We start from the raw sequence: 57,353 nt of genomic DNA on the forward strand, positions 1-57,353 counted from the left end.
TTGAGTTGCTAATGGAGCTATATTTTCAAGGTGGGGCTGGTGGTTATTGGAGGGACCTTTAAAGAAGGGGTGGTAGAAACAGTGGCAAATTAAGGATTTTGTGACTCTTAGACACTGTTGGAGCTATCATTCCTCCCAACGCACAGAGGTCAGACAAAAGTACACAGAAGATATAAGCACAACCTCACAGTTTCCTGTAGCAACGCAGTAGTAGAATGAGAACATTCTAAAATGTATTGTCGAGCATTTCCATTTTGTGTATTACATTATAAAAATAAACAAATCAGAGAAAGTTCTTTTTTACTCAACGTACAATAAAGCTCTGGAATTTGTTGCCAGAGGATGTGGTTAGTGTAGCTGGGTTTAAAAAAAGTTTGAATAAGTTCCTGGAGGAGAAGTCCATTACCTGCTATTAATCAAGTTGACTTGGGGAATGGCCTCTGCTATTACTGGCATTAGAAACATGGGATCTACTTAGTTTTTGGGTACTTGCCAGGTACTTGTAGCCTGGATTGGCCACTGTTGGAAACAGGATGCTGGGCTTGATGGACCCTTGGTCTGACCCAGTATGTCAATTTCTTATGTTCTTAAGAGGGCCATATTGCGAGTGGGAAACTTAATCTAGGTAAAGGAGAGCAAAGGCAGTAACAGGGCAGAAGGTGTGGGCAGTGTGGCCTCCTCAGAGGTCAGGCCAGCAGCTGTATTTTCATTGCCTCCCTCTGGCAGACCCCCCATGATGGTCTCATGGATCCACTGCCCATTCAGGATACTGCATGAGCTCAGAAAAATGCTGACTGTATGTGTCAGAGCTCTGTTCGACTTGTTCTTGAAGATGAAGGAGATGACAAGGGACTGGAAGACAGCAGATGTGATTCTGCTATCCCAAAGCTGGGCAACTACAAATTCATTAGTCTAACATTAGTAGTGACCAAAACTTTGCAAACGGTACTAAAGAAAAAAGCATAGCATCTTGAAACAAATATATTACAGGACAGCAGACAAGAGAATTTCATAAAAGGACGATCCTGTCAGAGAAACTGGATAGTAGATGCTAATATGGTTTGAGGTTGTGAATACTTTTCTTCAGTTTTCTCAGTCAGTTCTGAGTGCACGAGGTGATTCACTTTTGCGTGCATGAACTGTTTCATATTGTATGCATATCTATCCAGGGTGGTACAGAACCAATGAGAAAGACAACACAAACTGACTTAAGCGTCTATGAACTGCAGCTGGGATATATCCTCCAGTCTTGAGAGAAATAACTGGGCGGGCCAATTGGTCTTTTTCTGCTGTCATATACTATGAGTTCTTTAATGTGGAGGTAGAATTATGGATTTCCAGATTGCTGCATCTTAAACCTGGAACAGCCTGCCTGTGATAGTGCATTAATATATTAAACCTGCCTGTGATAGTGCATTAATATCTTGCCTTAAACCCACCAGTTTGAAATGACTTTGAAATCTTAAATTCTAAGTATCTATGATCACAGCCTTTTTTATTTTAACCTTGCTTCTATAATAAATACATTTCTTGAAGCCTCTTATTTGTCTTGTCTGCGCACCTTGACTGCATTGTAATCTCTACGATCTCTTGCAGATTGTGTATCTGTAGAGCGCTGCAAAATGATTACAAATAATAGTAACATCGGAGCAGGGGGCTGCAGAGACATTTTCTATGTAGACATAAGTAAGACGTTTCACATTAGTTTGTATAACACTAGTAAGCAAGCTGGATGGTGTGGAAGCAAGACAGAAAGTTGTAAGCTGGATGAGGAACTGCAGGAAAAGAGCCCATTCTGAGGAAGGTACTCAGACTCATTCTTTTCAATATCTGTATTAATGACATTGCTAAGAACTTGAGGGAATAATGTGCTTGTTTGCAAATAATACCAAAATCTATATCAGAGTGGACACATCAGAAGGGCTGAAAAAAAATAAAGAATGGTCAAGGGATTGGAAAATGAGCTTCAGTGCTAAAAAGTGTAAAATCTGCATGCGCAGTGCAAATGTAGAATAAAACGGATGTAGAATAAATCAGCTCAGATGGCCTGAAGGTAGCCCTAGGCAGCGTAACAAAGCAACAGGGAAAGCTAACAGTATGCTCAGTTGCTTACGTAAAAATGTCATCAGCAGAAAAAAAGGAGGTAATATTCCCACTGTCGGGTCAGCTAAACCTCGCTTTGAGTAATGTGTTCATTTCTAGAGACCATACACTACCTTCCAAAGGACTTTAGTAAGACAGAAGAAGTTCAGAGAAGGGCTAATAAAATGATAAAAGGCCTGCAGCTATTAATTCTTTAATGAGATGAGAAAAGTGGTAAATGTGAATTGGTTATTTACTCTTTCAGATAATAGGACTAGGAGGCACTCCACGAAGTTAGCAAGTAGCACATTTAAAACAAATTGGAGGAAATTCTTTTTCACTCAAAGCACAAATTAAGCTCTGGAATTCATGGTGGAAGATGTAATTAAGACAGTTACAGGCCAATGCAATACAGTGCACTCGACTGAGTGTACGACTTTACCGGCGCTTGGACGCGCGTTCAAAATCCCTCATGCAATAAGGGGATTAGTGCATCCAAAACGTGTGTCCAAACAAGTGCAAAGCTAATAGCGCTTATCACATGTAAATTAATGAGGCTATTAGCTATTACCCTGTTGTGCAAAAAAAAAGTGCACCCAATGCTTACATTTTTACTCTCAAAAATTAACACCTGCCCCAGAGCAGGTATTAATTCTTGAGGAGTCCCAAAAGTTTACAGAATGGCAGAAAATACTGCTTTACTGTACTTCCTCCAACTTAATATCGTGGAAATATTAAGTTGGAGGACCCTAAAAACGGAGAACAGAAAAATAAAAATAAAAAAAGTGTCGCTGGCGGTCAGATTAGGAAAAGGGATGTTTAATTAATGAGCGTCCCTTTTCCTTACCTGTAGCTGTGCATAAAATTGAGCATCTGTTTTCCTAACCAGCACTGACAGCCACCTCTCCTAGGAGCTAAGTGTGCACAATTTCCCAGCACCTCCTTCGTACAGTGGCAGCCCATTTAAACGTTAAATCGGGCCCCTGGGAGAGGTGGATCGGCACGCGTTAAGAGAGTGGGCGCTCAATCACCAATATTGCATTGGCCTGTTAGTGCAGCTGGGTTTAAAAAAGTTTTGGATAGGTTCCTGGAGGAGAAGCCAATAAACTGCTTTAACCAAGTTTACTTAGGGAATAGCCACTGCTTGTTGCTGGCATCAGTAGCATGGGATCTTATTTACTGTTTGGTTATTTGCCAGGGACTTGTAACCTGGATTTGGCACTGTAGGAAACAGGATGCTGGGCTTGATGGACCCTCAGTCTGACCCAGTCTGGCATATCTTATGTCAGTTTACAAAGACAATCTTAAGATACTTAAAAGTCCTCACTGGATGAAAGCAGTGGATGTGATAGAAACATTCAAATAGTTAACAAGCTTCAGTAAAGTATGGGATAGTGAAACATTTTACAGAAGAGGAAATTCAAGGACAAGGGTTCATGATATGAAGCTGCAGGGAGGAAAGTTCAGAGGAAATATGAGAAAACCCTTTACTGAGAGGTGGTAGTGGCCTAAAATAGCCACCAGCTGAAATAGTGACAACAGAAACCATGACCAAATTTAAACATGCCTGGGACAGGCACCGAGCACATTGGAGGAGGCAGAACAGGTAGAAGAACCCAGGGAGGGGGCTTCAATGTTTGCAGTCATTTCAAATTTTAGAGGACCTAAAAGGGTGGACTAGAAGTCAATGGAGAGAGCAGTGGGATTTCAGATATGCTGGGGCAGACTTGGATTTATCAAGATGCACACTAAGCTTAGGATGGAAAAAATGTCAGGGGCGGGGGAGCAGGAAAACTGCAGCCTCTCACTCAACAGGAAGCGCCCTCTGCATCCCGCTCTCTCCCCTCCCCTCCCCTCCCAGGGAATAGGAGGAGAAGGGGGAGGCAGGAGGGGACAGAACAGAGGAAAGAGGAACACTTCTGCTTCCTAATCTGACCCCTTCCCTCCTGTCCTCGTCCTGCCATTGCTCTCCCTTACCCACTGGCGTATCTTAACCAATGTGGACCTCCTTATTTTTACAATGTAGTATACAAAAAGGAAATGTTTGCCAATGTACTTCAGAATTTATTCTAATTCTTGCTGCAAAATCTACCACTAAGATGCTGCAGGAAGCTGTGGTGTTGTGCCTTAGACCTGGGTCCTGTTATCTGACATCTAGGAGTTTGGAGAGGTGACAGCTCCAGCATTGCCAATGGGGCATAAAAAACTGAGCCTGTCACTCTGCTGGGAACCCCTACGCTGAGCATGCATGTGTGTGTATGTGAGAGAGAATGGACATGTGAGTACGATGAGAGAGAGGATGATACTGACAAGTACTGAGCCTGTCACTCTGCTGGGAACCCCTACGCTGAGCATGCATGTGTGTGTATGTGAGAGACAATGGACATGTGAGTACGACTGAGAGAGAGGATGATACTGACAAGTACTGAGCCTGTCACTCTGCTGGGAACCCCTACGCTGAGCATGTATGTGTGTGTATGTGAGAGAGAATGGACATGTGAGTACGATGAGAGAGAGGATGATACTGACAAGTACTGAGCCTGTCACTCTGCTGGGAACCCCTATGCTGAGCATGCATGTGTGTGTATGTGAGAGAGAATGGACATGTGAGTACGACTGAGAGAGAGGATAATACTGACAAGTACTGAGCCTGTCACTCTGCTGGGAACCCCTACGCTGAGCATGCATGTGTGTGTATGTGAGAGAGAATGGACATGCGAGTACGATGAGAGAGAGGATGATACTGACAAGTACTGAGCCTGTCACTCTGCTGGGAACCCCTACGCTGAGCATGCATGTGTGTGTATGTGAGAGACAATGGACATGTGAGTACGACTGAGAGAGAGGATGATACTGACAAGTACTGAGCCTGTCACTCTGCTGGGAACCCCTACGCTGAGCATGTATGTGTGGGTATGTGAGAGAGAATGGACATGCGAGTACGATGAGAGAGAGGATGATACTGACAAGTACTGAGCCTGTCACTCTGCTGGGAACCCCTACGCTGAGCATGTATGTGTGTGTATGTGAGAGAGAATGGACATGTGAGTACGACTGAGAGAGAGGATAATACTGACAAGTACTGAGCCTGTCACTCTGCTGGGAACCCCTACGCTGAGCATGCATGTGTGTGTATGTGAGAGACAATGGACATGTGAGTACGACTGAGAGAGAGGATAATACTGACAAGTAAAGTACTGAGCCTGTCACTCTGCTGGGAACCCCTATGCTGAGCATGCATGTGTGTGTATGTGAGAGAGAATGGACATGCGAGTACGATGAGAGAGAGGATGATACTGACAAGTACTGAGCCTGTCACTCTGCTGGGAACCCCTACGCTGAGCATGCATGTGTGTGTATGTGAGAGAGAATGGACATGTGAGTACGACTGAGAGAGAGGATGATACTGACAAGTACTGAGCCTGTCACTCTGCTGGGAACCCCTACGCTGAGCATGTATGTGTGTGTATGTGAGAGAGAATGGACATGCGAGTACGATGAGAGAGAGGATGATACTGACAAGTACTGAGCCTGTCACTCTGCTGGGAACCCCTACGCTGAGCATGTATGTGTGTGTGTATGTGAGAGAGAATGGACATGCGAGTACGATGAGAGAGAGGATGATACTGACAAGTACTGAGCCTGTCACTCTGCTGGGAACCCCTACGCTGAGCATGCATGTGTGTGTATGTGAGAGAGAATGGACATGCAAGTACGAGTGAGAGAGAGGATAATATTGACAAGTACAGGGTGGCCAGATATTCCAGACAACAGTCTCGTGCTTAGGCATGGGAGCAGGTTTGTGTGGATTAAGTATGGAAAATGTAAGAGCCAAACAGGAGGACAAAGACGCTTGTGACAGGCTGTAAGTGGAGGTGGTGGATGTCAGCCGCCTGGGACAGAGACAGAATGCAGGGATGAGGAGGCTGGAACTGCTGTTGGACAACAACTGGGAAGACTGGATGGGCCAATCCTGCTTATCTGCTATCATCTGCCATGCTATTAACAGGCCGATACAGCTCCGGCGGAGCGCACTGTTAACCCGCGATTGGACGCATGTTTTGGACGCGCTAGCTTTACCTCTTATTCAGTAAGGGGTAATAGCACATCCAAAACGCGCATCCAACCCCCCCGAACCTAATAGTGCCCGCAACATGCAAATGCATGTTGATGGCCCTATTAGGTATTCCCATGCGATACAGAAAGTAAAATGTGCAGCCAAGCACATTCCGGGAATGGCCCAGTGCCTGATGGACCAGCAAAAGACCCTGGATGCCCTTGTTTCCGCAGTGGAGGGCATGAACCGACGCTTCGAGGCGTTGGGGCCCATGAACCCCACGTTTCCGCAGGGCCGAAGCTGCTTCAGTTACGCCAAGGTTCAAGGACATTGGCTGAATAAGCCATAGACTTCCAGACCCTTTCTTCAGAGCTCGGCTGGGGCCCCGATTGTCTGTGCACCATCTTTCTTCAGGGGCTGAGTCCCAGAATCAAGGACGAGCTCGCGGGCTGGGAAATACCGAGGTCCTTGAACATCCTTATCGACCTGGCAGGGCGTATAGATCGGCACCACCAAGAGCACCGTCAAGAGGCCCAGATGTCATCTAAAGCCGCAACTCCTTCCAGGCACCCTCGACGCTCACCTTCTCTCAAGGTTAGATCGGGAACCTCCTGATCTCCGCCCGACGAGCCCATGGAATTGGGTCGTGGGAAACTTTCCACTTGCGAGCGCCACCGGCGAATGAAGGAAGGCCTCTGCTTTTACTGCGGTGCAGCGGGCCATCAAATAGCCGCATGCCCAGCACGACCGGGAAACTCCCAGGCCTAGGCCCTGAAGGAGGTCTCTTCCTGGGCCTAACTTCACCAGCACCTCCACTAACGCTACCAGTGGCGCTAACGTTGGCGGCAGGTGAGTTCCACACGTTAGCCCTGGTAGACTCTGGCGCCGGCGGCAATTTTATTATGCAGAGCTTGGTGGAGCACTTGAAGATTCCACTGGTCCGTGTTCCAGCTCCACTGGTCATCTCATCGATCCAAGAAAAACCTCTCCCGGGTCGTGTGACTCACATCACAGAATCCATCCAGTTGAGGGTTGGTCTCCTTCATCGCGAACAGATGACTTTTCATGTCCTGGAGCAATCTATACATCCTGTTGTCTTGGGCCATCCCTGGCCCCAGAAACACGGTCCCCAGTTTGAATGGAAGACCTTGCAGCTGTGCCGCTGGGGGCCAAATTGTCACGGCAATTGCCTCCAATCAGTGATTCCATTCTCATGCTCCATCGCCTCCAGCAGTCTTCCAGGTCTGCCGGCCTCCTATGCCTCATACACGGATGTTTTCTCAAAACAAAAAGCCAAGATACTTCCACCTCATCGATCGATTACGCCATCAACCTCCTCCCTGGCACTGAGCCTCCTTGGGGGGCGCATCTATGCCCTCTCGCCTGCAGAGACGCAGGCCATGACAGAGTACAAAGAGAACCTGGAGAGGGGCTTCATTCGGAAGTCAAGGTCCCCAGCAGGGGCTGGGTTCTTCTTCGTCGGAAAGAAGGACGGAAGCCTTCGCCCTTGCATTGACTACCGGGACTTGAATGCTATAAAGGTCAAGGACCGTTACCCCTTGCCCCTCATTTCCGAGCTCTTTGATCGGCTACAAGGTGCGAGGATCTTCTCCAAGTTGGATCTCTGAGGGGCTTACAACCTGATCCGTATCAAGGAGGGTGATGAATGGAAGATGGTCTTCAACACCCGAGACGGCCACTATGAGTATTTAGTGATGCCGTTCGGGCTCTGTAATGCTCCAGTGGTGTTCCAGAACACCATGAATTAAATACTCCGCGATCTCTTGTATCAGTGCATGGTCGTATACCTGGACGACATTTTGATATTCTCAGACTCTCTGACCGCTTACCGTCAGCACCTTGTCCAAGTTTTATAGCGCCTCCGAGAACATAAATTGTATGCGAAGCTTGAAAAGTGCCTTTTTGAGCAGGAGTCCCTTCCCTTCCTGGGGTATATAGTCTCCAGTGAGGGATTCTGTATGGACCCCCAGAAGCTAAAAGCCATTTGGGAATGGCCACAGCCATCTGGACTAAAGGCACTCCAAAGGTTTTTGGGTTTCGCAAACTACTACCGGTCTTTTATCCCTCACTATAAAAGGCAGTCATCGGGGCTGTCATCGTTGCCCCGATGACAGCCCTGACCCGGAAAGGTGCGGATCCCAAGAATTGGCCTCTGAGAGTGGAATCCGCCTTTCGTTGCCTCAAGGAGGCGTTCCTGCAACAACCGTGCCTTCGGCATCCGGATCTGTAACAGCCGTTTGTCATCGAAGTGGACGCATCCTCAGAAGGAGTAGGGGCCATTCTGAGCCAGACTTCCGAAAGTCATAAGTTACGCACGTGTGCCTTCCTCTCCCGCCAATTCTCTCCAGCAGAGAGGAATTACGCCATAGGCGACAAGGAGCTCTTAGCTATAAAGGTAGCCTTGGAAGAGTGGCGCCCTTGGCTAGAGGGGGCACAACATCAGTTTACGGTCTACACAGACTATAAAAACCTAGAGTACCTGTATCAGGCACAACGACTCAACCCGCGACAGGCATGTTGGGCCCTATTCTTCACCCGATTCAATTTTATTCTCCGTTATCGACCTGCCGGGAAGAATATTAAAGCCGATGCCCTATCACGTATATTTGAATCTACGGAGAGTGCTGATGAACCGCAGTTCATCATCGAACCGTCATGCATTCTACTATCTGCTACCACGACCATCCCTCCTGGGAAGACCCTGGTTCCGCCGCACTTGCGGAAGCAAGTCCTGGCATGGGCTCATGATTCCCGCTGCTCTGGCCATCCAGGACAATCTCGGACCTTACAAACCCTGCGCCGATACTATTGGTGGCCCAAGGTCAACAAAGATGGCCAGGCTTACGTTGAGTCCTGCCAGTCATGTGCTCGTCACAAGAGGATCCCAGGGGCGACCCCAGGCTTGCTTCAACCCTTACCAGCTCCCTCTGAACCATGGACCCATCTGGCAACAGACTTCGTGGTCGACCTGCCGCCATCTAATGGCAACACGGTCATATGGGTGGTCATCGACCGGTTTAGTAAAATGGCACACTTCGTGCCACTCCCAGGGTTGCCGTCCGCACCACAGCTGGCCCAGCTGTTCGTCCAGCACATCTTCAGACTTCATGGCCTACCAAAGAGTATCCTTTCGGATCGAGGCCCTCAATTTACTGCCAGGTTTTGGAGGGCCCTCTGCTGGAAGTTCGACGTTACCTTAGACTATACGTCTGCTTACCACCCACAGGCCAATGGTCTTGCGGAGAGAATGAACCAAACCTTAAAGCAGTTCCTCCGTATTTATGTCAATGAGAAACAGGATGACTGGGCAGGTCTGCTACCATGGGCGGAATTTGCACTCAATTCTCATCTTTCCACAGATACCAGATCCTCGCCATTTCAGATAGTGTATGGGAAGCAGCCAAGCCCGCCGTTGCCAGTTCCCATTTCAGTTATGTCCCCGGTAGCCCAACTCTCTGCAGACGAGTTACACCGCCTGTGGCTCTCCACACGACGTGCACTGATCAAAGCCAGTCAGGCGGCAAAAAGGTATGCCGATCAACGAAGAAGACCATACCTGCCTCTCAGGCTGGGCCAAAGGGTATGGCTGAGCACACAGTTCATCTGCCTGAAGCTGCCATCAGTGTGACTGGCCCCACGGTTTATTGGGACGTTTCCCATCATTTGACAGGTTGGTGCTGTATCATATCAACTTCGTCTTCCGCCTTCACTCAAGATACACAACACTTTCCATGTTTCCCTCTTGAAGCCCCTGGTGTTATCATGGCCTTCCAGTACGCCTCCGACTCCCCAACCTATTGCCTCCGAAGATGACATCATCTATCAAGTCCGAAAGGTCTTGGACGTGAGGAAGCATAGGAAGAAATGGGAGTACCTGTTAGCGTGGGAGGGGTTCAGCCCTGAAGAAAACACCTGGGAGCCGTTGGCCAACATCTTAGACCGGGGCTTGCTTGAGCAATTTCATAAAGACCATCCGTCTAAATCCAGGCCTCCGGGGAGGCGCCCTAAAGAGGGGGGTACTGTTGTGTTCCGCGGTTGCGGACTGGGCTGGCGGGCCGCCGCGGCAGCGTCGGGTGGAGCGCGAATGCTGAGGACTGTGGGTCTCCGCGCGCCGGCGCAGGCATCTGCAGGGGTCCCCGGGCTTGGGAGCCGTCCCTGCTCCCTCCTCGCTGCGTCGGGTGGCTTCCCCTGCGGGCCGGGAATCCAAGATGGCCACCGCCATCTTAGGCGCGAGGCCGCGCCTCCTCACTAGAATTAAAGGGACCTAAGCCCTTTAATTACTTACAGCTGCTTCCAATGAACCAGAGCAGAGGAAGTATAAAGGGAGGCTTCCTCTGCTCATTCCTTGACTTGGCAACATCCTTCGTCAGGTCTGCTTGCTTCGGTGAGTTCTTGTACTTCGGATCCTTGTTCCTGGTTCCTGTCTCGTCTTGGTGTTCCTGGTTCCTGACTTCGGATTGGCAAGCGGTGATTCCTGGTGTGTGACTTCGGACTGGCAAGCAGCGATCCCCTGGCGTGTGACCTCGGACTGGTAAGCGACGACCCTCTGGCACTTGACCTTGGACTTCTTCTGGACCACCGTCTTCAAGGGCCCACTTAAGTCCCAGCGGCCCGGGTCCCTACGGGCTCCTCCCGGGGGCACTGCAGGCTTCCAGGGGTGAAGCTCCAGTTAGCCCTTGCTCCGAACTCTCGACTCCTTGACCTCTCAAAGGTCCACCTAAGTCCCAGCGGTCCGGGTCCCTACGGGCTCCTCCTGGGGGGACCGCGGGCTTCCAGTGGCAAAGACAGTTCCTCTCCTCGATGTCACGACTCTTTGTCTGCTTCCACAGTCGCCTCAGTCTCCAGTGCCGAGGGTCAGCTGGTCACCTCTTCTGTTCCTGCCTCGCCACCCGACGAGAGAACCTATGGATCCTCTTCCTAAGGTATTCCATCCTCCCATCGGCCCAAGGGTTCACAAGCCTGAGCATAACACCCTCCGACTTGATATCAGGGCGATATTAAGTCGGAGGCCCCGAAAGTTAAAAAAAAATAAAAAAATAGAAAAAAAAAATTTGAAATAGGCCCGCAGCTCGTGGGTCGAAAACCGTACGCTCAATTTTGCCGGCGTCTGGTTTCCGAACCCGTGGCTGTCAGCGGGCCCGAGAACCAACGCTGTCAAGATTGAGCGTCGGCTGTCAAACCCGCTGACAGCCGCCGCTCTTGTCCGAAAAGAGGCGCTAGGGACGCGCTAGTGTTCCTAGCGCCTCTTTTTACCACGGGCCCTAATTTTAATAAATTAAAATACTGTATCGCGCGCACAGGGGACTGGCGCTTGCCCACTCTCCCGCAATTTTACTGTATCGGCCCGTAAGTTAGTTGGGAAGTGAGAGAAGGAGAGACTGCAGCTCCTCTGTCCTGTGTGGTTGATGTGGACTCTTCCTCCCAAAGAGCCACATAGAAGGAAGAAAAAATAACATTTATAAAGTCAAAGACATGGTGAACAACATTAAAAGCAAAGAGAGGATAGAGTCCGACTGTGATATTGGAATTAATAATTTAAGAATATAGGGTTAATAATATACACGAGACAGAAAGAATGAAAGAAAATGGTTATTTGCATCAGCATTAGGCATTAATAAGGGTAGAAGAAAAGTATAAGGACTCCACAGCGTGGCATAGCTAGCGGGAAGGGGGGGGGGGGGTGCCGATGGACGACCTAGGGAGGCCCATGTGGCTGCCGGTGGACCTCATCCCTCCGGCGGCTGAGCAGAGAAGCGTGCTATTCCTATGCTGGGTGCCGGCTACTGTTCCCTGCGCACGTGCATGGCTGATCACAACTTTTCTCAGAGTCGCTCACAGCAGGAAGATTGGCGGGGCCGTGGTGGAGCTCATCCCAGCACAGCCCGAAGAAAACAAAGCTCCAGGTGTACCTTCTCTTTCCTGCCTGCACGGTTCTGGAAGAAAAATGTTGCTGGAGCCACTCGGGCAGGAAGCAGGAGCATCGGCCTGTGAGCAGAAGAGGAGCAGCGTTTGCGGCAGGGACGATGCAGATCAAGGCTACCATGGAAGAGGCCCAGAGCTGAGAAGGAGGCTGAGGCCCTGAAAAGCGTGTATATGTATGAGAGTTGAGAGATTGTGTGTGCATGAGAGCGAGTTGAGAAACTCTGTGTGTGGGAGCCTGTATGTTTGGAGAGACAGCATGTGTGTGAGTGACAACATGTGAGAGTGAGAGCTTGTGTGTGTCTGACAGCACGTGAGAGTGAGAGTGTGTGTGTGTGTGTGAGAGAGTATGAGAGAGAATGAATAGATGCCTGCCTCTGTATGTGTGTGTGTGTGTGTGTGTGTGTGTGAGAGAGTATGAGAGAGAATGAATAGGTGCCTGCCTCTGTATGTGTCTGTGGGTGTGTGAGAGAGAATGAATTGGTGCCTGCCTCTGTGTGTGTGTGTGTGTGTGAGTGTGAGAGAATGAATAGGTGCCTGCCTCTGTATGTGTGTGTGTGTGTGAGAGAGAGAATGAATTGGTGTTTGCCTCTGTGTCTGTGTCTGTGTGTGAGAGAGAGAAAATGAATAGATGCCTGCCTCTGTATGTGTGTGTGTGTGTGAGAGAGAATGAATAGGTGTCTGCCTCTGTGTGTGTGTCTGTGTCTGTGTGTGAGAGAGAGAGAGAATGAATAGGTGCCTGCCTCTGTGTGTGTGTGAGAGAGAATGAATTGGTGCCTGCCTCTGTGTGTGTGTGTGTGAGTGTGAGAGAGAATGAATAGATGCCTGCCTCTGTATGTGTGTGTGTGTGTGTGTGTGTGTGTGTGAAAGAGAGTATGAGAGAGAATGAATAGATGCCTGCCTCTGTATGTGTCTGTGGGTGTGTGAGAGAGAATGAATTGGTGCCTGCCTCTGTGTGTGTGTGAGTGTGAGAGAATGAATAGGTGCCTGCCTCTGTATGTGTCTGTGGGTGTGTGAGAGAGAATGAATTGGTGCCTGCCTCTGTGTGTGTGTGTGAGTGTGAGAGAATGAATAGGTGCCTGCCTCTGTATGTGTGTGTGAGTGTGAGAGAATGAATAGGTGCCTGCCTCTGTATGTGTGTGTGTGTGTGTGTGAGAGAGAATGAATAGGTGTCTGCCTCTGTGTGTGTGTCTGTGTCTGTGTGTGAGAGAGAGAAAATGAATAGATGCCTGCCTCTGTATGTGTGTGTGTGTGAGAGAGAATGAATAGGTGTCTGCCTCTGTGTGTGTGTCTGTCTGTGTGTGTGAGAGAGAGAGAATGAATAGGTGCCTGCCTCTGTATGTGTGTGTGTGTGAGAGAGAGTATGAGAGAGAATGAATAGGTGCCTGCCTCTGTATGTGTGTGTGTGAGAGAGAATGAATAGGTGTCTGCCTCTGTGTGTGTGTCTGTGTGTGTGAGAGAGAATGAATAGGTGTCTGCCTCTGTGTGTGTGTCTGTGTCTGTGTGTGAGAGAGAGAATGAATAGGTGTCTGCCTCTGTGTGTATCTGTGTCTGTATGTGAGAGAGAGAATGAATAGGTGCCTGCCTCTGTATGTGTGTGTGTGTGAGAGAGAATGAATAGGTGCCTGCCTCTGTATGTGTGTGTGAGAGAGAGAATGAATAGGTGCCTGCCTCTGTGTGTGTGTGAGAGAGAGAATGAATAGGTGTCTGCCTCTGTGTGTGTGCCTGTGTGTGAGAGAGAGAGAATGAATAGGTGCCTGCCTCTGTGTGTGTGTGTGAGAGAGAGAGAGAATGAATAGGTGTCTGCCTCTGTGGGTGTGTGTGTGTGTGTGAGAGAGAGAGAGAATGAATAGGTGCCTGCCTCTGTGTGTGTGCCTGTGTGTGAGAGAGAGAGAATGAATAGGTGCCTGCCTCTGTATGTGTGTGTGTGAGAGAGAGAGAATGAATTGGTGCCTGCCTCTGTGTGTGTGTGTGTGAGAGAGAGAGAGAATGAATAGGTGCCTGCCTCTGTATGTGTGTGCCTGTGTGTGAGAGAGAGAGAATGAATAGGTGCCTGCCTCTGTATGTGTGTGCCTGTGTGTGAGAGAGAGAGAATGAATTGGTGCCTGCCTCTGTATGTGTGTGTGTGTGTGTGTGAGAGAGAGAGAGAATGAATTGGTGCCTGCCTCTGTGTGGGTGTGTTTAAGAGCTTGTGTGTGGAGGCTGGCGGGAGAGAGAGGGTCTTAGAGCCTGAGAGTGCGTATGTTTATGTCCATGAGAGAGAGAGCTGTGGGTGTGTATAAGAGCATGTATGTGTGTGTATGTGACAGTGTATGTGTGAGACAGAATGACCAGGCGGGAAATTTGCATGCATTAAAGCCCCAGGATTCGCTAATGTAAATCATCTGACAAGTGGGCTGGCAGCTTTGGGGAAGCGGAGTTTTGCAGTGGAGCAGCCTGCGGTGGGCGGGGCGGACGTGCGAGCCTGGCGCGCGTGCTCAGGCAGGCTCCTTGCAGGGAGGGGAGGGGGGGTGCGCCCGCCTTTAAGAAGGCGGAGACGGCCGCGCGCCCGCACACTGGGAGCTCGTGCTGGCCCGGCTCACTGCTCCCTGGCCCTCGTGCACAGCGGCCCAGAGCCATGGCCAAAGGGGAGGGGGCGGAGAGCGTTTCATCCACCGGATTACTGCAGCCCCAGAGCCTGGAGCAGGAGGAGCGCAGGCTGGCCAAGGTGAGGAGGGCGGGTAATTGTGCAGTCAGGGAGCCAGTCCCTTAAGCAGCGCTGTACACTCTGGCAGAGATTTTATAGGGAAAGGTTTAATTGTTCTGGGGGCTTTTTCTATGCTTCCTTTACTGTGTTCATTTCGGGTTGAATTGTATTTTCTTTGGGTAGGGGATGTAAGTTGCTGATCATCTCAGTGGCTGAGGTTGTGCTTGGCTCTTGCTGTCCTTAGTCATTCATTCTCATGCAAGGAAGGACAGCGCTTCTCTGAGGTCCCTGCCTGCCCTCTTCCGCATTGCTGCCCTGTGAGTCACCCCAGGCTCAGCCCTGCGCCCTCGCGCGTCATCCTGCCGGAAAAGTGCATCCACAAAATAGTAAATCCAGCTGCATGCAAACGTCGACACTCGGGCATTTACACCCGGCCTCCCAAAACTTGTTTCAGAAAAGTGTATTAGTGGCCGAGCCTGAGCACCGGCTCATATCCAAGGAAATTAAACCAAGTCTTTCTTTTGGGAGCTGAATGAGGAGTGGGGGGAGATGATAAAACACAATTTGCTGTTTAACATACAGAGAGAAAGGACTATACCCAAATTCCAGAGGCTGTTTCTTTTATTAGAATCACTTAAATCCTATTTCTATTAATGTCTCCATTTCATCAGGGAATGGTTAAGCATGAGACTCTTCCTGCCCCCTGTCAGACAGTTGTCACGCAAAACTTCCCCTATTTTCTCATATTTTTCCTGTATTCTGGCCTACAGATGAATTTCTGTGACTGAGGACAAAGTAATATTCCTTTCAGAACTGCAGTGAGCAAGTTGTTAGCTGCTGCTATAAGAGCAAAATTCATCCTTTCCTGTGCTAAGGGTTTATCTGCACTGCCTTTTTGTAGGTTCAGCTGCCAGGCTTTTGCAGAACAAAATCCAAAAAGTCCTTGCTACCTGGTTCTCCTTTTCTGTGTGCTGCAGGTAAAGAAGCAGAAGTTGTCTGTTCTAAGCAAAGTCTGCTATGCAGTTGGTGGCGCTCCCTATCAAGTCACTGGCTGTGCCATTGGTTTCTTTCTGCAGATTTTCCTGCTGGACGTGGCACAGGTGGGTTGTGTTTGTGAGGTTCCTGGTGAACTCTTAACTTTTAGTGCCTGCTGGGACAGCTGAGTGGGCAGAGAGGCTTGCTCCTCCCTGACCACTGACCTTTTCTCCTTGCTGCTTTTAGGTAAGTTGCTCATGGATGGGAGGGGAGTTGATATTTCTTGGGGATGTTTGAGAATACCAGATGCCCAATATTTTGTATCTTCCCTCCGGCTTCAGGCTGCGTTGAGTAGAGTTCATAGACCTGTAAGCTGAGGCAGTAAAGGAGAAATAGGATAAAAGCTTCTGCCAGTCTAGTCATCCCCCAAGTGCTATCATAAGGCTACAGATTGTGAAGCGGGTTTCTGATGAGTTTTCTAAATCGGGTTTCTCTTCCTATCCTGGCAGCTGGATCCCTTCTATGCTTCCATAATCCTGTTTGTTGGCAGAGCCTGGGATGCCATCACAGACCCCATGGTTGGCTTCTTCATAAGTAAAAGTTCCTGGACCCGCTTCGGACGACTGATGCCTTGGTAAGATCCGTGTGCAACTCCTCTGACATTCTTGAGCTGTATCAGTCACGGTCCTAGAGGAGAGCTCTGTCACTTTCTCTCTGTCTGCCTAATGGGATTTTCATCACGGCAATACTAAAGGGATGGTGTAATATGAATGAAATACTCACTGTAGCTTGACACTGCATCTCTCTGTTATAAATTCCTGCTTTGTAAAACAGTTGATAAATGGGGATTACTTGAGGACAGCATGCATTTTCCAGTGCATGGCCAATGTAATTAATATGGACCCTGGATTGTCTTGACAGTTATAACTCCTTGTAATCTGGACGCAAGCAGATGAAGTTTTCCATACGGCTGCTGATCTTGAATTTTCCTATGTACATGCTGTGCTAAAGCTTTAGCGTTTGGTAAATTTGCACATGATGCTTTGTGTGTGTGTGCATGCGTGTATAACTTTGCACACGTAAAATGTGCATAATGTTTTCATAAGTCTAGAGAAGACTCTGTGTGTATACGAGGCTTTGTGATGCACTTAGTGTATGTGGCAAGCAGTAATTCAGATTTGTTTTAAGAGCTGGAGAATTTGTAGCCGTCTGGATAATTAGTTTTTTAGGGGTTCTCGCCTCACTGTTCTGTGTGGGATGTGGGGACTGAAGGATTAGGACCCACCAGAATAGTATCTTGCTAGGAAAACTTCCTTTTTCTTTGACCCTGCTGGATGGTCAGTTTATTATATTCAGAAACTGAAGGGACTGACATAACCTTCTTTCTAGCAGCCGTGGCTCTGTTATTACTGTTTCCTGCTACATCCTGAGTTGTCCAGATGAATTAACCTGATTACACTGCCCCTGCCATATTAAGTTTGAGCACAGGAGGGGTTAAGTAAATTGTTGAAGGGCAGGAAGGGGGTTCACTGCTGCTGCTATTTAATTGTGTGTGATGAGAGGGCACAGCAGGAATTAGGGACCTAATGGTATCTAATTGTTCTCTGTGTAATTAAAACAGAGAAGCAGGGCTGGGTAGGTTTGAGCCCTGGAGATTGGTTTGTAGTGCTGGAGAAGAAAGCAGTAAGGGAAGGGGTGTGTGCATTGCGGGTGAACACACCATCAGGAATCAGCCAGTCAGGACCAGGGGGGTGTGAGTACCGAAAGCTTCAAATGTCACTTCATTCCACAGTTGAGCTGTGAGGTTACCAGAAGTCAAGCAGAAGGCTGAACTTGAACAGAGAGAGGGAGGGTCAGGAGCAGACACCTCCACACCCACAGTGCTTGCTAGCGTATTAAACTTGCATGCAGCTGTGTCCTATCTCCAAGCTGCTCGTGCACAGGGCACGTTGGACCTGCTCTACGCGCAGGATTATTTTTATTTTTGTAAAAATGTAAGACTTTTTTTCTTAAAGAAACTGACAAAACTATTGTGTGATAAATCAGTGGATACATTATATGGCTCCTTAAAGTATGATGCACAGAAACAAAGGTGAACAAATAAACACAAAATAAATAGAGATGACCCCATTTATTGGACTAATGTAATACATTTCATGATGAGCTTTTGAGAACTGTAACTCCCTTCTTCAGGTCAGAATTCAAGAATAATGGTGAGAAATAATTCTGTTGTATGAATTTTTTATGGTTTTTGTTGTATAATATAGAGAGAAAACATCCTGCCTCTCCCCCCACCCACCCCCATGAACCCTGACAGACTGGAAGTGTTTCTATTTCGCCCCCATTCATGAACCCTCACAGCCCGGGAGCGCCTTCCTTCATCTAATTCAGGGGTTTTAGACACTGCCCTTGCAACCCCCCTAGCCAGTTGGGTTTTCATGCTAACCATAATGAATATGCACGAGAGAGATTTTCATATAATGCCTTCATCGCAGGCTTATGTGTATAAAACCCCCATTTTATGTGTGCAAGTGGTGTCTGACATTAATCAGGGCCAGTGCAAATAAGAGCACAGGCATAACTCACCTTTACCTGAGCTGAGGAGAGCTGCTCCAGAGCGTGACGCTGAGGCAGAGTTATGCGCATACTTAGTTTAAAAAAGGTCCCGTACAAGTTATGCCCTGCAGAGAATGGCTGTAACTTTGTGTACATATTCAGCCAGTTACCCAGGGATTTTCAAAGCAAACTTCTGCACGTAATACTCAATAAGATCTGCATCTACAAAGTCCACACAGATGCTGTTAAAATATTCCCCTCCCTATGTGAATCTCTCTCATGCATATTGATTGTATCCTGAAAGTTCAGCTAGCTGGAAATAATCAAGGACAAGACTGAGAACACCTGGATATCTCTAACGAATATGCATGAAAAATATTTGCATGCACTGCCTGTAATGCAAGCAAATATATGTCATGCACATTCCTTAGGGACATCTTGAAAATGCAAATGGTTGGGAAGCTTCCCCCTTGCCTCCAGGAAGATATGGGCAGCACTGCCTTGTGATTTAAAGACAGATCCAGCAACCTGTTCCCTCCCAGTGTTTCTCTCTCCTCCCCCTCTGCCTCCTGTTGCAGTAGCATAAGTTGTACTTCTCCTGCCTTCATGTCCCCCTCTAGGATTATCTGCTCCACTCCTTTTGCTGCTGTCTCTTACTTCCTGATCTGGCTGGTGCCGGGTGTGTCCAGCGGGCAGGTGATATGGTACCTGTTTTTCTACTGCCTCTTCCAGTCCCTGGTGACGGTGAGTTCTCCCTGCTGACAGACAAACCCTAGCTTGGGCACTGGATGTGCCAAGAGAACTTGTTAAGGGTGGAAGACACTTTCAGGCCGATACAGTACAGTGTTCTCCGGCGGAACGCACTGTTAGCCCCCGTTTGGACGCACGTTTTCCACGCGCTATTTTTACCCCTTATTCAGTAAGAGGTAATAGCGCGTCGAAAACGTGCGTCCAACCCCCCCGAGACTAATAGTGCCCGCAACATGCAAACCCAAAGGTAGGGGCTAAATTCTCCAGCCACCGGGAAAGTGCACAGAAAAGCACCCTCCGACTTAATATCATGGCCATATTATGTTGGAGGCCCCAAAATTAAAAAAAAAAAAAAAAAAATTTAAAAATCTGCCCACGGCTGCAGGTTGGAAGGCAGACGCTCAGTTTAGCCGGCGTCCGTTTTACAAACCCGTGGCTGTCAGCAGGTTTGAGAACTGACGCCGGTAAAATTGAGCGTCGGCTGTCAAACCCGCTGACAGCCGCCGCTTCTGTCAAGGAGGTGCTAGAGACGCGCTCGTGTCCCTAGCGCCTCCTTTTACCGCGAGCCCTAATTTACATACCTGGGCTTTCTGTATCGCGCGCCCAGAAGAGTGGCCTGAGCGCTCGCCGGCTCTCCCGCGCGTTTTTCTGTATCGGCCTAAAGTTGGGATCTTAATCCTCTGAAGCTGAGTTCTGTTTCCTTTTCCTTTCAGTGTTTCCACGTTCCTTACTCAGCACTGACCATGTTCATCAGCACAGAACAGAGCGAGCGGGATTCTGCTACGGCTTACAGTAAGGCCCTCGGCTTTCTAGAGAAACGTGCAGCAGGGCAAGGCCTGGACCAGAGCGGACTCTAGGCTCTGCTCCATCAGTGGGACCCAAAGTCCTCGTCCCATCCTGAGGCCTGGGCCTAGTGCCTGGTCCGAGGTGCGGTCCTGTCACTAAGGCCTAAGCCCCGAGCCAGGCCTTCTAATGTCTGGTTCTTTAATACTAGGGCCACACCTCTCAATGTCTCCTTTAATCTTCAGAAAATAACGCCATCTGCTTGAAGGGCTCGCTGCAGTGGCGAGGCTGTGGCACCGTCCTCCAGGGATGCTGCAGTTTTGAGATATGGCCATACATTTGTACACTAAAATTGTACCGTCCTTTCCAGAGTAAGGAAAAAGCTGCTGTGATGACCCTCATGCAGACAGGGGCATTTTTCAAAGATTAAAGAAACAGGCATCAGAAGGCCTGGTTCAAGACTTGTAGGCAAGGCCGAGGCCTTAGTGACAGGCTCAGACCTGGGCCTAGCCCTCAGCGCTTGGACCAGGCCTGCTCTCACTGGAAGCCCATTTTTTATTTTATTTTCATAGGAGCCTATTTTCAGTTCTTTCATTCAAAGAAACAAAAAAAATGGTCTTATTTGTTGCATTTTATGCATTTTTATTTAAACACATGCTCATTCCTATTGTCCCCCATGGTCTCTTGATGTTGTAACAGGTACCTTGTGACTTCCATGTGACTTTACGAAGGTTCAGCTAGAGCAGAGCTTTCCAAACTTTTCATGTTGGTGACACACTTTTTAGGCAAACATAATTTCACGACACAGTAATTCAGTCTACCAGCAAACCAGAGGTTTCCTTACATATATACATAAATAAAATGTTTCATGACACCACCTCTCTCATATTAAATATTTGCGGGCTTCCACTTCCTCCATGCCGATGTCTTACACTGCGAGATCCGCATAGAGAAAGTGCTACTCTTGCACATTCCCAAAGATAACATATGCCAATCACTAAAAAGTAACGTTTTTTTTACCTTTGCTCTCTGGTCTTAGTTTTCTAATCGGTTGGTCACAGGCTTTTTTTTCCACCTTCCCTTTCTTGTTTTTTTGCCAATTCCTTTTACAGGGTCTTTTTCTATTTCTTTTCTCTGTCTTCTTCCCTCAAACACACACAGTCAGGTTCTCATTCACACATACACACACACACTCTCACACACTCACATGCAGACTCACACATCCACAGCTCTCACTCTCACATGCTCTCTCTCATAACATACATACACACTGTCTCTCTCGTGCACCTGCTGTCTCTCTCTCACTCCCATATGCATATCTCACTCCCACACAAGTTAGAGACTTAGGAGTGTTATTGGACAACCGGCTAAACTTCAAGGCACACATCAACAAAACAACCAAAGACTGCTTCTTTAAACTCCAGGTTTTGAAAAGGATAAGACCTCTCTTCCATGCTCAAGACTTCAGAACGATCATCCAGGCAGTCATTTTTTCAAAATTAGACTATTGCAATTCCCTATTGCTAGGTCTGCCTTCTTCCTATTCCAAACCATTACAGATGGTGCAAAATTCAGCAGCCCGACTACTAACAGGCACAAGAAAAAGAGACCACATATCACCCATCCTGAAAGAGCTACATTGGCTACCCGTATACTTCCGAATCATGTACAAAGCCATATGTATCATTTTCAAAACTATACATCAATGCACTTCCCTCGATCTTCAATTCCCTCTCCAAGTATACAACTCGACAAGACCTACCAGAGATGTTTATAGAGGCACACTCCAAGTTCCCCCTGCGAAATCGACTAGACACATTACCCTAAGAGATCGCGCCACCTCCACAGCTGGCCCCCTTCTGTGGAATTCCTTACCCACAGATCTCAGACTAGAACCCTGCCTCCTAACTTTTAGGAAAAGACTTAAGACTTGGTTATTCAAGCAAGCTTTCCCAGACACAATTTAATGACACAATCCAAGGACACAATCCAAGGACTCCTCTAAAACATCCAGCCATTAATCATGCCATTTGCACATAACTTGTAATTTGACTTGTATATCGTTTAACCATTTTATTCTTTCCTATTTCTTCCTCTTCACCAAGTTTTGCTACCCTTGTTAATTGTAACTGTACCTTCGGTCACCTCAGTTCTAGTTTGATGTATTTAATGCACTCCCGTTTCATGTAAACCAGCAAGATATGTTCTCATGATTGCCGGTATATAAAAACCTTAAATAAATAAAATAAATAAATATGCTCTCTTGCTCAAGCACAGGATCTCACTGTCACATGCTCTCTCTCATACATACACACAGTCTCTCACTGGCACATGCTGTCTCACTCTCACACAGGCTCGCTCTCTCTCATACATACATACCTCTCTTGTGCACAGGCTGTCTCACTCTCACACAGTCTCTCACTCCCACATGCTCTCTTGTTCAAGCACAGGCTCACTGTCACATGCTCTCTCTCATACATACATACATACATACACTGTCTCTCTCGTGCACATGCTGTCTCACTCTTACACACACAGGCTCTCTCACTCCCACATGCTCTCCCTCACACATACATACATACATATACACTGTGTCTCTCGTGCACATGCTGTCTCACTCTTACACACACAGGCTCTCTCACTCCCACATGCTCTCCCTCACACATACATACACACTGTCTCTCTCGGGCTCATGCTGTCTCACTCTCACACACAGGCTCTCTCATTCCCACATGCTCTCTTGCTCAAGCACAGGCTCTCACTGTCACATGCTCTCTCTTACATACATACATACACACACTGTCTCTCTCGTGCACATGCTGTCTCACTCTCACATGCTCTTTCTCATATATTCATACATACACTGTCTCTCTCGTGCACATGCTGTCTCACTCTCACACACACAGGCTCTCTCATTCCCACATACTCTCTTGCTGAAGCACAGGCTCTCACTCTCACATGCTCTCTCATACATACATACTCACTGTCTCGCGTATACATGCTGTCTCACTCTCACACACACAGGCTCTCTCAGTCTCACATGCTTTCTCTCATATATACATACATACACTGTCTTTCTCGTGCACATGCTGTCTCACTCTCACACACACAGGTTCTCTTACTCAAGCACAGGCTCTCACTGTCACATGCTGTCCCTCTGCGCAGGTTGCTGAAGGATGGGCTCTGCAGCGGCCCTGCTATCGGGTTTCCTCCTCTTCTCGGGCCACCGTGACGTGGGATCCGCAGCAGCCCTGCTATCGGGTTTCCTCCTCTTCTCGGGCCACCGCGACATGGGATCCGCAGCAGCCCTGCTATCGGGTTTCCTCCTCTTCTCGGGCCACCGTGACGTGGGATCCGCAGCAGCCCTGCTATCGGGTTTCCTCCTCTTCTCGGGCCACCGCGACATGGGATATGCAGTGGCCGATTAACACTGCTCTTCTTCTGTACGCCTCGGATGCTCCTCCTCCTTCCTGCCCACGTGGCTCCGGCAACGTTTTTCTTCCGGGGCTGCGCAGGCAGGAAGGAGGAGTGAACGTGACCCTTTTCTTCGGGCCGTGGTGAGGTAACGCTTCACCATGGCCCCACCGATCTTCCGGCTGTAGTTCCCTGCTTCCGCCGGCCCTGCGGCCCTGGCGTCACACCTCCAACACTGCAGGCGACACACTAATGTGTCCCGACACACACTTTGGAAAGCTCTCAGCTAGAGCCATAACTAGGGGTGAGCAAGACTGACAGCTGTGCCAGGGCACAAAGCACTAATTGGATGGAAAACGAGAAAGATTGGCACTCTCCAGCTCTCACTGGGGGCTGGGGATGGAGGTGGGGGGAAGCTTGCTTTCCTCTGGCGCTGGATACAACCTACAGAACTGGAAGTTTCAGTATTGACTTGTGCAGAGCCCTTATTGCCACCTTTCTGTCTGCTGTGAATAGTTTCTGTCTGTACCATAGAATTCCTCTGGCTATCACTACTACCTTCTTGTACTATTTGGTAATCATAAGACCAAGAGATATCACGCAATGGACCAGCTCCCCTATGAAGAAAGACTAAAGAGGTTAGGACTTTTCAGCTTGGAGAAGAGACGACTGAGGGGGGATATGATAGAGGTGTTTAAAATCATGAGAGGTCTAGAACGGGTAGATGTGACTCGGTTATTTACTCTTTCGGATAGTAGAAAGACTAGGGGACACTCCATGAAGTTAGCATGGGGCACATTTAAAACTAATCGGAGGAAGTTCTTTTTTACTCAACGCACAATTAAACTCTGGAATTTGTTGCCAGAGGATGTGGTTAGTGCAGTTAGTATAGCTGTGTTTAAAAAAGGATTGGATAAGTTCTTGGAGGAGAAGTCCATTACCTGCTATTAAGTTCACTTAGAGAATAGCCACTGCCATTAGCAATGGTTACATGGAATAGACTTAGTTTTTGGGAACTTGCCAGGTTCTTATGGCCTGGATTGGCCACTGTTGGAAACAGGATGCTGGGCTTGATGGACCCTTGGTCTGACCTAGTATGGCATGTTCCTATGTTCTTAAGATCTGCTTCTGTTTGCTATACATCAGTAACTCTCCCACTCATCATGTACTGCTCTCAACTTTCTGTGCTCCAGAAATATGACGGAGCTGGGTTCAGAGGGAGCACTCACCTTCGTTATCCAGTGGCCAGACTCAGGGTGCACTCACACTGAGCTCTAAATGGAGCCACAGTCTGGGGCCATTGGCTGAGGACTGCCACTGCTATAATTGGGATAGATGGGGGAGGAGACAAGGGTAAAAATATTGGGCTGGGGGAGAGGCGGGTGGTGAGCAGTGAGGAGGAGTTCAGAATGAAAGCTCGTGGCTCTGTAGCTCTAATTCAAGCTGCTTATAATTGACCTGAAGCTGAAAAGAGCAGAAGAAAACAAGTGAGCTAAAGAGAGCTGCTTGTGGTTCTGTGATGCTCACTGCTGAGACAAGTCTCTACATGAGTCTTAGACAGTGACACTCTGGAATATAAACGCTCATGTCTGAGACAGTCTACGAGAGAGGCTTAGACAGTGACTCTGGCATATAGACACTCACTTATGATAGTTTCTACTTGAGAGTCTTACAGTGACACTCTGGTGCATAATACCAGGGCTGGGTCTACCAAGGTAGAAAGAAATTCAGCAGCACCTACCCCTGTTCCTTCTGAGCTAGGATTGGACCCGGCGGCCTTTTCTTGGGTGTACAGACGCAGTCTGTTACTCCTGCCCAGTCCGAACCCCAGCCGGAAATGCCTCGCTCTCTCAGCCCTGCCAGTATACCTCGAGACGTGCCTCATCTCACCAAGGGTATCCCTGACAGGGACCCAGACACCACAGAGAACGAAGGGGATGCAGATTCATTGGAGGATGGGGAAATCCCATCAGGCTTGGAGCCATATCTGATCATGTTGCAGTTTTTTCATAGAGAGGAATTGCCGGCCCTGGTTTCCCACATCCTGAAGACTCTGGGAGTTCCTGGCATGGACCCTATGACGGAACCAAAAAAAAACCCCATCCTGGTGTCTCTACAGAAAGCCTCTTGCTATTTTCCGATGCTAGAAGCCATCCAGGAGTTGATTGACCTGGAATGGGACGCCCTAGAAGCCACTTTTAAAGGAGCTCGAGCACTGGAAGCTCTGAATCCACTGGATCTGGTGGCCAGAGAACGCCTGCGTTTCCCCAAAGTGGACACCATGGTCTGCGCCATTTCGAAACAACTATCCCAGTGGAGGGAAGAACGGCCTTAAAGGATGGACACGATAGGCAACTGAAGTCCATTCTTAAACAAGCCTTTGACGTGACAGCAATAACACTGCAGATTGCTTCCTGTTGTGCCCTGGTGGCGCTCTCATGCCTGCTCCTCTCGAGAGAAGTAAATAACTCAGAATCACCTTCAAGAGAGGCTATGGAGCCCGCCGCTACCTTTTTAGTGGATGTGGGCTCTGACCTAGTCTGCACCTCGGCCAGAAAACAGCTATGGCTGTGGAATTGGTCAACGTAAGAGACCTCTAAGGCAAACCTAATGAAGATGCCCTTTAAGGGATCCCTACTATTCGGTAGCGAATTGAAAAAGCTGGCTAGTAAGTGGGGAGAATCTCCAGTGTCTCAGATACCGGGAGATAAGAGAAAGGAGGCCACAGCGCCTCTCGCCTATGAAGGGTTGGGCCAAGGGATCCCAGTGCTTTTGGCCCTACAGGAACTCGTCATTTCAGACACAGCCATCAAGAAGGTCTCTGTCCTTTCGGAGTTGACAACCGAAGAGAGGGGCTGTTTTGGGTTCAGGTTCAGCCCAAACTCCACAATCAAGTTTTGCTGGCCCATCCACCAGACAAGGAGATAGGGGGTTGACTATTCCTCTTCTACCAGCGGTGGATCGAGATCACATCAGACAAATGGGTATTGGATATCATACGAGAAGGATATGAGCTGGAGTTTTGCAACATCCCATGGGGCATATTCTTGATGTCTCTGTGCCACTTCCAGCACAAGAAACTGGCAGTACAATTTACTTTGGCAAGGCTCCTCAATTTGTGAGCTATAATTCCAGTGCCTGCTCTCCAGGAAAATATAGGACATTATTCCATCTGTTTCATCATTCCCAAGAAGGAGGGTTCCTTTCGCCCCATGCTGGACCTAAAGAGCATCAACCATCACCTACGGGTAATTCATTTCCGCGTGGAAACTCTACACGCCATCACAATGGCCATACAACCGGGGGAGTTCTTAACCTCCCTGAACCTCTTGGAGGTCTGCCTTCATATTCCAATACGACAAGACCACCAGCGTTTCCTTTGCTTTGCGGTACTAGGCCGCCATTATCAGTTCCGGGCGCTCCCCTTCGGCTTGGCTACTGCCCCTAGAACATTTTCCAAAATTATGGTGGTGGCAGCACTGAGAAAAGAGGGAATCCTGGTGCACCCATACTTAGATGACTGGTTGATCCGGGCGAAGTCATTAGAGGAGAGCCTCCAGGTGACCCGCAGGGAAATGTCCCTGCTTCAGGAGCTTGGTTGGGTTGTGAACATGGACAAGAGCTGGCTCAATCACTCCCGTCCCCTAGAGTATCTGGGGGTCCATTTCTACACCAGCAGGATACGGTCTCCCTTCCACTCTCGAGGATAAAGATGATGCATCAAGTACACTGGTTGACGAACACCATACGGCCCCAGGGTATGGAGCTATCTTCAGGTCCTCGGGCTGATGGCACCAACCCTGGAGGTAATACTGTGGGCAAGGGCACACATGCGTCCACTCCAACACTCCCTGCTGTCACGTTAGATTCTGCTGTCCCAGGACTATTGAATTCGCCTTCAACTACTGATGGAAATATGTGCTCGGCTTCAGTGGTGGCTGCAGGAAGCCCACCTGAGCAAGAGTATAAGCCTTTCCCCTCTGGAATGGCTAGTTCTCATGACTGACATGAGCCTCCGGGGTGAGGAGCTCAGTGTCAGGAACTGGCAACCCAGGGGTATGGGACCGAGGAAGAGGCACGCTGGAACATAAACCGCCTGGAAGCCCGGGCAGTCAGATTAGCGTATCTACAGTTCAGTCACAGGCTTCAGGGTCAGGCGGTCTGCGTGATGTCGGACAATGCAACAGTTGCCTACATCAACCACCAGGGGGGAACCAAGAGCCAGCAAGTGTCCCTGGAGATAGACCCTCTTATGGAATGGGCAGAATTGAACCTTTGGATGATCTCTACCTCCCACATCGCAGGAAAAGACAACGTCAGAGCAGACTTTCTAAGCAGAGAGAGTCTGGAGCCAGGAGAATGGATGTTGTTTCCCAAAGCCTTTCAGCTGCTAGTGGATTGCTGGGGCCTCATGTCCGTCAACCTGCTGGCCTCATCTCACAATGCGAAGGACTCCCGATTCTTCAGTTGCAGAAGAGACCAGTGATCCCTGGGGATTGGCACCCTTGTTCAGGCCTGGCCAGAGGAGGACCTGCTGTACGCCTTTCATCCGTGGCCCCTGCTTGGCAAGGTCATTTACGAGATTGAGCGCCACAAGAGACTGGTCCTTCTAGTGGCTCCAGATTGGCCCAGATGCCTGTGGTATGCAGACATGCAGAGGCTTCTGGTGGTGACCTCTCTATGCTTTCCTCCGCACAGGGACCTGCTCCAACAAGGTCTGATCCTTCATGAGGACCAGACTCTGTTTTGTCTTATGGTCTGGCCTTTGAGAGGATTTGCTTGATGAAGCGTGGATATTCGGTGGCAGTAATTTCCACCTTGCTCCATGCATGGAAGTTCTTGACGTCCTTGGTGTATGTGCGGATCTGGAGAATATTTGAGGCCTGGTGCGAGGAACGCAGGGTTGCCCCTCAGACGACCAAAATCCCTCTCTCCCTCCCAATATGGATTTCGTAAATACCATAGTACAGAAACCCTCCTCTTATCCTTGACTGACTACCTCATCAAAGGTCTTTATAAAGGACAATCCTATATCCTAGCCATCTTAGACATCTCGGCGGCCTTTGACACCATCAGCCATGGTATCCTCCTCCAGCGGCTTAATGAAATTGGAATAACTGGACTTGCCCACAGCTGGTTCAGTTCCTACCTCAGTAACAGAAACATCAAAATTGGAAACCACGAGTCCAAAGAAATCCCCTTAAACCAAGGTGTCCCCCAAGGCTCTTCCCTGTCATCCACACTCTTCAATATATACCGCCTACCGCTCTGTCAACTACTATCCAATCTCAAGCTTCCACACTATCTTTACGCAGATGACATACAAATTCTCATCCCTATCACTGACTCTCTTCCCAAAGCACTCAACATTTGGGAATCCACACTACAGTCAAAAAATAACCTTTTAAATAGCATCCATCTTGCCCTTAACACCACAAAAACTGAGCTTATACTTATTACCCCGACAACACATTCCCACTCCCCCTCCCTATAACACACGCTTCCACCCCACATCTCCTTCTCCCACCAGGTTCGAGATTTAGGGGTCACCCTAGATGATCAAATCAACTTTAAGAAATTCATCAACTCAACACTTAGAGTGCTTTTACAAGATACACACCCTAAAGAAACTTAAACCCCTGCTTCATTTCTCTGACTTTCGCACAGTCCTACAAACTATGCTCTTTTCCAAAATTGACTACTGTAACTCTCTCCTCATAGGGCTACCCAAAAACGCCATTCACCCTCTACAAATTCTGCAAAATACTGCCGCCCGAATCCTCACCAATACACGCAGCAACAAACACATTACACCTATCTTAAAAAATCTTCACTGGCTACCAATCTCCTCCCGCATACAGTACAAGACCCTTTCAATCATTCATAAAGCAGTACACAAGCCTGACATGAACTGGTTCAAAGACTCCCTTCAATTCCACTCATCCTCCAGACCGACCAGAAACCAATACCTTGCCAGCTTAAGCACTCCCTCTCCCAAACTCCCCAATCTTGCCTCTTCCAAATCCCGAGCACTCTCCCTAGCTGGTCCTGTCTTATGGAACACAATGCCTGCAGAACTACGCCAAGAACTATGCCCGAAAAACATGGCTTTTCTCACAGGCTTACTCCTAATATCTACACCTCGGCCACCTAATTGCCTCTATCCCAACATCCCCTTAGCTCCTCTACCTTCAAACTCCCTTAGCTAACTTCTTTGCACGGCATCCCTCCCTCCTATACCCAGACACCCTCTCCCCCCTTCCCCCCCTTTAATCCCAATTTTAGGTCCCCACCTCTTTCTCAGCCCTATTGCATCTCGTTGTTCTTTATCCTGTATATATTATATAGTATTGTTATCCGTTAAATATCCTATATAATCTCTTTTACAACCTTGACTTTTCCTCATATTACGCTGTTCACCCAAGTTAAAATCGTATATTCCATCATGTTTCCTGTCAAACGCCTCTGGCGTAATGTTTCTGTTCAATGTACACCGACATGATATCTTCGATGAACGCTGGTATATATAAAAAGAACTGTTAAATAAGGTCTCTTTTCCCTATGGAAGCATGGAGATAGACTCCTGTGTACGCAGATCTGATGGAAGCGCCTGTGAGTCCCCTGCTGGTGAATGTATTGCATATTGAGACAACTTTTCTCTTTGGCACAGGGATGACGGTGGAAGTGCTTGGCTCTGTGCTGGGGACAGCCATCCAGGGACAGATTGTGGGGCAGGTAGACACTCCCTGCATTCCAAACATACTGCTGGTGGGAAAAGAGAACTCCACGGTGGAGGAGCTGAATATTACGCATGGCGGCGGCGGCTCCCTGACTGATACGGTATGCCTGCGGCCCATCACTGTGTCTCATTGCATTTAGCCGCTTTTGTCTGCCATTCTCATTATTATTTGTGTTTTTATATGCAGAGAAATGCATACATGATTGCTGCAGGTGTGATTTCTGGCATTTATATTCTCTGTGCAGTTATCCTGTCACTGGGGGTACGAGAGAAAGCAGGTAAATATGAAGGAAAACTGTGTGTGGCCAGGGAGGGAGCTGAAGGGGCAGTTGTGGGGGAAATGTAGGTCTGCACAGAGTGACATTGTGGATGGATGAGTCACCTTGCTGAGCAGTCATTTCTGTTTTTCATACCAGATGCCACCAAGCTCATAACAGATCAGCCAGTGGCATTCTTCCAGGGTCTTAAACTGGTGATGAGCCATGGTGCTTACATCAAACTGATCACTGGCTTCCTGTTCACCTCGCTGGCTTTCATGGTAAGGAGAGAACAGAAGATTCAGGAATACAAGCTGCTCTCACATCATGCGATATGGATTGTGCTCCTAGGTCTCAGTGACTTGGGGCTGTATTGACTTGCACCTATGGCCTGCGGGATTTGTCATTCTGGGTGTTGAGCGGAGATTACAGTGCAGTATGTTAGGTCAGTGGGTTGGGATTACATAAGAAAGTCTCTTCATGTGTATTACAGTGCAGTATGTTAGGTCAGTGGGTTGGGATTACATAAGAAGGTCTCTTCATGTGTATTACAGTGCAGTATGTTAGGTCAGTGGGTTGGGATTACATAAGAAGGTCTCTTCATGTGTATTACAGTGCAGTATGTTAGGTCAGTGGGTTGGGATTACATAAGAAGGTCGCTTCATGTGTATTACAGTGCAGTATGTTAGGTCAGTGGTTTGGGATTACATAAGAAGGTCGCTTCATGTGTATTACAGTGCAGTATGTTAGGTCAGTGGTTTGGGATTACTTAAGGTCTCTTCATGTGTATTACAGTGCAGTATGTTAGGTCAGTGGTTTGGGATTACATAAGAAGGTCGCTTCATGTGTATTACAGTGCAGTATGTTAGGTCAGTGGTTTGGGATTACATAAGAAGGTCGCTTCATGTGTATTACAGTGCAGTATGTTAGGTCAGTGGTTTGGGATTACTTAAGGTCTCCTCATGTGTATTACAGTGCAGTATGTTAGGTCAGTGGTTTGGGATTACGTAAGGTCTCTTCATGTGTATTACAGTGCAGTATGTTAGGTCAGTGGTTTGGGATTACATAAGAAGGTCGCTTCATGTGTATTACAGTGCAGTATGTTAGGTCAGTGGTTTGGGATTACTTAAGGTCGCTTCATGTGTATTAAGGTGCAGTATGTTAGGTCAGTGGTTTGGGATTACATAAGGTCTCTTCATGTGTATTACAGTGCAGTATGTTAGGTCAGTGGTTTGGGATTACTTAAGGTCGCTTCATGTGTATTACAGTGCAGTATGTTAGGTCAGTGGTTTGGGATTACTTAAGGTCGCTTCATGTGTATTACAGTGCAGTATGTTAGGTCAGTGGTTTGGGATTACATAAGAAGGTCTCTTCATGTGTATTACAGTGCAGTATGTTAGGTCAGTGGGTTGGGATTACATAAGGTGGTCTCTTCATGTGTATTACAGTGCAGTATGTTAGGTCAGTGGGTTGGGATTACATAAGAAGGTCTCTTCATGTGTATTACAGTGCAGTATGTTAGGTCAGTGGTTTGGGATTACATAAGAAGGTCTCTTCATGTGTATTACAGTGCAGTATGTTAGGTCAGTGGGTTGGGATTACATAAGAAGGTCTCTTCATGTGTATTACAGTGCAGTATGTTAGGTCAGTGGGTTGGGATTACATAAGAAGGTCTCTTCATGTGTATTACAGTGCAGTATGTTAGGTCAGTGGGTTGGGATTACATAAGAAGGTCTCTTCATGTGTATTACAGTGCAGTATGTTAGGTCAGTGGGTTGGGATTACATAAGAAGGTCTCTTCATGTGTATTACAGTGCAGTATGTTAGGTCAGTGGGTTGGGATTACATAAGAAGGTCTCTTCATGTGTATTACAGTGCAGTATGTTAGGTCAGTGGTTTGGGATTACTTAAGGTCGCTTCATGTGTATTACAGTGCAGTATGTTAGGTCAGTGGTTTGGGATTACTTAAGGTCGCTTCATGTGTATTAAGGTGCAGTATGTTAGGTCAGTGGTTTGGGATTACATAAGAAGGTCTCTTCATGTGTATTACAGTGCAGTATGTTAGGTCAGTGGTTTGGGATTACTTAAGGTCGCTTCATGTGTATTACAGTGCAGTATGTTAGGTCAGTGGTTTGGGATTACATAAGAAGGTCGCTTCATGTGTATTACAGTGCAGTATGTTAGGTCAGTGGTTTGGGATTACTTAAGGTCGCTTCATGTGTATTACAGTGCAGTATGTTAGGTCAGTGGTTTGGGATTACTTAAGGTCTCTTCATGTGTATTACAGTGCAGTATGTTAGGTCAGTGGTTTGGGATTACAAAAGAAGGTCTCTTCATGTGTACTACAGTGCAGTATGTTAGGTCAGTGGTTTGGGATTACATAAGAAGGTCGCTTCATGTGTATTACAGTGCAGTATGTTAGGTCAGTGGGTTGGGATTACATAAGAAGGTCTCTTCATGTGTATTACAGTGCAGTATGTTAGGTCAGTGGTTTGGGATTACTTAAGGTTGCTTCATGTGTATTACAGTGCAGTATGTTAGGTCAGTGGTTTGGGATTACATAAGAAGTTCGCTTCATGTGTATTACAGTGCAGTATGTTAGGTCAGTGGTTTGGGATTACTTAAGGTCTCTTCATGTGTATTACAGTGCAGTATGTTAGGTCAGTGGTTTGGGATTACATAAGGTCGCTTCATGTGTATTACAGTGCAGTATGTTAGGTCAGTGGTTTGGGATTACATAAGAAGGTCGCTTCATGTGTATTACAGTGCAGTATGTTAGGTCAGTGGGTTGGGATTACATAAGAAGGTCTCTTCATGTGTATTACAGTGCAGTATGTTAGGTCAGTGGTTTGGGATTACTTAAGGTTGCTTCATGTGTATTACAGTGCAGTATGTTAGGTCAGTGGTTTGGGATTACATAAGAAGTTCGCTTCATGTGTATTACAGTGCAGTATGTTAGGTCAGTGGTTTGGGATTACATAAGAAGTTTGCTTCATGTGTATTACAGTGCAGTATGTTAGGTCAGTGGTTTGGGATTACTTAAGGTCTCTTCATGTGTATTACAGTGCAGTATGTTAGGTCAGTGGTTTGGGATTACATAAGGTCGCTTCATGTGTATTACAGTGCAGTATGTTAGGTCAGTGGTTTGGGATTACATAAGAAGGTCTCTTCATGTGTATTACAGTGCAGTATGTTAGGTCAGTGGTTTGGGATTACATAAGGTCGCTTCATGTGTATTACAGTGCAGTATGTTAGGTCAGTGGGTTGGGATTACATAAGAAGGTCGCTTCATGTGTATTACAGTGCAGTATGTTAGGTCAGTGGGTTGGGATTACATAAGAAGGTCTCTTCATGTGTATTACAGTGCAGTATGTTAGGTCAGTGGGTTGGGATTACGTAAGGTGGTCTCTTCATGTGTATTACAGTGCAGTATGTTAGGTCAGTGGTTTGGGATTACTTAAGGTCTCTTCATGTGTATTACAGTGCAGTATGTTAGGTCAGTGGTTTGGGATTACTTAAGAAGGTCTCTTCATGTGTATTACAGTGCAGTATGTTAGGTCAGTGGGTTGGGATTACATAAGAAGGTCGCTTCATGTGTATTACAGTGCAGTATGTTAGGTCAGTGGTTTGGGATTACTTAAGAAGGTCTCTTCATGTGTATTACAGTGCAGTATGTTAGGTCAGTGGGTTGGGATTACATAAGAAGGTCGCTTCATGTGTATTACAGCGCAGCAGGTTAAGTCAAGGTTAGGGTTACGTTGTGATGAGGGAGGTTTCTTCATTCACCCTATAACACCTGCTTCTGAGAGGCTGAGGGAGTCAGAGCATTCTCTGAAACGTTTTTGCATTGGGAGTGTAAGGAATATTTAGACTGTTTCATTCTCTTTCATTTCTGCAGTTGATAGAAGGGAATTTTGCGCTTTTCTGTACCTACTCCCTGGGATTCCGCAGCGACTTCCATAACATCCTGCTGGCTATTATGGTAAGAACAAAAAAGATAGATGCCTTACTCTTTTTCCAAATATTTATTAGAGTAGAGATGTATTTTTAAAAAATTAGCCCGACTCAGGCCGAGTTTCGCAGCTTTACACAGCCGCTGCCTCGGGGGCTTACAACGGGCTGTCCAGTGCTCAGGAGGTAAGACCTGCAGGCCAGCGGCAGAATGAATGCTGTGCGGACCTGTGAGCTCCATGTAACCAATGGAGGAAGAACGTTCTCCCGAAAACACCCCACCCCCATCTCCTAGCTGGCTGGCTGCTGAGAAAACAGTCTCCTTTGTGCTGCCTTTGTTCATTTCTCAAACACAGAGGGAAAGAACAGATCTTTTGTCCAAATTTGCATTTTCCCAGTGAAACAGATTGTATTAAGCAGCAATGAGAGGAGAACGTAGGAATTTGTGCACTAGAATTTATTTATTGAAAATATTTCTATTTTGCTTATTCAGCTATCCTAAGTGGGTAGGAACTATACCCACATTTCATTAAACATAAAACAAACCAGCATAAAATAGTGTCAGCCCGAGACATGAAAGACAGACCACTGACTGGCCTCATAGAAACAATTTGACATAAATCTAAACAAACTGATCCTTTTCATTAAAATAAACTCCACTGTGGCTCACCCTCAAAGCCGGTTTGAATAAAAGCCTTGGGATCTTTTTCCCGAATGTTCTAATACAAGCGTTAGGTAGGAAGAGGGACGGTGAAACCCACTCTGGTTTTGTACCAATGCAAATGCTTAGGATTTCCAGAAAATATTTTCCTTGATTGGAACAACCAGGCAGGAACCTACATTTTCAAAGATGCACGAGTGCAGGAGAGCAATACCTTAAACTAAAAGCAAAATTTTAAATGTAATACGCCAAAAGACAGGGAACCATTGTAGAGATTTCAAGATTGGTGTCAGATGTTGGTACCGTGCTGCGGCATTTCGTGTTCTTTGTGGGACTCATACTGTTAATACAGGACGACCTAGAAATGCAGAATTATGAGTCCATGCCATTGATCAGTTGACTGAATTACAGTGCAAAACTCTTCTAGGGCCAACAGTGGCTTCAGCCTGCGCAGTATCCTCAGTTTACAAAATATATTTAGCGCTGTTTGTACGAGGGGGGTGGTGTAGTTTGCATATTTAGAAACCCCACAGATACATCAAAGGACAGTAGTGCTTTCATGTACCCTAAAGGCTGCTGCTTGTGCCTCCTTTCTGAGGTGAACAAGAAGGAAACATTTTTTCAGTGAACATTAAGTTATAGAAAAAGCGATTGTATCAGGAGATGTGCTGAGCCAGGTAATAAATAAATCAATGTCATTTTCACAGAGAGGAGGGTAAATGCACAGAATTAGAAAAGGTTCCTGAGGGAAAGGCCGAGATCAGCTGAGGTCCATGCATGTTACAGAGGAGCAGGGAAATGGGGAATGTGCTGAATCCCTCGCCTGCTATTACAGAGATTTCTCTTCTGTGCTCTCTTCAGAGTCGGAAGCACCAGTTCTCATGTCTAACTCCTGCTGTCTCCTGCTCTTAGCTTTCAGCCACCCTGACAATCCCGTGCTGGCAATGGTTCCTGACACGTTTTGGGAAAAAAACGGCCGTCTACGTTGGGATCTCGGTGAGTGGCTGTAATGACTGCGCACTCAGTGCCAGACGTTGTGTGGCTCAGGAGTCTGCATCTGGCTGTTGCGATGTGCGGATATTGCTAGATGTATTAGGTTGTGATACTCCCGTTGTCTGTCCACAGTCGGTGATCCCCTTTCTCATCTTGGTGGTTGTGATGGAGAGTAACCTGATCATCACCTACGTAGCCGCAGTAGCTGCGGGCATAAGCGTGGCCGCTGCCTTCCTCTTGCCATGGTGAGTAATAAAACTTCTTGGGCATTGTCTTGCTGGACTGTATCAGAGGTAGAGGGTGGGGGTGATTCTCTCAGAATAGTTATCCTTACCTTGAACAGTGTGCACGGCAGCACCGAGGCAGACTGAATGGGGAAATTGTCGCCTTTCCCTTCTAAAAGCTTCTTTATAATCAGCTGAGTGGAATGAAAGAGAAATAGTTTTTCTTGCTTTTCTTCTGTGAATATTAATGTGCCCCTGTTATTCCAGTACTGAGACTCCTAAACACAGCTCTGCCAATGCACCTCACTCCTGCCCTGCAGCACCCCCTGCTATTCCAGTACTGAGACACTCACACACAGCTCTGCCAATGCACCTCACTCCTGCCCTGCAGCACCCCCTGCTATTCCAGTACTGAGACCCTCACACACAGCTCTACCAATGCACCTCACTCCTGCCCTGCAGCACCCCCTGCTATTCCAGTACTGAGACCCTCACACACACAGCTCTGCCAATGCACCTCACTCCTGCCCTGCAGCACCCCCTGCTATTCCAGTACTGAGACCCTCACACACAGCTCTGCCAATGCACCTCACTCCTGCCCTGCAGCACCTCCTGCTATTCCAGTACTGAGACCCTCACACACAGCTCTGCCAATGCACCTCACTCCTGCCCTGCAGCACCTCCTGCTATTCCAGTACTGAGACCCTCACACACAGCTCTACCAATGCACCTCACTCCTGCCCTGCAGCACCCCCTGCTATTCCAGTACTGAGACCCCACACACAGCTCTGCCAATGCACCTCACTCCTGCCCTGCAGCACCTCCTGCTATTCCAGTACTAAGACCCCCACACACAGCTCTACCAATGCACCTCACTCCTGCCCTGCAGCACCCCCTGCTATTCCAGTACTGAGACCCTCACACACAGCTCTGCCAATGCACCTCACTCCTGCCCTGCAGCACCCCCTGCTATTCCAGTACTGAGACCCTCACACAGCTCTGCCAATGCACCTCAGTCCTGCCCTGCAGCACCCCCTGCTATTCCAGTACTGAGACCCTCATACACACACAGCTCTGCCCATGCACCTCCCTCCTGCCCTGCAGCACCCCCTGCTATTCCAGTACTGAGACCCCACACACAGCTCTGCCAATGCACCTCACTCCTGCCCTGCAGCACCCCCTGCTATTCCAGTACTGAGACCCTCACAAACAGCTCTGCCAATGCACCTCACTCCTGCCCTGCAGCACCCCCTGCTATTCCAGTACTGAGACCCTCACACACACACAGCTCTGCCAATGCACCTCACTCCTGCCCTGCAGCACCCCCTGCTATTCCAGTACTGAGACCCTCACACACACACACAGCTCTGCCAATGCTCCTCACTCCTGCCCTGCAGCACCCCCTGCTATTCCAGTCCTGGTCTTTACCATTGTGCTTTCTCTCATAGGTCTATGTTGCCAGATGTTATTGATGATTTCACCCTGAAACACCCAGAAAGTCAAGGCCACGAAGCGATTTTCTTCTCCTTTTATGTTTTCTTCACTAAATTTGCATCTGGGGTATCCTTAGGAGTCTCAACCCTCAGTTTGGAGTAAGTAGAGTCTAGCGTGTGACCGGATGCAGGAGGCTTTGGCTCGATTCTTTTTAGGATCATTTTTACAGCCCTTTACCTGGGTAAAATGGTTTTGTTGAAAATTGGCCTCCTCAGTTTGGTATTTTTAGCTATTCCCATGGGTGCATTTTGTTTGGGGGATGGTTAGAATTGATTTTAAATGTACGCGTGTGTGCTGCCCCCTCAACCATCCATACAAATGGCAAGTGGAAAGCAGGGGAGGGATTTGAACCCGCTGACTCTGCAGCCACAAAGCTTTGAAAGGAAACAATGTGCAAAGCCTGGAAGAGCCTGGTGGGTGACTGCTTGTGTTTGTTTATACAAAAGCCAGGGCAGGCTATTCTGAACTCACCCCTGTGTAGTCCATGCAGCCTGGAAGCAAAAGGGCAGAGGTAATTTAAAACGTATAAACGTTAGGAAGATGTTTTCTTGCAGTAACACTGCTCTTCTGCAATTCAGCTTCGCAGGGTACAGAACCCGCGCTTGCTCTCAGCCCCCACCTGTCAATTTCACCTTGAATATCTTGGTGTCTGCGGCCCCTGTGGCTCTCATCCTGCTGGGGCTCCTCCTCTTTAAACTGTACCCTATCAGCGAGGAGGTTCGTCAGAAGAACAGGAAAGCACTTCAGCTTTTAAGGTGAGAGGAATTACCTCGGGGACAGGGCTGCTTGCTCTCATCACACTTTGCTTATTGTCAGATTTGTAGAAGTACAATGTGTTCTCTACTGGAGGGGAGGGGGATTGGGGTGGCTGCTTTTTTAGCTACAGAATACCTAATATCACACAGAGTTGTTGTCGCCCAGTTTCTAGCTCAGAACAAAGACGAAGTTGCCCACTAGGTCTAACGCTTGTAGCAGAGAAACCCCATGGTGGCTCCTTGTGTGGGACTCTCACCAAGACATGCGGCCATGAAAAGCCAGAGAGTAACCTTTTCCTCCTTTTCACTTCCATAAGCTCAGTGAGAGCTCAATTTATTCACAAACGCTTGTGGATTTTCCGTCTTCCCTGTCCTATTTTGGTCCTGGGCTGGGGGTCATGCACCCGGGCTCCCTCCAGGACCCTGCAGTCGTGGCCATGAATCCAACCACTAATTGCCACCGTCTCGCAATGACCACAAGTTCTTCTCCACCAGAGGTTGTGGAAGACTTGATGGGCACCACCAGCATCACAAGAGCTGTGAAAAGAAAATTGGTTCTTACCTGATAATTTTCGTTGCTATAGTACCCGGATCAGCCCCTGCCAGGGAGAGTCGGACTGCACCCAAGAAACTTAAGAGAAAAAAACTTTTTTTTAAGTACTTGTAGAGCCTCCGGGTCCTGAAACAACTGGGGGGAGTGAGCCAGGCTCCCCGGTATCATCCCCAGTGGCTGCACAAGCTGGAAAGTGGATCCTCAACCCAACGCCTCAGCTGCCTCTAAAACCAGGGAGGATGGTCCCCTCAGAACCTCACAACTCCCTGGGAGGCAAGAGACAGTAACCTGCAGGCACGCACTGCGGTTGTCTCAGAGCTTTTCCTCTATTCTACTATTTTTTTTTTAAACTGACCAAAAATCCTAATAGGCCCCAACACAGACTGTAGGTTTGCACCCTCTCCACCTGCTGGAGACAGAAAAATACTGCCAGGCTGTAGGTTTAGCACCTCCTCCACCTGCTGGAGACAGAAAAATACTGCCAGGCTGTAGGTTTAGCACCCTCTCCACCTGCTGGAGACAGAAAAATACTGCCAGGCTGTAGGTTTGCACCTCCTCCACCTGCTGGAGACAGAAAAATACTGCCAGGCTGTAGGTTTAGCACCTCCTCCACCTGCTGGAGACAGAAAAATACTGCCAGGCTGTAGGTTTAGCACCTCCCCCACCTGCTGGAGACAGAAAAATACTGCCAGGCTGTAGGTTTGCACCCTCTCCACCTGCTGGAGACAGAAAAATACTGCCAGGCTGTAGCTGGCAGCCTCCTAGATAAGGCGGAGTTTATTAGTAAACTTCTGTCTCCATCCTGCTGGAGGGGGGGCATAACCCAGAGTCTGGACTGATCCGGGTATGTACAGGGAAAGTGAAAATTTCATGCTTTGATTTGGATTTTAAAGTACTTTGACTTTTTATAAGTTCTGTATTTTATTCTAGCTCACAAGTAGGTCCCAAATGCAGATGTTTGAGAGTCACTGCTTTAGCCAACTGATTTCTCCTACTAGTTTATTTTCTTACTATATCAGACCCTGCTGAGAGCAGTTACATTAGGTGCAAAACGCTTGTGTAAAACCCTTGGCCTCTTTTTAATGCTTCTTTGTACAGAGACAGTGACCCAGACTCGGAGACGGAGTCCATGGAACTTGCAAGTAACTTATAACCTGCAGAAGCTTTGACGGTGGATTTAATGAATGTTGGTTGACTTTCCCTTGGGTGCGTGGAAGACAGGACTGGTTTCATGTAAACCAGATGCCAGGGGCATCTATTGTCACAACTTTCTCCAGAGCCGACCCTCATTGCAATGACCTTTGCATCCAGGAGAACTCATTTGTGAACTGATGTGATGCCATCCTGGCCCACAAGGTGCTATTCTTTCCATATTTGTAAGCCTATTACTAAGAAGATATGTGCCAACACTAGTGCTGTCTGTATATATTGTACTCCTCTAGAAAGAACATTTTATAACAGGAAGCTAATGAAATAATTTTTGTTGTAAATATATAGAACTTTATCCGTGATTTGTACTTGAAACCTAACAAGTTTTGGATGTATTATTAATTTCCAAAAAGGAATTATGGTCTGAACTGTATGCACTTACAGTTTTTAGGATGTGTACCTGAGCTGCAGGGGCAGGTGATTTCTTCTGCTTCCCATGTGAAATCAGGATTGCATGTCCTGTCTCCGTCCATGTTTAGGAGAAGCATCATAACAGAACCAGAATACGAAGACGCCTCTGATGGAGACAATTAGAGTTTACAAACTTCTTCCTGAATAAATGTTAAATTCTGATTTACTAAGTTTTTTTCTCATTGGCCCAGAATGGGATTAAAGGCTCAGTAAATCAAGCCCTTAGTCCACTTGAGTATGTGTGAATACAAATACATTGCAGGTGAGACCTTTTTATTGGACTAACATTTTATGGATCTGGGCCATGAGCTGCAGATGATTCCTTTTGGTTGAGTTTGATTACTTGTTCAGTATGGGGGATTAATGCCCTGCCGCTCAACGCCATTAGGAACCCAAAAATGCTACAGCCAATGCAGGAGGATTAAACTTCCCTTTGACATGAGCACCCCCTAATATATTTGTGACTCTCTTCAGAGCTCTGCTCCCTTCATCGGGTTAGCGTACAGGCATTAAAATGTGGGGTATGGTTGCTGGTACAAAGCTGAAAAGAGTTGCAAGGTCAGAGGATGGGGTGGAGACAGCAGAATTTACAGCTACAGGAGGATTCGGGGAATGAATCGGGAAACCCGTGCATCTATTGAGTCACTTTGTATCTATTTCACAATATTTCATCATTTGAACCTCATCCTTAAATCAATGTGTGCAGAATCCAGATTTGTACCATCTCCTGGAAAGGAATGAAGTTGTACATTTGTGTCGAAATTACTGCACTTAGAACAAGTTCTGCTGAGATAAGGGACAGGTAAACTGTCACAACTAGCAGAGTTATCCTCTCTCTGATGGACCTATGGAAGGCCTAGTAATGCAAACCTTGTTTTTCCTGTAACTGGCCTATGCGGTGATGTCCTCGTCTGCAGTCTGTACTGCTGCCTTTCCCTTACTTGTTGCCTCTTTTCATCTGTACATCTGCTTTTAGGTTTGGTCACAACAGACTATATCCTCCAAATCTTCAGCATTTTTAGCTCATGAGAGTCCGTTTAAGTATTCAAGTCTCATAAAATTCGTAAGAGAATTCTAGTAGGGTTTTGAAAATTCTTAGATTGTATTCAGCATCCAGAGGGTTGAATAACTTTATGGGGCCATTACTATTGCACAGAGAAGTAGGTGAATCCCTTCTACTGCCAGGAGGCTGGAACTCATGGGTCCCCACAAAGCTCAATATTATCTGCCTTGCTATTTAATGTGTATTTGCAGCCCTTAGCTGGATTGATCAATTCACATTGGTGTTCAATGCAGAATATACACTGATGATATTCAGTTCTACTGGACTGTAATTGCAACCCCCAACAAGCTTTGTGTGAGTTTGAAATTATGTATTAAAGATATCAAAGATTAACTGTTGCAATGAAATAGTGCTAAATAGAAAATACTGAAATACAGTGTGTGGGACCAAACCATCATCCAATGTGATCATTGGATCTAGGCTTAACAGTGCATATTTTTGTCCAGATGGAAGTAGAGCATTTAGCACTGCTAACTGATGCATCATTGCCAGTGAGTCACAAATACATACAGTAGTATTTTTTTTAATTAAGATTACTACAGCAGTTAAGATATACATTCTGGTGAAACAGGACTTTGGATAGGTTGTCCAGTCTGATGCTCACTTTGCTCTTTTGTAGTGCTCTAGAAGCAGGGTTGCCAAAATGTATGATGAGTGCTTAACGGATAGCCATTGGATTAATCTGAAGATGCTCCAGAAGAGAGCACATTTTGCCTTTATTGAAGGAGCTGCACTGGCTCCCTGTAGCATATAAATATTAATACATAAACTCTTATGGATCTGCTCCATCATATCTGTAAATGTTTGTGCTGCACTATGTTCCTTCTCAGAGAATTTTTATTGTGCCAGCAATGAAAAACACAAGACAGGGCATTTTTCAATAATTGTCCCAGGGTTTTGGGATGATGAACCAATAGATATCAAGAAAGAAGTTAAATGATTTAAAATTAAGAAGAGATTGAAGCACCTTTATTTTTTTTCAAGTGTGTGCTACAGCTATGACTTGAACTTTTTCTTTTGCAAAGGCACAGTTAGAAAATATCCACCCGGTGATATTTGTGAGGAACGTGATTACTTGAAATATAGGAAAAAAGTGAAAGCTGTTTTATTCGTGCAGGCCTTTTCTTGATCAGGAAATATTTTGTAGATACTAGCAACCTCAGCAGAATTTTAATATTATAATGTTATTTATTTTATATTATGTTTGTCTTTTTTATGAATGTGAATTTGCTATCCACATTGAATAGATGGAAGCCGCAGAATAGAAGAAAGGAAAATAAAAATAATATGGCTGAAGAGGACTATTTTTAATATGCTGTTTGTACAGATTTGTTTTGTTTGGATATAAGTCTGAATGTTTATGTAAATTGTTGTAATTTGCTTGGGACAACAGAATGAATGAAGCAGAATATACATTTTTTAAAATAAACTACGGTTGAGCAATACAAACTTCTGTTGATTTAGTCAGTAGAAAGCTTGGTTTTGGTTAATTTTAGAGCTCTTAGTTACTTACAATTGAGCTCAGTTCTTCCATGTGAATCGCCCATGCTAAGGGTTAATGCTTATAAAATAGCACTTCTAATGGAGTGCTGGTGATTTCCAGGAATCATATAACCTGTACTCAGGACGAAATGACATGGCTGAGCCCCTGAGAGCATGCGCCCACCACTGGAATGATGCTGCTGGCTGGCAGTGACGCCCTGCATACTACTTGCTGTCACTGCTCTGAGCAGGAATGCATGTCAGTACTCATGGGGGCAACCATGTAACATACATTTAGAAACCAGAGTGGGTACTGCCATACATTCTTGCAGCTCCTTCTTGAAAAGCTGCTATTTACAATCACAGGATGAGAATATAAGAACATAAGAGGTGCCATGCTGAGACAGAGCCCAGCATCATCTCTTTGTGCCAATCGAGGTCATTTGGAAGAACTCAGCAACAGATCCTAATAGTCTCTTCCACTTGCGGGGAAGACACCCATGTCTATCTGACTTACAGGCCGATACAGTACAGAGTGCTCCGTCGGAGCGCACTCTTAACCTGTCATTGGACGCGCGTTTTCCCTTACCCCTTATTCAGCAAGGGGCGGAAAACGCGCGTCCAACCCGCAGCACCTAATAGCGCCCTCAACATGCATGTTTTATGTAAACCGACATGATACAAACTCCGTGAATGCCGGTATAGAAAAATCACAAATAAATAAATAAATAAAATGCATGTTGAGGGCGCTATTAGGTATTCGGTATTTACTTTCAGAAATTAGCGCCTATCCAAAGGTCGGCGCTAATTTCTTCCGGCACCGGGAAAGTGCACAGAAAAGCAGTAAAAACTGCTTTTCTGTGCACCCTCCGACTTGATATCATGGCGATATTAAGTCGGAGGTCCCAAAGAGTAAAAAAAAAGTTTTAAAAAAAAAAAAAAAGGCAGCTGTCGGGTCAAAAACCGGACGCTCAATTTTGCCGGCGTCCGAGCCCGTGGCTGTCAGCGGGCTCGAGAACTGACGTCGGCAAAATTGAGCGTCGGCTGTCAAACCCTCTGACAGCTGCCGCTCCTGTCAAAAAGGAGGCGCTAGGGACGCGCTAGTGTCCCTAGCGCCTCCTTTTGCCCGTTTCTACTGCCGAGCATCATTTGAATACTGGATCACACATACAGGCGAGCGGCCTGTGCGCGTGCCGGGGACTTTACTGTTAATAATTGTTAATGGAGCTGTGCTCTAGAAACTGAATGCAAAGAGGATTTCCATTCAAATAACCAACAAGGACTGAACTTCTCAATCTGGGTAAACAAATAAGCGTGGGGGTAGCTTGCTTATTGCGGCGGTTACTACCTTAAACCAATTAAGCCTGATACATCACTTTGAATGCATATACAGCGTTGCTCTCTGCTTCAACGGCAGGGGGAAATGTGGAAAACAGGATTTACATTCAGACAACATCCAACAAGGCATGGATCTGTGCAGTCTGGGTAAACAAGCATCGGGGTAACTTGCTTGATGCGGCGATTACTACCCTTAACCATTAAGCCTTATGCTCACCTTGGATACAACTCCAACATTGCTCTCTGCATCAATGGCAGGAAAATGAATCAAACAGTTACCAACAAGGGCCCTGAAATTGGTGGTTGGTGAAACAGATAAGTCTGGGAAAATAAGTGTGGGAGCTTGCTGGGCCGATTGGTCTTTTTCTACAGTCATTTCTATATTTCTCAAGACCTTTTTAAACTCAGCTACGCTGTTAGCATTGATGGCATTCTGTAGCATCAAAACCCATAGCTTAATTGTTTTTTTTGACTGAAAACCTCCTTACTTTCAGATACTGTAGGTATTTCCCTATCCCCAGAGGGCTTACAATCTAAAGGGGAGATTTTCAAAGGGTTACACGCGTAACCCCGAAAACCTGCCCCTGCGCGCGCCGAGCCTGTTTTGCATAGGCTCGGTGGCGCACGCAAGCCCCGGGACGTGCATATGTACCTGTGCTTTGGGAAGGGGGGTGGTGCTGATATGGGGGCGGGACTGAGGCCTCCGGCACAGCAGCTGTGCCAGGACATGGCGCGTGCAAGATATGCCTGACAGGCAGGCGTAAAAAATAAAACAAGGTAGGGGGAGGGATTTAGGTAGGGCTGGGGGTGGATTAGATAAGGGAAGGTGGGGGAGAGCGGAAGAAAAGTTCCCTCCAAGGCCGCTCCGATTTTGGAGCGGCCTTGGGGGAAAGCCATCGGGGCTCCCCAGGGCTCAGTGTGCACAAGTGTGCATCCCCCTTGCACACTAAAAATCTGCCCCTAGGTTTGTACCTGAAGAAATGGAGGGTAAAGTGACTTGTGCAAGATCACAAGGAGCCACAGTGGGACCTGACTGCGGGGTCTCCTGGTTCATAGCCCCCTGCTCTAACCACTAGGCTACTCCTCCAGTCCCTTGCTTCCTGACAAGACAAAGGTGTGTGCAATGCACTTTATTCTCTTTGACAGAGAAATAACCATTCCCTATTAACTTGTTCTTCACCACTCATTATTTTAGGAACCTCCATTATGTCCTCGGTTGTCTCTGCCCCAAGCTGAAGAGCCCTAATCTCCTTTATGATGATAAGGTAAGATTTGCCATACTAGGTCAGACCAAATGTCCATCAAGCCCAGTATCCATTTTCCAACAGTGGCCAATCCAGGTCACAAGTGCCTGGCAGGATCCCAAGGGGTAGAGAGATTACAAATTGCTTATCCCAGAGATAAGCAGTGGATTTCCCCCAAGTCACCTAATGGTTTATTGACTTTTCTTCCAAGAACCTGTCCAAACCTTTTTTTTAAACCCAGCTACATTAACATCTTTCACTACATCATCCAGCAATGAATTCCAGAGTTTAATTATGCGTTGAGTACATTTTTTCCTATTTGTCTGAAATGTATTAGTAACTTCCCCTGGTCTTTGTACTTTTTGAAAGAGTTAAACAACTGATTCCCCTTTAACACGTTCCATTCCACTCATGATCTTAAAGACCTCTATCGTACCTCTCCTCATCCATCTCTTCTCCAAGCTGAACAGTCCTAACCGCTTCAGCCTTTCCCCATAGGGAATTGTTCCATCCCTTTTATTATTTTGGTCGCCCTTCTCTGTACCTTCTCTAATTCTGCTGTGACGTTTTTGAGATGTGGTGACAGAACTGCACACAATACTCAAGATGAGGTCACACCATGGAGCGATACAGGGGCATTAGGATATAATTTCTTACTCTTCTCTTTACTTTTTCTAGTACTGCTATATTTGTGTTTTGTTTTTTTGTTTTAGATGTGGTGATATTGGCAGCTCTTTATACCAGGGATTGCCTAATTCTAGCATCATGAGAACATAAGATATGCCATACTGGGTTAGACCAAGGTGCACTGCCCCCACATCCTTTCTTCAACAGTGTCCAGTCCAGGGCACAATTATCTGGCAGATCCAAAAAATAGATCTAATTATTCCATCTCTGGCATAATAGAAACACAGAAATTATGGCAGAAGAGCACTGATGGTCTGCCCAGCAAGCTTCCAATGGTAGTACCTACCTTACCATGCAGGTTACCCCCATGTATCACTCAGTTTTGCTTCATGTGCTTTGATGTCTGAGCATCAGTACCCCAGACTGTAAAAAAAAATAAATCATGGCTCATGTTGGTTATCCCTGAATCCAAATTTCTCTTTCCTTTCAGCGCCTACCCACTTCCTTTGTTGCAGAGGGCAATCTTGCATCAAAAGCATCAAGGCTTATTGGTTTAAAATAGTAATCCCATGCTTCTATTAAAGGTAGTAACCACTGCACTGTGCTGGTTACCTCCCCCCCCCCCCCCCCCCATACGCATCAGTTCCGCAGACCATAAAAGTTGAGGCCCTCTGGTTGCTGTCTAAATCCATAAGAACATAAGAAATTGCCATGCTGGGTCAGACCAAGGGTCTATCATGCCCAGCATCCTGTTTCCAACAGTGGCCAAACCAGGCCACAAGAACCTGGCAATTACCCAAACACTAAGAAGATCCCATGCTACTGATGCAATTAATAGAAGTGGCTATTCCCTAAGTAAACTTGATTAATAGCAGTTAATGGACTTCTCCTCCAAGAACTTATCCAAACCTTTTTTGAACCCAGCTACACTAACTGCACTAACCACATCCTCTGGCAACAAATTCCAGAGCTTTATTGTGCGTTGAGGGGAAAAGAATTTTATCCGATTAGTCTTAAATGTGCCACATGCTAACTTCATGGAATGCCCCCTAGTCCTTCTATTATTCAAACGTGTAAATAACCGATTCACATCTACTCGTTCAAGACCTCTCATGATCTTAGAGACCTCTATCATATTCCCCCTCAGCCGTCTCTTCTCCAAGCTGAACAGCCCTAACCTCTTCAGCCTTTCCTCATAGGGGAGCTGTTCCATCCCCTTTATCATTTTGGTTGCCCTTCTCTGTACCTTCTCCATCGCAATTATATCTTTTTTGAGATGCGGCGACCAGAATTGTACACAGTATTCAAGGTGTGGTCTCACCATGGAGCGATACAGAGGCATTATGACATTTTCCGTTCTATTAACCATTCCCCTCCTAATAATTCCTAACATTCTATTTGCTTTTTTGACTGCTGCAGCACACTGAGCTGACTATTTTAAAGTATTATCCACTATGATGCCTAGATCTTTTTCCTGGGTGGTAACTCCTAATATGGAACCCAACATCGTGTAACTACAGCAAGGGTTATTTTTCCCTATATGCATCACCTTGCACTTGTCCATATTAAATTTCCCCTTTTTCCATGCAGTTGAAGCAGAGCAATGGTGGAGTTGCATTAAAAGTATCCAGGTTTATTTGGTTAAGGGTAGTATCCGCCTCACCAGCAAGTTACCCCCATGCACGCTTCCTTTAGGACTTTGCCGTAGAAGCAGTCCTGTGCTTCTTCCCTTATGTCTGCGTAACACTATCCCAGACCATGGAAGTCAGAGCCCTCGGTCTGAATCAAATACCTCTTATCCCCCTGCTGTTAAGCGGGGAACAATGTTGCAGTTGCATTAAAAGCATCAAAGTATATTCATTAAGGGTAGTAACTGCCGTATCAGCAAGTTTACCCCCCTGCACGCTTATCTCATTTCCATCCTCTGCCTTTAGCGATCCACAGTTTATCCCAGGCCCCTTTGAATTCTTTGAATGTTTTCTTCTTCACCACCTCCTCCGGAAGGGCCTTCCAGGCATCCACCACCCTCTCCATGAAGAAATATCTCCTGACATTGGTTCTGAGTCCGTCCGTCCCCCCCCTGGAGTTTAATTTCATGACCTAGTTCTAGTGTTTTCTTTCCAATGGAAACAGTTCGAAGTCCATACATCATTGAAACCTTTTAGGTATCTGAGGTTCTGCATCTCCTCTCTTCCAGGGGCACATATTCAGATGCTTCAGCCACTCCTCATAGGTTTTCCAATACAGACCCCATGCCATTTTTGTCACCCTTCTCTGGACCACCTCCATCCTGTCTCTATCCTTTCTGAGATACAGGTTCAAGAACTGAACACAATACTCTAGGTAACGTCTCACCAAGGACCTGTACAAGGGCAACATCACCTTTTTTTCTTACTGGTTATTCCTCTCTATGCAGTCCAGCATTCTTCTGACTTTAGCTATCGCCTTCTCATGTTGGTTCAGCTTGGAGAAGAGACGGCTGAGGGGGGATATAATAAAGGTCTTTAAAATCATGAGAGATCTAGAATGGGTAAATGTGAATCAGTTATTTACACTTTTGGATAATAGAAGGACTAGGGGACACTCCATGAAGTTAGCAAGTAGCACATTTAAAACTAAATGGAGAAAATTATTTTTCACTCAGTGCACAATAAAGCTCTGGAATTTGTTGCCAGAGGATGTGGTTAGTGCAGTTAGTGTACCTGGGCTTAAAAAAGGTTTGGATAAGTTCTTGGAGGAAAGTCCATTAACGGCTATTAATCAAGTTTACTTACAGGCCGATATAGTACAGTGTGCTCCGACGGAGCGCACTGTTACCCTGCTATTGGACAATTTAAGCCTTTACCTGAGGCAATGGAGGGTGACGCGACTTGCCCAAGAACACAGAGAACCAGTGGGATCTGAATCCTGGTGTCTGATTCATAGCTGCTCCTCCACTAAGTAAGGGGAGGAAAACGCGTGTCCAACCCGTGGCATCTAATTGCGCCTTCAACATGCAAATGCATGTTGAAGGCCCTATTAGGTATGCGGGCGGGATACAGAAAGTAAAATGTGCAGCCAAGCCAAAGGTCGGCGCTAGTTTCTTCCAGCACCGGGAAAGTGCACAGAAAAGCAGTAAAAACTGCTTTTCTGTGCACCCTCCGACTTAATATCATAGCGATATTAAGTTGGAGGTCCCGAAGGGTAAAAAAATAAAAATTGAATTCAGCCCACGGCTGTCGGGCCGAAAACCGGACGCTCAATTTTGCCGGCGTCCGAGCCCGTGGCTGTCAGCGGGCTCGAGAACTGATGCCAGCAAAATTGAGCGTCGGCTGTCAAACCCCCTGACAGCCGCCGCTCCTGTCAAAACGGAGGCGCTAGGGACGCGCTAGTGTCCCCAGTGCCTCCTTTTGCCCAGATCTACCGCCGGACCTAATTTAAATACTGAATCGCGCGCACCGGGAGAGCGCAGACTTTACTGTATCGGCCTGTTAGGGAATAGCCACTGCTATTACTGGCATCAGTAGCATGGGATCTTCTTAGTGTTTGGGTACTTGCCAGGTTCTTATGGCCTGGATTGGCCACTGTTGGAAACAGGATGCTGGGCTTGATGACCCTTGGTCTGACCCCAGTATGGCAATTTATGTTCTTATCTTCAGATTCCCAGACACTATCACTCCAAGATCCCTCTCTTGGTCTGTGCACATCAATCTTTCAACCCCATCTCATACAGCAATTTTGGATTACCGCAACCCAGATGCAGGACTCTGTACTTCTTGGCATTGAATCCCAGTTGCCAAATCTTGAACTACTCTTCCAGCTTTCTTAAATCTCTTTTCATTCTCTCTATTCCTTCAGCTGTGTCCACTCTGTGTCAGATCTTAGTATCATCCAAAAATAGACAAACTTTACCTTCTATCCTTTCTGCAATATTGCTCACAAAGTTATTAAAAAGAATCTGTCCCAACACCGATGCCTGTGGCTCTCCGTTTAACACGGCTCTCTCTTCAGAGCAGGTTCCATTTACCATTACACACTGTCTTCTATCGGTCAACCGGTTTGTAATCCGCACCACCCCACTTCTCATTTTATTCATAAGCCTCCTATGTGGGACTGTATCAAAAGCTTTGATAAAATCCAAGTGGATCACATCGAGTGCTCAGGGAAGATCAAATTTCTCTAGTCACCCAATCAAATAGCTGAATCAGATTTGTCTGCAGGTCTTTCCCCATGTTGCCTCGGGTCCAGCAACCCAGCAGATTGTAGATAATTATCCTTTCCTTCAGCAGCATTTCCATTAATTTTCCCACCACTGCGGTGAGGCTAACGGGCCTGTAGTGAATTTTCAACAGTCAGGAGGTTTGCTGGACCTGAGGCAGCATGGATTCACTAGGGGGAAGGTCTTGTCAGACAAATCTGAGTTTTTTAATTGGGTGACTAGAGAATTTAATCAGAGAAGAGCACTTGATATGATTTACTTGGATGTTAGTAAAGCTTTTGATACAGTCCCACATAGGAGACTCATGAACAAAATGAGAAGCTTGGGAGTGGGTGCCAAGGTAATAGCGTGGATCGTAAACTGGTCGACTGACAAGAAACAGCATGTAATGGAACCTACTGTGAAGAAAGAGAGGTAAGTGGAGTGCCACAACGATTGGCGTTGGGACCGGTTCTGTTCAATATCTTTGTGAGACATCGCTGAAGGGATAGAAGGCAAAGTTTGTTTCTTTGTGGATGATACTAAGATCTGCAAGAGTGGATATGCCAGGAGTAGAGAGAATGAAAATTGATTTTAGAAAGCTTGAAGAATGGTCAAAGATTTGGCAGCTGATATTCAATGCCAAGAAGTGCAGAGGCGTGCATGTGGGGTGTAGAAATCCAAAAGAGTGTTCTGTGATGGGCAGTGAAAGACTAATGCATATGGACTGGACCAGGGATGTTGGTGTAATAGTTTTTTTTTTTAACTTTTAGTTCCTCTGACTTAATAGCGTGATGATATTAAGTCAGAGGATGTACAGAAAAGCAGTATTTTCTTCTTTTCTGGACAACTTTTTGGGGTGCGGACTAGATGCACTTTTTTTTTTGCTTATGGGATGAATAAATAATAGCCTCATCAACATGCATTTGAATGTGATAAGCGCAATTAGTTTTGTAGCAGGGTGGAAGCACATTGTGGAGGCACTAATTCCCTTCTACCATAAGGGGCTGAGGACGCCCCTACAAAACGCGCATCCAAGCATGGGTTAAACAGTGTCCGTGGCTGAGGGCACTGCTTTGGATCGGCCTGTAAAGTCCGCCCAGACCATGTTCAAAGCTGTGTAGAGTTGGAGGAGGCTCTTCTGAGTTTGTAAGAAAAGCTTTCGCATGGAGCTTTCCTTCACTAGGAGCCTCCGCTCTCCTTTTCACTTGCCCCATCCAAGAAGGAAGAATAAGTATGGGGAAAGTCTGCCTTCCCTAACTGTGCAACCCGCCTCTGTGCTTTTACCAAATTTGGTAATAGACCAGGAAGGGAGAGGAGCGGAAGGAAGGCGCGCTTTCACAGCACGTGATCCGTCCTGGAACCCGCCCGACTTTCCAAAATGGCGCAGATCGAGCGGCGACGGGGCTGCGCCCGCGACAGCCGCCAGCCAATCAGAAGGCGCAGTGCATACTTAATGCCAAAAAAGGCTATGGAATCCAGACGTAAGAAGCCCGCAGCCACGCCCTTTCTGGGCGGAGCTCTTTACTTCCGTTGCTTTACGCTGCCTTGGGGGCTCTTTAGCCTCCCTTTTTTAAATAAAACATAAGTACGTGGGTGACGAGCGGGTCACGTGCACCGCGAAAGTCTTCTGTTGGCAACAAAACTCCACCCCGACCTCCCGGCTGCTTAAAAGGGCGTTGGCTGGGCGTGTCTGAGCGGAAGTGACGTGCTGGGGAGTTTCCTGCCGGAAGTAAGGCTGTTCTGGGGAGCTCCGGGAGAGGTAAGCAGGGTGGGCTTTCGCCGCCGCCCCCCTGGGACGGGGGTAGGAAGCGGTGGGCAAGCCCTGTGATGCCTCTCGTATTGCAGCTGATCTGCCTTTAGCCCCCGGTTAATGCGCTGTCTTTGGTGTAGAGAAGTCGAGCTCGTGGTTAAGGTTTTCCTGCTTCTTCGCTTAATGCTCTACCGCATTCTTCTTTTTGCAGGCTGGTTTGCTGTCCTGAAACGCGCACTTGTATAACTCAGTTCTGTAGTTAATCTTGAGTCGGCGCTTTGCTTCATATATCTCATGCATGCCTATTATGATCAGCAATGGCTATGCTTAGACTTGCGGAAATGCTATCCAGAAACCCAGAGGAAGACTTGCACACTTCTTGCAAAGCCCTCACTGTTACTTCCCGATTATCATTTCAGCGCTTCTTACATCTGCTAAGCCTCATGTGTGTGCCCGCTGGGCTGCTTCTGCTTTTGTTGCTACATAACAATATTTCTTTACTATTCTGAAAAAGCGGTATCGTTCCTGCCTCCGGGCTAGTGGGGATGCTTGGTATTGTTTCACCTATATACCGTTAATGCAAAGAAATCGTGCAAACACAAATCCTACCCAGCCATATTGAAGTAACAAAATAGTTGTTGAGCTTGCTGAATAACAAATAATGGAGCATTTGATTGTATTTCCTCCATCTCAAAGTTTCAGAGAAAATATAAACTATTCCTATGAAGTCGGTTTCCTTGAGGATGTCCCTTCCCTTCCCCATTCCTGCTTTCTAGTAGCTTCAGTAGCTCCTCAACACCCCTGGTTAACGAGGGTCCTTTTCCTTTCCCTGCTGTAGAAGCAAGCTCTTCAGGCTCTTGGTGGTTACTAGGAGAGGGCTTCCTAATCTTTCAGCCGATGTGACCCCATTTTAGTACTCACATTAACATAACTGCAAAGGATAACTAAAACTATGGGTGCAATCCCTGTCCAACCATCCCACCATGCTTTGGCTGGTCCTTTTAGCCTCTCTAGTCCATCCTTCCAAAGGACCACCTTGCTTTTTCTCTTCTCTAGAAGATCCCCTCTCGCCTTCCTAGCCCACCCCATCTGTCAACTACTCAATCCCTTTGTATATGCCTGAACTGATTGTCTCTCACCCTCAAGTAATCCTCCCATTTCCTCCTCCAACCCTTCTGTCACATCATCCAGTCAATTTTTTCATGCCCTTCTCCAGGTGACTGAACTCTCAAACTCCTTATGCATCTGATCCTCTCTTCAAACATTTCCCTGGCCAGGGTTGGTAACACTTCCCTCTGAGCCCTAGCCCAAAGGTGGATGACTACTAGTGAGAAGGGCAGGCCGATGACAGGGGCAGCATTTTTCTGTTGGGTAGGTTCAGTAGTGGGTGAGGAAAGAGGAAAAGTGGCAGTTTTCACCAGGCATGCACACTCTGTCCTCCCTTTCCCTCATGGCTGGTCAAAAGATTGGTGATTTTTCAGTAGCAGCTGCATTTATTTTATTTACAAATTGTTCTATACTGTCTATAACAAAAAAAATGTGCTAAGCAGTGAACAAAGACTAGTCAAAAATATCAAATTAGATACACTTCCAAACAATACATGCACATAAGCTTATATAAATTTTAAAGCCTGTAGGAAGAATGTTTCCAACTGCTTTCTATAGGCTTAATCAGTAAGATGCCACAAATCAATGGGCAGCTCATTCCATTTGGGACTTGAAACAGCAAAGGCTCTAGAGCGAGTAATCTGGAGCAGATACGTTTTAATGGTAGGGACAAGAAGCAAGCCCTCAAACGTCTGTGCAAGCTCACAGACCTGCAGCTGCCCCTACTGCTCACTCAGGGCTTCCTGTTAACATAGAAACATCATGTGAGGCTGCTGTATTCCATTACTAATGCTGCTGGTGCCTGAAACTGGCTCCCATTTGAGGCATTTGTGACCTCAGCTGAAGGTTTGGGTCCCAACCCACAGTTTGGGAAGCCCTGCACTAGGAATCAGCTATTTATGAATACTTCTGCTAATCTAAGATTTCTTGCTCTCCGTGAATCACAGTAGAAGAACACAAAATACAATTATTTCCCACACTACTTCCTAACACAAACAGCAGTTCTGAGATTCAGGGGCTGCTTAGTTCTTCCATTCCCCATTTTTCTTTCATCACATACTTGGTACCGTTCATCCATTTTGTTAAACATTTATATACCACTGTCCACGTATAATAGATCACAACGGTTTACAAAGTGACATTCATAGTTATAGGTCAGCAAAATCAGAAACAAAACGATTGGTTAGTATTGATGATCATCTGTAGGTATTAATTTCCATCTATCTGAAGGTGGCTTCTTGGACCTCTGGAATTAGGCTACTATGGTCTCTAAATTTCAAACTTTCTGGTATTCCACATCTGATACAGGATCTACTGACTTCCTGGTTCTGAATATTTGTGGGGATTTTGTGAAACTATAGCTTTCTCATGCTCCCTTTTAGGCTTCTAACTGAATCTTAACAGGCCTTTGCAAGGCTGTGGTCAGTGTTCCCTCAAATATTTTGAAAGACCATGCAGAAAGTTTTTGGTGTGACCTTTTCTAGAAGCCAGTATAATGGAAATATTAGTATTTCTTACGCATGCTACGTTTTGCTGTAGTCCGTGACCTGTGTGTGTGTGTGTGCACACAGCTTAGAGAGAACAGAGGCTATGACTTCATTTGCAGTTGATTTTTTTTTTTTTGCTCTAGTTCAGCTGACACTTTACCTAGGGGGTCACAGAACATATCAGGTAACATTAGAGGTGGGGACCTGGGGCATTGGGATGGAATTAATATTCATGTTTTTTCCCTGGATAACAGTAAAGCTGGCTTTACTGGTTCTGGGAGCACTTATGAAATGTTGACTGATTTATGGCATAGTTTCATGGTGCAGTGATCTTTGGTCTTGGTTATGTATCTGTATGTAGCCTTCAAGGGCATATGGTGGCCCAGGTGAAAATCTATGCATTCCTCATCCCCAGAGCATTATCTTATTATCTATTCTCTCTCCCCCCACGTGTCTTCTGCCTGCCACAGGCCCTCCCTTCCATCCATTCTTTCACCCTTTTTCCTCTCCCCCTACAACTTATCACTTCTATGTGGCACTGCAAAAAAATACAAGATAGTCCATGCTTAGTAGAGCTTACAAGCTAATCAAGACAAATGGTTTAAAAATGAAAAGCTGTAAGGGGGATAACTGGGGATTAAGATTTAAAATAACTTAATTTATAGCTGCATTCATCAGAGGTTTGAAGTGGCTCCCAGATGAACATATTATATTTAAAAATAAGGTGTACAAAACAGTACACACAGCTGGGTTTTTAGATAGGATTTAAATAAGGCAAGAGATGGAGCATGATCCCCCAGCTCGGGAAGTCTATTCTGGTGTAGCTCGGTGGGAATTGGTGGCAGAGAAGAGCTTAGATGGGGAGAGGTATTAAGGAGCTGCAGAGTGAGGCTTTGTAGGTGAGTAAGAGCAGCTTGAACCCTATGTGGGCACAGATAGAGAGACAATGTAGTGATCTGAGAAGAGGGGTTATATGGGTGTAACATCCTGCTACTCGTATACTAGTTCCAGGGCTCCTGAAGAGCGTCCTGTGAATGGTGCCCCTTCTGCAGCTGTATCTCTCCGTAGCATATTACACAGCAGCCACTCATGCCCCTGCCTCACCAGGCTTCCTGTGCTTCTAACAAGTGTGAAAACAAAATCCCCTACAAATAAGTCTGTAAAAGCAGGTTTTTCACTTTCATGTGGTTTTAGCTTATGTGTGGAACATTTGGATGGACTTCATGTGGTTTGGCTAACAAAGCCCCAAGCCTGTGGGGGGGGGGTTTTCCTGCTGCCTGACAATGTCAGGACAAGTTACCTGCACAGGGGGTGTTCACAGGCCACGGTTTCATTTTGTCCAAGCCCTAAAGTTAGCTGACAGCTTTATACCACACTTCAGACTGAATATCCAGAGGTAGCCAGGCGTGGCTGACAACGTTATACCACATATTCAGATGAATATCCAGAGAGGTAGCCAGGCGTGGCTGACAACGTTATACCACATATTCAGATGAATATCCGAGAGGTAGCCAGGCGTGGCTGACAGCTTTATACCACATATTCAGACTGAATATCCAGAGAGGTAGCCAGGCGTGGCTGACAGCTTTATACCACATATTCAGACTGAATATCCAGAGAGGTAGCCAGGCGTGGCTGACAGCTTTATACCACATATTCAGACTGAATATCCAGAGAGGTAGGCAGGCGTGGCTGACAGCTTTATACCACATTCAGACTGAATATCCAGAGAGGTAGCCAGGCGTGGCTGACAGCTTTATACCACATATTCACCCTGAATATCCAGAGAGGTACCCAGGCGTGGCTGACAGCTTTATACCACACATTCAGACTGAATATCCAGAGAGGTAGCCAGGCGTGGCTGACAACGTTTATACCACATATTCGACTGAATATCCAGAGAGGTAGCCAGGCGTGGCTGACAGCTTTATACCACACACTCACCCTGAATATCCAGAGAGGTAGCCAGGCGTGGCTGACAGCTTTATACCCACACTCACCCTGAATATCCGAGAGGTAGCCAGGCGTGGCTGACAGCTTTATACCACACACTCACCCTGAATATCCAGAGAGTAGCCAGGCGTGGCTGACAGCTTTATACCACACACTCACCCTGAATATCCAGAGAGGTAGCCAGGCGTGGCTGACAGCTTTATACCACACACTCACCCTGAATATCCAGAGAGGTAGCCAGGCGTGGCTGACAGCTTTATACCACACATTCAGACTGAATATCCAGAGAGGTAGCCAGGCGAGGCTGAATGTAGACCTCAGTAATCCCCTAAACCTTTGCAGCATATCCAAAGGCTATTTCCTCCTCATTATGTAGCGAGGTAGAATAAAACTTCATGCCCTGGCCATAGCTTTGGTGCTGGGGCCTGTGCTTTGTTCTGTGTTGTGAGGCTGTTTATTAGGAGTCTGACTCCACCTCCTTAAAGGTGCAATGGTGAATAGGCAGGGAGTGGTTGTGACTATATACTGCTACCATTTTGCCTGAGTTGCGTGTCCAGCTAGTACTGATGGTGCCTGGTTCAATGGGCCATGCCAGTGGCACCCAAGTAGTCCTGGCCAGGTTTGATCTGTAC

At 46.8% G+C, this 57,353-nt stretch overlaps 1 protein-coding gene across 2 annotated transcripts; it reads left to right on the top strand.

Annotated features, from left to right (window-relative positions):
• The first annotated feature begins 14,642 nt into the window (after positions 1-14,642).
• On the top strand, positions 14,643-43,002 carry LOC115100932 (sodium-dependent lysophosphatidylcholine symporter 1-like). 2 transcript variants are annotated; one of them, XM_029620038.1, is made up of 14 exons: positions 14,643-14,786; positions 15,743-15,865; positions 16,250-16,374; positions 18,917-19,040; positions 19,760-19,838; positions 29,914-30,083; positions 30,170-30,260; positions 30,399-30,520; positions 34,138-34,221; positions 35,764-35,847; positions 35,977-36,089; positions 37,517-37,660; positions 38,141-38,317; positions 39,969-43,002. In XM_029620038.1, the coding sequence occupies exons 1-14, from the start codon at positions 14,697-14,699 to the stop codon at positions 40,021-40,023; spliced, it is 1,581 nt and encodes a 526-aa protein (XP_029475898.1). In that variant the 5' UTR covers positions 14,643-14,696; the 3' UTR covers positions 40,024-43,002. The 2 variants fall into 2 exon arrangements, with proteins under 2 accessions (XP_029475898.1, XP_029475899.1); XM_029620039.1 differs by lacking the exons at positions 14,643-14,786; positions 15,743-15,865 and adding an exon at positions 15,877-15,986.
• Positions 43,003-57,353: the final 14,351 nt, after the last annotated feature.

The sequence above is a fragment of the Rhinatrema bivittatum genome, chromosome 11, assembly GCF_901001135.1.
Source record: "Rhinatrema bivittatum chromosome 11, aRhiBiv1.1, whole genome shotgun sequence".
In the NCBI taxonomy this organism is placed as follows: domain Eukaryota; kingdom Metazoa; phylum Chordata; class Amphibia; order Gymnophiona; family Rhinatrematidae; genus Rhinatrema; species Rhinatrema bivittatum.

What these genes read in the sequence shown, in the direction of transcription:
- LOC115100932 (XM_029620038.1), top strand. Translation starts at nt 14,697, where the DNA reads ATGGCCAAAGGGGAGGGGGCGGAGAGCGTTTCATCCACCGGATTACTG. An exon ending in TCCTGCTGGACGTGGCACAG is followed by an intron (nt 15,866 to 16,249) that starts GTGGGTTGTGTT and finishes CTATCCTGGCAG; the next exon opens with CTGGATCCCTTCTATGCTTC. An exon ending in TCACCTCGCTGGCTTTCATG is followed by an intron (nt 30,521 to 34,137) that starts GTAAGGAGAGAA and finishes TCATTTCTGCAG; the next exon opens with TTGATAGAAGGGAATTTTGC.